This window comes from Ruditapes philippinarum, unplaced genomic scaffold (assembly GCF_026571515.1).
Source record: "Ruditapes philippinarum isolate M1 unplaced genomic scaffold, ASM2657151v2 ctg3408_1_1_1_1, whole genome shotgun sequence".
In the NCBI taxonomy this organism is placed as follows: Eukaryota; Metazoa; Mollusca; class Bivalvia; order Venerida; family Veneridae; genus Ruditapes; species Ruditapes philippinarum.
The window spans coordinates 48,172-120,260 of record NW_026862878.1 but is presented as its reverse complement, the minus strand read 5'-3'; the positions used below and the strand labels follow the sequence as shown (position 1 = coordinate 120,260).

At 34.2% G+C, this 72,089-nt stretch overlaps 5 protein-coding genes across 5 annotated transcripts; all 5 read right to left on the bottom strand.

Moving 5' to 3' along the window:
- Positions 1-1,712: 1,712 nt before the first annotated feature.
- LOC132720490 (uncharacterized) lies at positions 1,713-7,483 on the bottom strand. The gene is made up of 5 exons (XM_060704643.1): positions 7,379-7,483; positions 5,932-5,981; positions 3,490-3,608; positions 2,200-2,358; positions 1,713-1,877 (listed from the first exon to the last, which is right to left on the bottom strand). The coding sequence occupies exons 1-5, from the start codon at positions 7,379-7,381 to the stop codon at positions 1,807-1,809; spliced, it is 402 nt and encodes a 133-aa protein (XP_060560626.1). The 5' UTR covers positions 7,382-7,483; the 3' UTR covers positions 1,713-1,806.
- A 6,992-nt stretch (positions 7,484-14,475) lies between these two features.
- Positions 14,476-19,763, bottom strand: LOC132720489 (uncharacterized). The gene is made up of 5 exons (XM_060704642.1): positions 19,651-19,763; positions 17,342-17,391; positions 16,043-16,161; positions 14,966-15,124; positions 14,476-14,640 (listed from the first exon to the last, which is right to left on the bottom strand). The coding sequence occupies exons 1-5, from the start codon at positions 19,699-19,701 to the stop codon at positions 14,570-14,572; spliced, it is 450 nt and encodes a 149-aa protein (XP_060560625.1). The 5' UTR covers positions 19,702-19,763; the 3' UTR covers positions 14,476-14,569.
- An 8,979-nt stretch (positions 19,764-28,742) lies between these two features.
- LOC132720488 (uncharacterized) lies at positions 28,743-36,691 on the bottom strand. The gene is made up of 2 exons (XM_060704641.1): positions 35,126-36,691; positions 28,743-33,921 (listed from the first exon to the last, which is right to left on the bottom strand). Exons 1-2 carry the CDS (start codon positions 36,618-36,620, stop codon positions 29,690-29,692), a joined length of 5,727 nt encoding a protein of 1,908 aa, XP_060560624.1. The 5' UTR covers positions 36,621-36,691; the 3' UTR covers positions 28,743-29,689.
- A 10,537-nt stretch (positions 36,692-47,228) lies between these two features.
- LOC132720487 (uncharacterized) lies at positions 47,229-55,780 on the bottom strand. The gene is made up of 3 exons (XM_060704640.1): positions 55,692-55,780; positions 53,568-54,870; positions 47,229-53,433 (listed from the first exon to the last, which is right to left on the bottom strand). The coding sequence occupies exons 2-3, from the start codon at positions 54,793-54,795 to the stop codon at positions 49,190-49,192; spliced, it is 5,472 nt and encodes a 1,823-aa protein (XP_060560623.1). The 5' UTR covers positions 54,796-54,870; positions 55,692-55,780; the 3' UTR covers positions 47,229-49,189.
- Positions 55,781-61,110: 5,330 nt separating this feature from the next.
- LOC132720486 (uncharacterized) lies at positions 61,111-70,180 on the bottom strand. Its single transcript, XM_060704638.1, has 2 exons — positions 69,106-70,180; positions 61,111-68,772 (listed from the first exon to the last, which is right to left on the bottom strand). Exons 1-2 carry the CDS (start codon positions 70,151-70,153, stop codon positions 64,538-64,540), a joined length of 5,283 nt encoding a protein of 1,760 aa, XP_060560621.1. The 5' UTR covers positions 70,154-70,180; the 3' UTR covers positions 61,111-64,537.
- Between the last annotated feature and the right edge of the window lie 1,909 nt (positions 70,181-72,089).

Sequence of the window (72,089 nt, the reverse complement as noted above, 5' to 3'; positions counted from 1 at the left end):
TGTCAGGGACAAGTCGTTGTTTCCTTGAGCAAGACACTTTACATTCATTGCTTAGTACTGGTTGTTTCCAGGAACGGACTCGAGAGTGGTTCAATAAGCTTAAAGCGTCCAACACAATCAAACTAAAATAAATTCGAATAAACTAATTACTTGACCAGTGCTGTTGGTCTTAGTCGGGGAATGCTTTATACGACCGTTCCTGCCTTAGTACAGTTTATTAGTTTACACATAATTTATTTTAGTTCGGTTGTGTAGGAAGCTTATAGCAGCACACTCTCGAATCTGTTTCTGCAACAAACCAGTACTGAGTAACGAGTATCAAGTTTCTTGCTCTATGAAACAACTATTTGGACATGAGGGGGTTTGAACCGTTGTCGCTAACAATCGTTAGATTGCTACTCGATCATGCCTACACTAGTATAGTTTATTGACAACCTTCTTAAATTCCCTTTGAATACAAGTATATCTTGATCTAGTTTGTTACAAGAATTAGTAATATTTTCCCAATATTTTTGTCACATGATTTTACGAGTTAAACAGGTACAATGTACATTTATTTTATGCTTACTAATGAATTAAAGAAATTTTACAGTGAATTAAAATAAATAATTCACTGTTTCACAACAATGAATTTACCATTTTGATTAGGTTGTTTCCACTGTTTAACGGAACTATTTTCTTCATTTGAACCCCCACTTACTTTATTCCATTTATTATTCATAAAATAACTTCTTTAAAGTGTGCATAAAATAAAAAGAAAATTTTGTTTCTTTCTATAATAAGTTATTTCATCTAGTGAACACCATATAACAACGCCATATAACAAATATTGACATGGGTTTCACCCGATGAAATAAACTATAGCCTGTCCCAGAAAAAAAATATCCTCTATATAATTAACGTGTGTCCTTGAAGAATAAACTAACAGGGACCATCATTTGCTTAGTCGATATGATGCTGTACTTTATTTTAATTTTTGTCATGTCACATATTTCTTATTTTGTCCTTGACCGCTTGGTTGTTACATTGATGATAACCCATACAACGTTTTATCCCATATTACTTCTGGTACATTGAACACTGGGATAAGCCGTTAAAGGACACATCATAAATGTATATGGTTTTGTTATTGTATATAAATTGATCGTTTTACACTGGCGGCGGGCATCGCTCCCATTTAAAGTAAAACGTAGTTTTGTGCAGTCGATGCATACGCATTTGAATAGGATTTCATGTTTTTTCCTTTGCTCATACTGAGCTCCGATCTGTTTTTAACTTTCGTACTAAAATGTAATTCCTATTTACTATTTCCTATTGTGTTTTTTTTTAATTGACAAGGGTCTATATTCTATGGAAATGATATTGTATGATAAATAGAATACCGGTATCATTTATAAATTTCCAAAAAAGTATGCTACACTCTAGATAAGAACGCACGAAATCAGATTAGAGAGTTATTACCCTAAGAGCAGGAATTCTGGTGTATAGTATAGATTTTGTGTGCGAAGTTAAGGGGGATGCATTTTTAAGCTTCTGGGGATACGTTTTTAAGCTTTTGACGTCTAGTTTATACTTTCTTGAACAATGGGATATGCTGACTGCTAATATTACTGTCATTATATATTAATTTAATGTATGCATCATAAGCGTTTAATGAGGAATTTTGATAATGATGATGATGATGATGATGATGATGATGACAAAACACATAATAAGTTTTGCTAAGTTTAATAAAATAAATATTGACAACGGTCATTTCCGGTCATTTAACGTTGTCAGCTGACAGTTTTCACTGGCGTTGAACGTTTAAGCAGCTGTGTCAAAGTCAGTGGCGTTCCATGCAGACTCGAACTCGTTCCAAGTTATTCTGTTGTTACCTGTGTGTATAAATTACAAGAAAAAATATCAAATGAAACTTCGCTAATAATTCAATAAATCATAAACAAATGAATGTCAAAACCCCAAAGCACGCTAAACAAAGACAACTTGAAAATGTCATAGACTCTGTTCGGTTGACTTTGTTCATTTACGGCGCTGGTAAATGCATTTTACAAAGAACAAACCCTAAGATATGTTTTAGTTTAAGCATTTTATTACCATCTAACGTAATGGTTTTTGAATTTTATCAAATTAGGTAGGACATTGTTGGCACATTGTTAATAAATCATTTTAATGATATTATGAAATAAATTGACAAACCATTGAAATCCCAGACATCCCAAAAAGCTTTGTATTCATCTAGGGTAAGAAGTTTGTCACTGTCTGAATCGGCACTTGTGAGAAAGGTCCACAGTGTGTCACCTACGTCTAACAACTTACCAACACAGAATGATTCATCTTCCGAAATTTCTTTGTTTCCTGTTATAAGATATTGAAAATCAATTTCAAAATTGGTATTGACTTTACTGATGAAAAATAAACGTTCTATATATAAGTGAGGATCGAATGACATATGAAACTCGAGAAATTAGTCTTTAACCGTTTCATTTTCACAGACACAGTACGGAAAGCAGCATGCCAACATATCTTCTAAAAACATTTAGGGGCGTCTGTAGCCGAGTTGTCATGATCTTTGACTTCAAACCACATGCCCCTCACCCAAATGGGTTCCAATTTCCAAAGATGACATAAGCTCCGAACATGTGAGAAAGCAGTTTACCTAGCATAAAGAACATCGGTGGTTCTACTCACCCTCCACTGACACCAAAGACCTATACGTACAGTGTTGGTGCGTAAAACCCGACCGAGTTGCCTACAGTACATATAAAGTTTTTAACGTTGCGTAGCAACATACATTAACTGGTAATACATCAAAATGTTCAAAAAACTAGTACAGTCACCCCTTTAGAAAAGGCATAGAAATATGGTGATAAAGTTACATGTACATGTCGCACTCTATGTCATATTTTCACATATGATCCAGTGTCACATGGATTATGAATATTATACATTTCTTAAACTATAAAAATATTTTCCTGAGTATTATAGTTTGAAAAGTTCATCAATACCAATGTCGGTCTTCAAGCAGTATGCCTCCAAATTCATGCTTATTTTCATGAATGTTTTTGAAATGTATCTAAAATTTAAATATTATGAAGTAAACAGAAAGTAATTTACACGGACAATCCACATAAACTACTCAATATGCAAAATAGCCCTTTAAGCGTTAGTCACGCATTAGCTGATGACAAATGATCAGTCATTTTTCACATTTAACATGTAAATTATTACTTGAATCTTGAATTTCTTTACTTTTTATGAATTCTAATTAAGTTTGTTATATAAATTTTATTTTTTAAAAATATTTTGACATGCAGCTTTTAAAGAAATTCTAGGACAGATCTACCGTTATACAATGTGTTAAGTCAATCGTGCGCCGACGTAAGTAAAATAATGCTCATTTTAAACTTTCATGCTCATTTCGACCTGTTCGTTGGTAAAGAATTAAAACAAAATCTTAATTAATACATGTGGAATAAAAACCTTTACCATCGCAATCAATCCGTTTAAAGAAGAACGCACGCTCTCTACCTCCAAGTTTGTCATTCACAAACCAAAGATCCATGGCATTATATACCATCTGTGCTTTCTCTGGGTTTGTTAACCCACTGCAATAGTTCATCATTCATAGTCAGCAACATAAGACATATATCATTATTTTATTATGAATCCATGAACGTAAGATATCTACATAGGCTACATAAATCAGTTGATAAAATGAAGCAATCACAATAGCCTTTGCAAAGAGCTTGGTACCATACCAGAGGCCGAGTATCACTACGACTTGTCAGTACTACGACCTGTCAGGTACTACGCCTTGTCAATACTACAAATTGTCAAGAGGTACTACGACTTTTCAGTACTACATCTTGTCAGGAGGTACTACGACTTGTCAGTACTACGATTTGTCAGTATTTCGACTTGTCAGGTACTATGACTTGTCAGGTAATACAACTTGTCAGTACTAACGACTTGTCAGGTACTACGACTTTCAAGTTCTACGACTTGTCAGGTACTACGACTTGTCAGTACTACGACTTGTTAGGTACTTGTCGGTTACTTTTATTTTTTATTGAAGAAATTTGGAGTAAATTATAAAATCAAGGAGACAGCAAGCATGTTAAGCAGACGACAATATCTCAGCATGCAAAGAACTACGTTGTTTTGCTAAAACCTACATACAGTCGTTACATTGTTATTTAGTTGAGCAGATGTTACAGTGATGTTACCAGCAATTACGGCCTCGGTTCATTGTTTAGTTGTAATTTACTTCAGACAAGATTTAAAAGATTAAACGTGCTCAATTCTATCAGTCTGCTTTTTTCTTTAACAATGTTACGAAAATAGGAATTGTCTGAAGCAAAAACATGTATTTTCTGCTTCTTTTATGTCGTTCAGCTTTTGTCGCTCAGTGATTATATCCTAAAATGGATGTTACAACATGTAAATACATTTGTTTCAAACGCGAGATATTTGTTTGAAACGTTACTATCAAGAAAAAACCTTGAACAATATATTCCGTTTCCTCAGTGTGTTAACATGTACGTCAATTGCATCATCTCGGATCTTTCCGTCAAATTTCGGATAAGATTATTTATAATAGCCGAGATGTTCCGATTGTATGTACGTTTGTACCTGCTGGAACCGGAAGTGAGGTCTAAAGGCCGAAAAGCATTCGAAACAAATTTAAACTCTTACAATGATAAACTGAAGCAGAAAACAGAAAAAAATGCGAAAGATTATACACGCAGAGGGATAATTCGGGTTTTTTTTCTTTTTCATTTTTAGCTATTGTAGTCACCCGAGCGTCGGCGTCGGCGTCTGCGTCTGCGTCGGCGTCGGCGTAACCACTTATGTTAAAGTTTTTGTAATAGTTCAAATATTTTCAAAGTCCATTGACATATGGCTTTGAAACTTTGCACACTTGTTCCCCATCATTACCCCAACCTGTAAACAGGAGGAGGTAACTCTATCAAGCATTTTGACAGAATTATGCCCCTTTTTCGACTTAGAATTTATGTTAAAGTTTGTGTAATAGTTCAAATATTTTCAAAGTCCATTGACATATGGCTTTGAAACTTTGCACACTTGTTCACCATCATTACCCAAACCTGTAAACAGGAGGAGGTAACTGTATCAAGCATTTTGACAGAATTATGCCCCTTTTTCGACTTAGAATTTATGTTAAAGTTTTTGTAATAGTTCAAATATTTTCAAAGTCCATTGACATATGGCTTTGAAACTTTGCACACTTGTTCACAATCATTACCCCAACCTGTACACAGGAGGAGGTAACTGTATCAAGCATTTTGACAGAATTTTGCCCCTTTTTCGATTTAGAATTTATGTTAAAGTTTTTGTAATAGTTCAAATATTTTCAAAGTCCATTGACATATTGCTTTTAAACTTTGCACACCTGTTTACGATCATTGTCCCAAACTGTACACAGGAGGAGGTAACTGTATCAAGCATTTTGACAGAATTATGCCCTTTTTTTCGAATTAGAATTTATGTTAAAGTTTTTGTAATAGTTCAAATATTTTCAAAGTCCATTGACATATGGCTTTGAAACTTTGCACAACTTTTCACCATCATTACCACAACCTGTAAACAGTAGAAGGTAATTGTATCAAGCATTTTTTTTACTATCAAGCACTAAGAATAGTCGAGCGTTGCTGTCCTACCGACAGCTCTTGTTGTGACATTTTGCACATTAAAATGGTTATTTTGAAAACGTATAGTGATTGATCTGACATTGTGTACACATTCTATTGTTCCAGTCATAAGTTGTCAAAAATCTCAGTGGAGAACCTTTAAATGGATTGTCCCAAAGTCATACCTTGGCAAATCAATTTCAGAAATACAAAAGAATAACGGAAAATTCCTCTTCTAGACTAGAATATCGAACAAAATAAGAAAGGTAAAACTTACCCGTAGACATTTACGGCTACACACATGAAGACGAGGAAACTAAATGACATCTGTAATAAAAAAAGAATGCAAAATTAAAGAAACACTTATTATGTTACAAATTTGTTGACTTGAAATCCATATAGCATTTTGACTACATGAAACAAACGATATTAACATCCAATTATTTCTAACTTGATTAGACTTATCAGAGACATAGAAAATATTTCAACCAAACTAGCTGATAACAAGAATAACAGACTGATTCTAAATTCTGCAAAATTACATTAAGTAAAGAACTTTATATAAAGTTCCGTATGTATGTTTCCATCACTAGAAACTTATGGCTGTTGTTTTGACTAATGATTTGAAACAGGCTAGTAACTTTGTTTAGATAGTGTCTTATGCCCTTTGATTTCGTAAGATGTCTTGGACGCTATAATTTGATACAGCCTTACTTTCCAAGATTTGAAACAATCTTATTTTCTTTTAATTTGATAATATCTTACACCAATGAGTTGATACAGCCCTACTCACTATGATTTGATAAGTCATTCTGGTTATGAATTGATACAACTAAACTCCTTATAATTTGATACTATCTTACTCACTATGATTTGAAACTATCTTACACCCTATGATTTGATACAGACCTACTCTCTTTGTTTTGATACAGACCTACTCGCTATTATTTGATATAGACCTACTGCCTATGATTCGATACAGACCTACTCCCTATGATTTGACACAGACCTACTCCCTATGGTTCGATACAGACCTACTCCCTATGATTTGACACAGACCAACTCCCTATGATTTGATACAGACCTACTCCCTATGATTTGACACAGACCTACTCCCTATGATTTGATACAGACCTACTTTCTATGATTTGACACAGACCAACTCCCTATGATTTGACACAGACCTACTCCCTATGATTCGATACAGACCTACTCCCTATGATATGATACAGACATACTCCTATTATTTAACACAGACCTACTCTCTTTGATTTGATACAGACCTACTCCCTATGATTCGATACAGACCTACTCCCTATGATTTGACACAGACCAACTCTCTATGATTCGATACAGACCTACTCCCTATGATTTGACACAGACCAACTCTCTATGATTCGATACAGACCTACTCCCTATGATTTGACACAGACCAACTCCCTATGATTTGATACAGACGTAGAAATGTGTTCTGCTGATGCCGTGCGTGTATATTAGAAATATGAAATTCACGACTGTCTAATGAAATTTGACGAGTAATAAACATGCAGTATTGTGACATGTTTCTTAACTCTGTCAGAACTTAGAAAATACGTGTAGTGATATATAGACAATTAACAAGACACTATCATAGTAATAAAGTAGAATTTATTCATACGCAATAAAGTATAAATTTTCAAAACGATATATAAAGACATAATAAATTGATGTAAAGCTTAACATACCATGTTGATTCGGGAACCGGTCCTTCTTCGATTGTTTGCAAATGGAACCAACTATTGCTTTTATAGATGTTGAATCAAACAGCTGTTAATGATGCTGTTGATGATTGTCTGATGGAATGATACGAGAATGAATGAACATAAAGCATTTGTTTTGCAACGATTTAATTATGGAAAATCTTTTGTTATAATCTAAGCCAGACATACATTAATAGTTGCACTTTTCACAGTAAAATGTTGCGTCAGACTGTACTTTTACACGAGAACACGGAATGATCGTTTGATTTATATGAACATGTCTTCGTTTCACGAAAATGTCCTTGAATAGTTTATTCGTTCCGCTCTACATTAAGATTACGCATTTATTATTTATATATTTTGTTGAAGTTCTGCAATAGCAATTTAAAGCGCATTATAATAAAAGACTCACATAACTCAGTTTAACGAGAACACATAGAATCTTGATAAGACGCTTGAAAAGTCAATTTCTGCATTTTTTTACTTTGCCATAATCGGCGATTTATATATTGTTGTTCATACAAAAAATCCTTATAAAAGATTATAAATTGAATAAACGCCTGGATCATTTGCTAATACATGTTGTATATGGACAGAGTATATATAGTATCTTATCGTTGTACTCTTATTGAAGTTGTCAACAATCGGAACATCTCGGCCATATTCAAGTCCTTACGGTCGAAAAGTTGCGACTGGATTACCAAGTAACGCTGGAATGTGCAATTAACGAAAGTAACGCCGAATCTGTGTAAAGCATGACCGAAACGAGTAACGGCTAAAATATTTTACCGTAAATCAAATTAAAAGAAAGAAATAAACGCCTACGGCTGCAATGACATTATGCCATTATCTGCATTACAAATATGTCCATGATTTTTTTTTTACTTTTAAAGGTGACGACCCGACTACTGTTTTGAATGAGACTTTTGTGTTTCGTCGATATTAATAAGTAAAACACGCATTTTAAACTTAAGCTTACACTGTAACTTAAGTTAAATATGACACAAGCAGATTTGCAAATGTCTCAGATACACCGAATAGCAAAAACATGATACAATAAATACATTCTTGTTCACTTTCAATACGCAATTGTTTTAAGCCAGGTCGTCATTCTCACGAATGATCTTCAAAAATAAACATTTCGACGAGGTTTAAAATATAATGTCTCAGCAACCTAATCCTTTAGCTCATTCCTTTCAATTTGATGTACATCAAAGAAATATTTATTCAAAAACGTTCGCAGTGCTTGTTTTTTTTTATTAATATCGAACTGCGTAATCCAAGATCTGCGTTAATTTTGCATAATTTATGCGTTACTTGCAAATTCCTGCGTGACTGCATGGATACATTCGATGTAATCAGACACATATATTCTTTATGTATTAACATTGGTTTAACTATCGCCAAACGTTGTTATTCCAAAATACGTTTGTATAAAATAAAGCAACAAAGCAAAGATAGTGATCCAAATGAAAAGATCCGAAGTCATTAGTATTGTTTCGCTTTGATATACCCGATAAACATTACAGAATTGCATTATATACAACTTCAAAGGTTCATAAAACAAATAGAATTCATAGGAATTATGTTTTAACTGGCAAATAAAAGAAATAATAGAAAAGAAATCATATTCCGCCATTATTGCTGCTGTTACTACCATTACTAATTTTATGGCAATTAACACCACCACTAGAAAGTACAACCACGCCGCTATTTAAACGATCATTACACCTACTGCTACCATCTAAATAAAAAGTGGATGTATGTGTCCTTCAACGACCAAACGAAACCTAAAAACTCACAACGCCGTAGTCAGCGGTAGCTATATACATATATAGTCTTCATACAATTTTAACCTTAAACGCCATAGTCCGCAGTGGTCTTCTTACAACTTTTACCTTTACCACAAAACTCATAACGCCATACTCAGTACTACTTTTACCTCAATCAAACTCATAAAGCTGTTGTCAGCGGTAGTCTTCATACTAATTTTACCTTAACAACCAAACTCATATCGCCGTAGTCAGCGGTAGTCTTCATACGACTTTTACCTTAACCACAAAACTCATAACGCCATAGTCAGCGATAGTCTTCATACTACTTTTACCTTAACAAATAAACTCATAAAGCTGTTGTCAGCGGGAGTCTTCATACTTTTTTTTATCTTTACAACCAAACTCATAATGCCGTAGTCAGCGGTGGTCTTCATACGACTTTTACCTTAACCACCAAACCAATAACGCCAAAGTCAGCCGTGGCTTTCATACAACTTTTACCTCAACCACCAAACTCATACAGCAGTAGTCAGCGGTAGTCTTCATACAATTTTTTTCTTAGACACCAAACTAATAACGTCGTAGTCAGCGGATGCCTTCATAAAACTTTTTCCTTAGCCACCAAACTCATAACGCTGTTGTCTTGTCAGCGGCAGTCTTCATACAACTTAACCTGAACCTGCAAACTCATACAGCAGTAGTCAGCGGTAGTCTTCATACAATTATTTCTTAGACACCAAACTCATATCGTCGTAGTCAGCGGTTGCCTTCTTAAAACTTTTTCCTTAAACACCAAACTCATAACGCTGTTGTCTTGTCAGCGGCAGTCTTCATACAAGTTAACCTGAACCTGCAAACTCTTAACGCTGTAGTCAACGGTAGTCTTCATACAACTTTTACCTTAACCACCAAACTCTTAACGCAGTAGTCAGCGATGGTCTTCATACAACTTTTGCCTTAACCACCAAACTCACAACGCGGTTGTCAGGGATGGTCTTCATACAACATTTACCTTAACCACCAAACTAATAACGTCGTAATCAACGGTAGTCTTCATACAACTTTTAACCTCAATCACCAAACTCATAACGTTGAAGTCAGCGGTGGTCTTCATACTAATTTTACTTCAAGCACCGAACTCATAACGCCGTAGTCAGCGGTAGTCTTCATACAACTTTTACCTCAACCACCAAACTCATAATGTTGAAGTCAGCGGTAGTCTTCATACTCATTTTACTTCAAGCACCGAACTCATAACGCCGTAGTCAGAGGAGGTCTTCATACAACATTAACCTCACACACCAAACTCATAACGCCGTAGTCAGCGATAGTTTTCATACAATTTTAACCTTAACTACCGAACTAATAACGCATTAGTTAGCGACAGTCTTCCTATAACTTTAACCTTACCCATCAAACTCATAACACGATAGTCAGCGGTGGTCTTCATACAATTTAAACCTTAAAAATCGAACTCATAACACGATAGTCAGCGGTGGTCTTTATTCAATTTTTACCTTAACCACCAAACTCATAACGCTGTAGTCAGCGGTTGTCTTTATACAACTTTTACCTTAACCACCAAACTCATAACGCAGTAGTCAGCAGTGGTCTTCATACAACTTTTACCTTAACCACAAAACTCATAACGCCGTAGTCATCGTAAGTCTTCATACTACTTTTACCTTAACCACCAAATTCATAAGGCGGTAGTCAGCAGTTGCCTTCATACAACTTTTACATTTACCACAAAACTCACAACGCCCTAGTCAGCGGTAATCTTCTTACAAATTTTACCTTTATCACCAAACTCATAATGCTGTAGTCAGCGGTGGTCTTCATACAATTTATACCTTTACCACCACCACCAAACTCTAAACGCCGTAGTCTGCAGTAGTCTGCAGTAGTCTTCATTCTTGTTTTTTCTTAACCACCAAACTCACAGCGACGTAGTCAGCGGTATTCTTCATATAACTTTAAACTTAATCAAAGAAACCCATAACGCCATTGTCAGCGGCAGTTTTCAAACAACTTTAACCTTAATCACCGAACTTACAACGCTGTTGTCAGAGGAAGTCTTCATACAACTTTTACCTTAACCACCAAACTTTAAACGCCGTGCTCAGTGATGGTCTTCATATAACTTCAACCTTAATCACCGAAATCATAACACCATAGTCAGCGGTGGTCTTCAAACAACTTTAACCTTAACTACCAAACTCACAACACCGTAGTAAGCGGTTGTCTTCATATATTTTTTACTTTAAACTTAATCACCGAACTTACAACGCCGTAGTCAGCGGTGGTCTTCATAACACTTTTACCTTAACCACCAAACTCTAAACGCCGTACTCAGCGATGGTCTTCATACAACTTTGACCTTAATTATCGAACTCATTACGCTATAGTCAGCGTTAGTCATCAAACAACTTTTACCTTAATCACCGAACTCATAACGCCATAGTCAGCGATGGTCTTCATAACACGTTTTCCTTAACCACCAGACTCATAACGCCGTTGTCAGCGGTAGTCTTCATACAACTTTTACCTCAACCACCAATCTTACATTGCCGTAGCAGGAGCAAAAATAGAAAATTCTTGTTCACTCTCTAGTGGCTACTGTTGGTATTCAAATATCCCAGAAATTGGTCTGTAAGTGTGTTTTTGTGATTTCTAGGTTAAGTTCGAATGCGGGTCACCTTGGGTCAAAAACTAGGTCACTCAGCCAAAATATTAAAACACCTTGTTTATACTATAGAGGTCACTTTTTTGACCCAATTTTCATCAAACATGGTCAGGAGTAATTGCTTGTATGAGCTCAATGGGTCAGGTTTCTCTAGGGCCATGTTGGCCCTCTTGTTTATTCATTTATCTTGATAAATTGTGTGGGGGTATACAGCAACGCCATGTGTTCTTCACAGTTTGTGATTTGATTGTCCGTAGTATGAATCCAGAATTATTCAAGACAAGAATGCATATAATGGCGACAAGGAGAAGTGCACAGTGAAACATTTTAGTTGTAACTATTTCTGGTTCTTTCATGAGCTCTAGGAGCTGAACTTAAGTGGTTATCTGTCATTATTATGAATTGAATCATTTTGAAGTTATATGATAATAAATTGTTGTTACCTAAAAAAGCCTGTGCCCATCATATAAAGATATGTTTGTCATAAGCTTTTTCTAACCTTATCTAGGATAACTAATTGACCTTCATGTGCGTTACTCACTCGGGATATTGTTTATCATGACAGTTTATGATCCTTCAAGTAGACTAATATATTGTGAATATAAAAGTTCTACAGTGTTGATAAAGCTAGTATAGTTTTAATAGTTTTACAATGTTGATCTGTTTTATTTCTTGTGCATCTGCAGTAACTTGTAAGTTATGTTGTAATTACAAATTTCATTCATTGGATAATTTATGTATGTATGGTTATTGATATTTTCTATATCAATGATAAAGGTTTTTTCCAAATAAAAGAATTTTATATATTTAACTCTTATATTGCATTATTATTTTATACTTTCTAAGCTCTTATTTAAAAAGAAATACTGTGAACTTTGAAGTTTGATGATTATCTTTTGTCAATATTTATCCCCCACGGTATAGTTTTGTAAATGTGAGTCTGTTGGTCAGTATAACACGTGGTTTCTGCACGATAACTTGAGAACAATTTCATAAACAATTACTGACCTTGATTTTTAAGATGGTTACCACTTTATAAATTAAGATCCATTCGGCATACTTTCTCCATGTTTCATAGTGAAGCTGCCTATATTGAGTATACATACGTTCCTGCATTAGTATAGTTTATTACTTTACACAGATGTTTTTTTAGTTCGGTTGTATAGCGGCACATTCTCGAATCTGTTTCTGGAACAAACCAGTACTGAAAAATGAGTGTAAAGTTTTCTCCTCTTGGAAACAACGATTTGGACATGACAGGGTTTGAACCCTTGCTTCTAGTGATCCTTAAATTACTACTCGATCATGTCAACACTTGTATAGTTTATTGACAGTCTTCTAAAGTTCCTTTTAAATATAAGTATATCTTGATCTAGTTTGTTATAAGAATTAGAAATATTTTCCAAATATTTTGGTCACATGATTTTACGTGTTAAACAGGTACAATGTACATTTATTTTATGCTAACTAATGAATTATAGAAATTTTTCAGTGAATTCAAATTCAAAATTCACTGTTTCAAAACAGTGAATTTACCATTTTGGTTGAGTTGTTTTCACAGTTAGACGGAACTTCTTTTTCAATTGAACCCCTCTTACTTTATTCCGTTTATTATTCATCAAATATTTTCTTTAAAGTATGCATAAAATAAAAAGAAAATTTGTTTCTTTCTATAATAAGTTATTTCATCACGTGAACACCATATGTTGACAAATTAATATTGACATGGGTTTCACTCGATGAAATAAACTATAGTCTGCCACAGAAAAAAATTATCCTCTTATATAATTAACATGCGTCCTTGAAGAATAAACTAACTGGGACCATCATTTGCTTAGTCGATATGATGCTGTAATTTATTTTAATTTTTGTCATGTCACACATTTCTTATTTTGTCCTTGGCCGCTTGGTTTCAACTCAATTGCCGTTACATTGATGATAACCCATTTAACATTTTATCCCATATAACTTTTGATACATTGTACACCGGAATAAGCCGTTTAAGGACAAATCATAAATATATATGGTTTTGTTATTGTATATAAATTGATCGTTTTACACAGGTGGCGGGCATCGCTCCCATTTAAAGTAAAACGTAGTTTTGTGCAGTCGATGCATACGCATTTGAATAGGATTTCATTTTTTTTTCTTTGCTCATACTGAGCTCCGATCTGTTTTTAACTTTCGTACTAAAATGTAATTCCTATTTACCTTTTCCTATTGTGTTTTGTTAATTGACAAGGGTCTATATTCTATGGAAATGATATGGTATGATAAATAAAATACCGGTATCATTTATCAATTTCCAAAAAAGTATGCACTCTAGATAAGAACGCACGAAAACAGCTTGGAGAGTTATGACCATGAGAGCCGGAATTCTGGTGAATAGTATAGATTTGGTGTGCGAAGTCAAGGGACACATTTTAGATACTACACTTCTAGGGATACATTTTAAGCTTCTGGGGATACGTTTTCAAGCTTTTGGCGCCTAGTTTAATACCCTTTCTTGAACCATGGGATATGCTGACTGCTAATATTACTGTCATTATAAATTAATGTATGCATCATAAGCGTTTAATGAGGAATCTTGATGATGATGATGATGATGACAAAACACATAATAAGTTTTGCTAAGTTTAATAAAATAAATATTGACAACGGTCATTTCCGGTCATTTAACGTTGTCAGCTGACAGTTTTCACTGGCGTTGAACGTTTAAGCAGCTGTGTCAAAGTTAGTGGCGTTCCATGCAGACTCGAACTCGTTCCAAGTTATTCTGTTGTTAACTGTGTGTATAAATTACAAGTAAAAATATCAAATGAAACTTCGCTAATAATTCAATAAATTAAAAACAAATGAATGTCAAAACCCCAAAGCACGCTAAACAAAGACAACTTGAAAATGTCATAGACTCTGTTCGGTTGACCTTGGTCATTTACGGCGCTGGTAAATGCATTTTACAAAGAACAAACCCTAAGATATGTTTTAGTTTAAGCATTTTATTACCATCTAACGTAATGTTTTTTTTTAAATTTTATCAAATTAGGTAGGACATTGTTGGCACACTGTTGATAAATCATTTTAATGATATTTTGAAATAAATCGACAAACCATTGAAATCCCAGACATCCCAAAAAGCTTTGTATTCATCTAGGGTAAGAAGTTTGTCACTGTTTGAATCGGCACTTGTGAGAAAGGTCCACAGTGTGTCACCTACCTCTAAGAACTTACCAACACAGAATGATTCAGCTTCCGAAATTTCATCGTTTCCTGTTATAAAGTATTGAAAATAAATTTCCAAATTAGTATTTAATTTACTGATAAAAAATTAGCGTTCTAAAATAAGTATGGAATTGCATACGAAACTCAAGGAATAAGTGTTTAATCGTTTTATCTTCATGGACTCAGTACAGAAAGCAGCATGCTAACAGATCAACGATAATTTCATTATAAAAATGAAAAAAAAATCTTCTATAAAAACATTTAGGGGCGTTTGTTGAGTCAACCACATGCTCCTCACCTATATGGGTTCGAATTCAGCAGATGACAATAGCTCCGAACATGTGAGAAAGCTGTTCAGCTAGCTTAAAGAACATCGGTGGCTCTACTCTCCATCCAATGACACCAAACACATTGACAGTGTTGGTGCGTAAAACCCGACCCGACCGAGTTGCCTACTGTACATACAAAGTTTTAAACGTTGCGTAGCTTACTCCAGATTCATGCTTATTTTCATGATTTTTTTTGAAATGTATTTAAAAATAAAATATTATGAAGTAAACAGAAAGTATTTCACACGTACAATACACGTAAACTACTCAAAAGAGGTCAAAATATGCAAAAATTTTATGCCCTTTATGCGTTAGTCGCGCCGTAGAAATATGATGACAGATGATCAGTCATTATTCGCATATAACATGAAAATTGTTTCTTGAATCTTGAATTTTTTTACTTTTTATTAATTCTTATAATACGTTTTATTTAATTTTGATTTTTAAAAAATATTTTGACATGCAGCTTTTAACGAAATTCTAGTAACAGATCTACCATATAACAATGTGTAAAAATCTATCGGGCGCCAACGTAAAATAATGCTCATTTAGAACTTTCATGCTCATTTTGACCTGTTCGTTGGTAAAGAATTTATAAAAAAAAATTAAATAAAACATTTGAAATAAAAACCCTTACCATCACAATCCATGCGTTTAAAGAAGAACGCACGCTCTCTACCTCCAAGTTTGTCATTCACAAACCAAAGATCCATGGCATTATATACCATCTCTGCTTTCTCTTGGTTTGTAAACCCACTGCAATAGTTCATCATTCATAGTCAGCAGCATTAGACACATATCATTATTATCATTATTTTATAATGAATCCATGAACGTAAGATATCTACATACATAAATCCGTTTTTTTTATAAATGGAGCAACCACAATAGCCTTTGCAAAGAGTTTGGTACCAGACCAGGCTTCGAGTATCACTACGACTTGTCAGTACTTCGACTTGTCAGGTACTACGACTTGTCAGTACTACGACTTGTCAGGTACTACGACCTGTCAGATACTACGACTTGTCAGGTACAGTGTCAAGCTCCTTGATGGTTATTTTTTATTTGGATAGATTTGGATGAAATTATAAAATCAAGAAGACAGCAAGCATGTTAAGCAGACGACAATATCTCAGCATGCAAAGACCTACGTTGTTTTGCTAAAACCTACATATAGTCGTTACATTGTTATTGAGTTGAGCAGATGTTACAGTGATGTTACAAGGAATTACGGCCTTGGTTCATTGTTTAGTTGTAATGTACTTCAGACAAAATTTAATAGATTACATGTGCTCAATTCTATCAGTCTGCTTTTCTCTTTAACAATGTTACGAATTAGGAATAGCCTGATGCAAAAACATTTTATTTTCTGCTTCATTTATTTCGTTTAGCTTTTGTCGCTCAGTGATTGTGAAAACTGAAAGGTCCTAAAATGGATGTTTTAACATGTAAATACATTTGTTTCAAACGTGAGATATTTGTTTTAAACGTTACTATCAAGAAAAAAGCTTGAACAATACATGCCGTTTCTACATGTACGTCAATCGCATCATCTCAGCTCTTTCCGTCAAATTTCGGATAAGATTATTTATGATAGTGAAGTCTAAAGGCCAAAAATCGTTCGAAACAAATTTAAAACTCTTACAATGATAAACTGAAGCAGAAAACAGAAAAATTTGCAAAAGATTATACACGCAGAGGGATTACTCGGTTTCTTTTTCTTTTTCATTTTTGTGACATTTTGCACATTAAAATGATTATTTTGAACACATGCTATTGTTCCAGTCATAAGTTGTCAAAAATCTCAGTGGAGAACCTTTAAATGGATTGTCCCAAAGTCATACCTTGGCAAATCAATTTCAGAAATACAAAAGAATAAGGGAAAATTCCTCTTTTAGACAAGAATATCGAACAAAATAAGAAAGGTAAAACTTACCCGAAGACATTTACGGCTACACACATAAAGACGAGGAAACTTAATGACATCTGTAATAAAAAAGAATACAAAGTTAAAGAAACACTTATTATGTTACAAATTTGTTGACTTGAAATCCATATAGCATTTTGACTACATGAAACAAAAGATATTAACATCCACTTATTTCTAACTCGATTAGACTTATCAGAGACATAGTAAATATTTCAACCAAACTAGCTGATAACAAGAATAACAGACTGATTCTAAATTCTGCAAAATTACATTAAGTAAATAACTTTATATAAAGTTCCGTATGTATGTTTTCATCACTAGAAACTTATGGCTGTTGTTTTGACAAATGATTTGAAACAGCCATGTGCTTTATGGTTTGTTTTCCTTTGCCGAGCTTTTTATACAGGCTAGTAACAAACTTTAGATAGTGTCTAAAGCCCTTTGATTTCGTAACCTGTCTTGGACGCTATAATTTGATACAGCCTTACTTTCCAAGATTTGAAACAATCTTATTTTCTTTTAATTTGATACTATCTTACACCAATGAGTTGATACAGCCCTACTCCCTATGATTTGATAAGTCATTCTGGTTATGAATTGCTACAACTATATTCCTCATAATTTGATACTATCTTACTCTCTATGATTTGAAACTATCTTACACCCTATGATTTGATACAGACTTACTCTCTTTGATTTGATACAGACCTACTCCCTATTATTTGATATAGACCTACTTCCTATGATTCGATACAGACCTACTCCCTATGATTCGATACAGACCTACTCCCTATGATTCGATACAGACCTACTCCCAATGATTTGACACAGACCTACTCCCTATGATTCGATACAGACCTACTCCCCATGATTTGACACAGACCTACTCCCTATGATTCGATACAGACCTACTCCCTATGATTCGATACAGACCTACTCCCTATTATTTGATACAGACCTACTGCCTATGATTCGATAAGACCTACTCCCTATGATTCGACACAGACCTACTCTCTATGATTTGATACAGACCTACTCCCAATGATTTGACACAGACCTACTCTCTATGATTTGATACAGACCTACTCCCTATGATTTGACACAGACCTACTCCCATGATTTGATACAGACCTACTCCCTATGATTCGATACAGACTTACTCCCTATGATTTGATACAGACCTACTCTCTATGATTCGATACATACCTACTCTCTATGATTTGACACAGACCTACTCCCTAATGATTCGATACAGACTACTCCCTATGATTTGATACAGACCTACTCTCTATGATTCGATACAGACCTACTCCCTATGATTTGATACAGACCTACTCCTATGATTCGACACAGACCTACTCTCTATGATTTGATACAGACCTACTCCCAATGATTTGACACAGACCTACTCCTATGATTCGATACAGACCTACTCTCTATGATTTGACACAGACCTAACTCCCTATGATTTGATACAGACCTAACTCCCTATGATTTGATACAGACCTACTCCCATGATTTGACACAGACCTACTCCTATGATTTGATACATACCTACTCCCTATGATTTGACACAGACCAACTCCCTATGATTCGATACAGACCTACTCCCTATGATTTGATACAGACCTACTCCCTATTATTTGATATAGACCTACTGCCTATGATTCGATACAGACCTACTCCCTATGATTCGATACAGACCTACTCCCTATGATTTGACACAGACCTACTCTCTATGATTTGATACAGACCTACTCCCAATGATTTGACACAGACCTACTCCCTATGATTCGATACAGACCTACTCCCTATGATTTGATACAGACCTACTCCCTATGATTCGATACAGACCTACTCCCTATTATTTGATATAGACCTACTCTCTATGATTTGATACAGACCTACTCCCTATGATTCGATACAGACCTACTCCCTATGATTTGACACAGACCTACTCCCTATGATTCGATACAGACCTACTCCCTATGATTCGATACAGACCTACTCCTTATGATTTGATACAGACCTACTCCCTATGATTTGATACAGACCTAGAGCTATGTTCTGCTGATGCCGTGCGTGTATATTAGAAATATAAAATTCATGACCGTCAAATGAAATTGACGAGACTGCATAATAAATAAGCAATTGTGTGACATGTTTCTTAACTCTGTCATAACTTAGAAAGTACGTGTAGTAATAAAGACACTATCATAGTATAAATAAAGTAGAATTTATTTATACGCAATAAAGTATAAATTTTACAAAATGATATATAAAGACATAATAAATTGATGAAAAGCTTAACATACCATGTTGATTCGGGAACCGGTCCTTCTTCGATGATTTGCAAATGGAAACATCTATTGCTTTTATAGATGTTGAATCAAACTGCTGTTAATGATGATGATGATGATTGTCTGATGGAATGATACGAGAATGAATGAACATAAAGCATTTGTTTTGCAACGATTTAATTATGGAAAATCTTTTGTTATAATCTAAGCCAGACAGACATTAATGTTTGCACTTTTCACAGTAAAATGTAGCATCAGACTGTACTTTTACACGAGAACACGGAATGATCGTTTGATTTATATGAACATGAAAACTGTCCTCGTTTCATGAAAATGTCCTTGAATAGTTTATTCGTTCAGCTCTACATTAAGATTATGCATTTATTATTTATATATTTTGTTGAAGTTCTGCAATAGCAATTTAAGCCATTATGATAAAAGACTCACATAACTCAGTTTGACGAGAACAAATAGAATCTTGATAAGACGCTTGAAAAGTCAATTTTTACAACTTTTTATTTGTGCCATGATCGGCGATTTATATATTGTTCATATTCATTTATTAAGAATTTTATTAGAACCAAAAATCCTTATAACAAATTATAAATTGAATATACGCCTCGATCAGTTGCTATTACATTTTGTATATGGACAAAGATAAAGTATCTTCTGAAATTATAAACCGTGTATATACTACATTCCCTAGTGTAACACAAACATATAAAGTATTGACGCTGTTATGTGCAATTAAAACAGCATGCCTCTAGATTGACACTAATTTTCATGAAAATTTTGAAAATGAATTTGAATTTATAATATTGTGAAATAACCAAAAGGAAGCAATTTACACATTATCAATGGCACTTACAACCCACATAAATTACAAAAAAAAAAAATGCCAAAATATGCATAAATAGCCCCTACTGTGTTAGATACACAATAGAAACATAGTGGTAAATACTGAAAAATTAGTCATTTACCACGCATAACATGTAAAATTTTACATGAATCTTGAATCATATTCCTTTTACAAAAATCGTAGTACATATTTCTCAAGTTTGATTTTATTGAAATAGTTTGACTCATCTGGAGGCATGTAGCTTTAACGTAAAAGTAACGCCGAAACTGCGAAAAACTATGACCGAAACGAGTAACAGGGTAAGTTAACGGCGTGAAGTAAATAAACCCATACGGCTGCTATGACATCATGCCCTAATCAGCATTACAAATATTTGCAGGAATATTTCTACATATTAAAATGATGACCTGGCTACCCTTTTGTATTCATTCGATATTAATAAGTAAAAAACGCATTTTAGATTTTATTTTGATTTCTTACTCGGTATACCTTGAACATTTAGACAGGTATAAGTTTTAGAAAGAGCATCGAAACATTATGCTATCTGATTTGTAAGAGGGGGCGTAGCCCCCGAGTATTATTCAGATTGCCGAGTGTTTTGATGTTCTTTCTCTTTTGTATCATAGTCAAACATAAAAACACGTCCCCAGTTGTCACAATATGAAACACCAGAAAAAAAGAAACAAATCAACGAGCATCTGAATATGATATTACTATCGCTTTTTCTTTCCCTGCCGCCACAATAAGTAAACCCCAGCAAAAAATCAATGGGCATGCTCTGGAGTGCGGGTAACTAATACCTGCACTCCAGTTAACGCACAGTGCATGTATATGTATACGATTTAACTCTGACACATTTTCAACAGAAAGGTTCCACAAACTATGATACAATATAAAAATAGGACACATATAAAATATGATTCAGGTACTTTTTATGAGGTGACAACTGTTGCTTTGATGTATCATTCACGACTTTGCCTTGTAAATATGGCATCTGTATCTCAGTCACACTGTATCTGTAATATAAGTGTAATATGACACAAGCAGGTATGCAAATGTCTCAAATACATCATGATGTAATCAATACGTTCTTATTCGCATTCAACATGCAATTATTTTAAGCCAGGTCGTCATTCTCACGAATGATGTTCAAAAATTAACACTGTCATGTAATGTTTTTGATGATGTTCAAAATATACTGTCTCAGCAACCGTATGCGCTAGCTCATCTCTTTCTATTGATGTACAATAAAAAGCACTGGTGTAGTGCTCGGTGTCGCTATAGAATTGCACAATCCAAGATATGCGTTAATTTTGCACACTTTCTATGTTATTTGCAAATTAATTCGTTACTGGATATATACGATGTAAGCAGACTTATCCTTTATGCATTAACAGTGGTTATATAAAAGGATATTCTATTATCGATCATAAAAAAGGAAATGAAGCATTTTTGGGTTGTTTAAAATATCTTAGTGTTGGTGTTTTTATAAAAAAAATGATTTCAAGACTAAGTAAACAACATTTGTTGGATACCGGTATTACACACTAAGTATACATTTGTAAATCTATTCTAACCAGTCATAAACATATATTATAATGTTGTATACCGGGTTTTACAGACAATGTATAAATCTATTCTTGCTAGTCATAAACATTTATCATAAAAAACGGCACGAACAAGGCACATCATATGATGTCCATTATCTGATAGATTAGCATGCATTGATATTCACCTTTTCTCAATTCTAGGATGTTGTCACCATGCGTTGTTGGCAACAGCTGAATTCCAAAATACGTTTGTATAAAACAAAGCAAAGATAGTGATCCAAACGAAAAGTTCCGAAGTCATTAGTATTGTTTCGCTTTGGTTTCGCTTTGATTAACCAGATAAACATTACAGAATATTGTATCACGATCTATATAAATGCAAAGTTTCACTATATACCACTTCAAAGGTTCATTAAACTTATATAGAATTTATAGGAATTGTATGTAATCTGGCAAATAAATAAAATAATAGCAAAGAAAACGTGTACCGCCATTATTGCAGCTGTTACTACACTTTCTATAACTTGTTACTACCATTACTACTTTTATTGCAATTAACACCATCACTAGAAAGTACAACCACGCCGCTATTTATACGATCACTGCTCATACTGCTACTGCTGTCACCCAAATAAAAAGTGGACGTATGTAATTCAGTAAACGATACAAATGCATAACGCCGTAGTCCGCGGAAGTCTTTATACAACTATTACCTCAAGCATCAAACTCAAAACGCCGTTGTCAGCGGTATTCTTTATACAACTTTTACCTCAAGCACCGAACTCATAACGCCGTTGTCAGCGGTTGTCTTCATACAACTATTACCTCAAGCACCAAACTCAAAACGCCGTTGTCAGCGGTATTCTTTATACAACTTTTACCTCAAGCAACGAACTCATAACGCCGTTGTCTACGGTAGTCTTCATACAACTATTATCTCAAGCACCAAACTCAAACGCCGTTGTCAGCGGTATTCTTTATACAACTTTTACCTTAAGCACCAAACTCATAACGCCGTTGTCAGCGGTTGTCTTCATACAACTTTTACCTCAAGCACCAAACTCAAAACGCCGTTGTCAGCGGTAGTCTTCATACAACTTTTACCTTAACCACCAAACTCAAAACGCCGTTGTCAGCGGTAGTCTTCATAAAACTTTTACCTCAAGCACCGAACTCACAACGCCGTAGTCCGCGGAAGTCTTCATACAACTTTTACCTCAAAAACTCATAACGCGGTAGTCAGCGGTAGTCTTCATTCAATAATAACCTTAACCACCAAACGCATAACTCTGTAGTCAGCGGTAGTCTTCATACAACTTTTACCTCAAGCACCGAACTCATAACGCCATAGTCAGCGGTAGTCTTTATACAATTCTAACCTCAACCTGCAAACTCAACGCCATAGTCCGCGGAAGTCTTCATACAACTTTTACCTTAACCACCAAACTCAAAACGCTGTTGTCAGCGGTAGTCTTCATACAACTTTTACCTCAACTTGCAAACTCAACACCATAGTCAGCGGTAGTCTTCATACAATAATTACCTTAACCAGCGACTCTTAACGCCATAGTCGGCGGTAATCTTCATACAACTTTTAGCTAAACCACCGAACTCATAACGCCGTTGTCAGCGGTGGTCTTCATACAATGATAACCTTAACCACCAAACTCATAACTCTGTAGTCAGCGGTAGTCTTCATACAACTTTTACCTGAACCACCAAACTCATAACGCCGAAGAAGGTGGTAGTCTTCATATAACTTTAACTATAACCACCAAACTCATAACGCCGTAGTCAGCGGTAGTCTTCATACAATTTTTACCTCAACCATCAAACTCATAACGCCATATTTAGCGACAGTCTTCATACAACATTAACCTTAACCACCAAACTCATAACGCCGTAGTCAGCGGTAATCTTCATACAAAGTTAACCTTAACCATTAAACTCATAACGCCGTAGTCAACAGTAGTCTTCATACAATTTTAACCTAAACCACCAAACTCATAACGCTGTAGTCAGCGATAGTCTACATTCAAAATAACCTTAACCACCGAACTCATAACGCCGTAGTCAGCGGTAGTCTTCATACAACTTTGACCTTTTTTCCTGTCATAATCTTGCTTATAATAACGAATCGTTCTTATTAAACAGCAATAAATTAAATGTTTTTAGAAGGCAGTTGCAGAGATAAAACTTGTAGATGTGTCAATTGAGATTGGTGATTTTTTAAAGCTTTAAACTATTCTTTTCTGGAAACTGCCAAAAATGTTATTCTCATAAAAGAAATGGTACTTTATTGATAAACACTACTTGCCAAGAACTATATATAAAAATAACAAAAATAGTAACATCATATGTATTTCTTTAATATACTCAACATTGAAATTTGCTACGGCAAAACTCTTAAAAATTAAATATTGTTTCGAAAACGAAGTTGTCTCCCTTAGAACGAAAAAGTAATCTTGAAGTGACTCTATCATAATAAAGTATTAATATGATAGTTATGGATCTAATTTGCCCGTGTTACAGAGTAAAGTGGTAATAAGAACAATAACTTGTAAAATATTTACCCCTTCTACACGAGTAAAGCCCTTATTTCTTCACTAGTTAAGTTAAGCTTGAGTATACGATTAAATTTGAATTCTACACTATTGTTCCCGGAGTTTCAAAGTAGTAAAGCTGGAGTTCTATAACAGAGATACTACAGGTAAAGCAGGAGTTCAACACCAAGAAGCTAAAGCTATACTCCAGTAAAGCCGGGGTTCTACACCAGAAAAGCTGGAGATCCTCACAAGTTAATCTGGATTTCTTCATGATAAAAGCTTGAGGTCTAGACAAGTAAAAATTAAATTTTATACCAATAAAGCTGGAGCTGTAATTCGGTTAAGTCTGAATTTTACACGAGAAAAGCAGGATTTTTACACCACTACACCAGTGAAGCTGGAGCTCTACACCTGTACAGTTGGAGTTCTACACCAGTATAGCTTGATGTCTTCATCAGAATAGTCTGAAGTCAAGAAATGTAAAGTTGGAACTATTCACCAGTAAAATTGGACTAAATACCAGTAAAGCTGGAGTTCCACACAAGTTAAGCTGGAGTTTTACACCAGTAAAGGTGGAAATCTAGACAGGTAAAGTTGTTCTATATCAGCAAAGCTGAAGTTCTGCACATAGGAAGCCTTAGCCTTATACATCAGTAGTTCTACACCAATAATAGTTGAGCTCAACACCAGTAAGTTCTACACCGGTAAAGCCGGACTTCTACACCGGTAAAGCTGGAGTTCTACACCGGTAAAGCTTGAGGTGTACACCGGTAAAGCCAGAGTTCTACACCGGTAAAGCTTGAGTTCTACACTGGTAAAGCTGGAGTTCTACACCGGTAAAGCTTGAGGTGAACACCGGTAAAGCCAAAGTTCTACACCGGTAAAGCTGCAGTTCCACACCGGTAAAGCTTGAGGTGTACACCGGTAAAGCTGCAGTTCTACACTGGTAAAGCTGAAGTTCTACACCGGTAAAGCTTGAGGTGTACACCGGTAAAGCCAAATTCTACACCGGTAAAGCTGCAGTTATACACTGGTAAATCTGCAGTTCTACACCAGTAAAGCTTGAGGTGAACACCAGTAAAGCCAGAGTTCTACACCGGTAAAGCTGGAGTTCTACACCGGTAAAGCTGGAGTTCTACACCGGTAAAGCTGAAGTTCTACACCGGTAAAGCTGGAGTTCTACACCGGTAAAGCTTGAGGTGTACATCTGTAAAGCTCGAGGTGTACACCAGTAAAGCTAGAGTTTACACCAGTAAAGCAGAATGTCTACACCAGTAAAGCTAGAGGTATACAACAGTTGAGCTGGAGGTGTACACCGATAAAGCTCGAGTATACCAATAAAACTGTAGTTCTACACCAGTAAAGCTAAAGGTTTACATGCTAGTAAAGTTTGAGTTCTATACAAGTAAATTAAGATTCAAGGTTCACACTAGTTAAGCAGTAAAATTGCTTATGATCACTTTATCAATCATAAATGCAGACAGACATCAGTCACATGTCTTAAGGTCATTCAGTAACTAATACAACGAAACAAAATATATATAACAATTAAAGATATTCAAGATCCCCAATTTATTACAAACAAATTATATAGAACAAACAGCAAACAATATTTGAGCCGCATCACGACAAAACAAACGTAATGCGTTTGCGACCAGCATGGATCCAGATCAGCCTGTGCATCCGCGCAGTCTGATCAGATCCATGCTGTTCGCTCACAAACCCTGTAACAAGTAGAGAAACTGATAGCGAACAGCATGGGTCCTGATCAGACTGCGCGGATGCGCAGGCTGGTGTGGATCCATGCTGGTCGCAAAACCATTATGTTGGTTTTGTCGTGACGCGGCTCATTTCATGTTTAACAGCCTTAGCTAGAACAAAATGTATAGAACAAATTGCAGAAATGTTTCATGTTAACAAGCTCCAGTTTTAGATAAATAGTAATAAACAAATAGCCAAAGACATTTTATGTTTAAAAGCTTCCATTCTTAATAAAGAATAGCTAGCCATTGAAAATATAACAACCCCATTCCATGCAATATTTAATAAAATTATATGGGACAGCAAGTAGCTACATAAAGTAAGACAACAGCAAATAGTTTATTATTATGTAAAGACATAAAGCAATTAGCCAAATAACACACAAAAATATACATAAAACAGGGTTCATGTTACTTACAAAGGTGCAACGATATGGCGATATACCGATATATACCGTCAGGCAAAACATACCGTGGTACAAAACCCTCTTATCGCGATTTTTTCTTTTAATAATTCTCTCTGTTTTATCAAAATATGCATTTACGTAATTTGACTATTTTAAGTCTTGTTAATGTGTTAAAACCTTTATGAATTGCCATTGCATGTCGTTAAATCTATAACAGACGACATCAACTCGAGTTTTTTTCTTTTTATTTTACCAAAGCATTTGTTTTTAAAATTGATACTGGTAACAAATAATTTCCTTTTAAGTCGCCGCGCTAAAAACTGTATCGTTGCAATCCTAGTTACTTAACAAACCGGTGTTTATTAAGTAAAAACAAACAACAAACAAACAAAAATAAACAAACAAACCAAATAAAAAACACAAAAAAAACAACGAGAAAATGCACAACTTAAATAATATCTGATTTTTCACTCAAAGGAGAAAAGGTTATAAAAATGTTGAAGAGAAAAATAAAGTCCATTTCTATTGAAAAGCATACACACAAAAACTATTACAGTTTTTTAAATAAAATGTCAAAAATAATCAAACTATGTAATTTAATCATTACATATTTACATTATTCCGAATATTAGAGAATTACCAGAGGGTATGTTTTTCAGATGTAAATTTCAATCCAATAAAAGGCAAAATAAACAAGAGGGCCATGATGGCCCTAGATCGCTCACCTGACTTATCAAACTCATCCAAACAATTACCTAGACAAGCATTCTGACCAAGTCTCATGACAGGTGAGTCAAAAATGTGACCACTACAGTGTTAACAAGGATTATCCATATTTGAGCAGTGCGACCTAGTTTTTTACCCAGGTGACACTTGACAAACTTGACCTAGAAATCATCAAAACAAACTTTCAGACCAATTTTCAGGATACTTGGATCAAAACAGTAGCAACTAGAGTGTTAACAAGATTTTTCTATTTTTAGCTCCGGTGACCTAGTTTCACATGCGACTTCGAACTCATCCAAGCAATTACCTAGACAAGCATCCTGACCAAGTTTGATGATAATTGAGTCGAAAAATGTGACACTAGAATGTTAACAAGGTTTTTCCATATTTGGGCGGTGTGACCTAGTTTTTTCATCCAAGATGACCCATGTTCGATCTTGACTTAGAAATCATCAAAACAAACTTTCAGGCCAATTAACAAAATATTTGGATCACAACAGTAGCCACTAGAGTGTTAACAAGATTTTTCTATTTTTAGCTCCTGTGACCTAGTTTTTCATCCGAGATGTCCCATGTTCGATTTATTCCCAGCAATGACCTAGACAAGTTTCCTGACCAAGTTTGATGACAATTGAGTCAAAATTGTGACCACTAGAGTGTTAACAAGGTTTTTCTATTTTTAGCTCCTGTGACCTAGTTTTTCATCCGAGATGACCCATGTTCGAACTCATCCGAGCTATCACCTAGACAAGCATCTTGATCAAGTTTGATGATGATTGATGCAAAAATGTGACCGCTAGAGTGTTAACAAGGTTTTTCTACTTTTAGCTCCGGTGACCTACTTTTTCATCCGAGATGACCCATGTTCGAAGTCATCCAAGCTATCAACTAGATAAGCATCCTGACCAAGTTTGATGATGATTGATGCAAAAATGTGACCGCTAGAGTGTTAACAAGAATTTTCTATTTATAGCTCCGGTGACCTAGTTTTTCATCAGAGATGACCCATATTCGAACTCATCCGAGCTATTATCTAAACAAGCATCCTGACCAAGTTTGATGATGATTGAGTCAAAAATGTGACCTCTAGAGTGTTTACAAGGTTTTTCTATTTTTAGCTCTTGTTACCTAGTTTTTAATCAGAGATGACCCATTTTCGAACTCATCCAAGCAATTGACTAGAAAAGCATTCTGACCAAGTTTGGTGAAGATTGGTTCAAAATGGGACCACTAGAATGTTCACAAGGTTTTTCTATTTATAGCTCCTGTGACCTACTTTTTCATCCGAGATGACCCATGTTCGAACCCATTCGAGTTATCACCTAGATAAGCATCCTGACCAAGTTTGATGATGATTGGGTCAAAAATGTGACCTCTAGAGTGTTCACAAGGTTTTTCTATTTTTAGCTCGTGTGACCTAGTTTTTCATCAGAGATGACCCATGTTGGAACTCATCCAAGCAATTGACTAGAAGCAATTGTGGACGTACGACGTACGACGGACGACGTACGACGGACATTCACCGATCCTAAAAGCTCACCCTGAGCAAGCTCAGGTGAGCTAAAAAGCAATGTTAAATATCAATTAATAAAAAGACTGATTAACATAAGATGATATTAGTTTGATTTTGATGAAAATTTTTGGCAGAAATAATTTTGTTTCTTATGTGGACTCACAGTAACAAAAATGCATTTTTACCTAAACACATGTGTTTCCGTTCTAATACATAAAAACATGGTTGCTGCATCTTTGATTTAAAAAGATCTGGTGAATTCTAATATAATCGGAAATAGACTAAGAAAACTCTCAAATTGCTTTTGAAATCAACTTATGCTTACTCAACATTTTTATAACACTGCTGAAGAAGAAAGATTAAGTAATCATTCCATTACAATATATAATATTTTCACTATTTTCTTAATCATGGAATAATCTTTACAAAACAGAACAGTTCATATTTGCAGTTCATACATAATTTCCAAACAAATACTTGCAGATTATCAATACAAATATTAGATGCGTTCAATTTCGCTACATCTATATATTTTTCGATTTCGAAAAGTAGTGATTTGTTGGAATATTAAAACTTGATCACATTTATTTTTATATTATTTTTAACATAGTTTTTACAATATTTAATGTTTAAACTTCAAGATTAAATAACACTTAACATAACGTGAAGTGACTTGACAACATGTATAATTATTTAAACAAAACTATTATGGGCTTCGCTCAGATGGCCATAACAAGAGCCGCTACTACTAAAATACCTCATACATTTCCAACATATATGAGCACCACATTTGCACTCCATATGCTCACAGCCTCCTGTCTTCTGGATTCCTAAACCACATTTCGGGCATAATTTTCGATTACTCGGGTCAACTCTCAGCCATTTCACTAACGAATCCCCACTCTGTTTAGCACTCTTGTACATGGCACATGTTATACCTTCATGGAATGGCAAATGGCACGCTGTACATATCCTGACCCGACAAACAGGACAGCTGAACATTTCACCAATCTTGGTCACTCGATAAACTATTCCACAATCTGGAGTTATACAATAGTGATACTCCTCACTCTTCTTCATAACCAAAGCTGCCACAGCTGAGTCAAGAAGTGCGTTTCTTTTTATATTGCCAATCTTTATTTGCGTATTGATATCTCTTATGACAAGAGCTTTATTGCAGTCCTCTGCTGCACAGACAACAGGAAGTTCACGATCTGATACGGCGTTTTGAATCATTGAAGCCAAACAACATTTGCAATACGCATGGCCACAGTATTCAAGTCGACACATATCAGATTCTTCAACTGGGCATAAACAAATAGGACAATCTGGTAAATCTGCGTCTTCAATTCTAATATTTCCCCGTGTTGACAAGTCAGCTCTCACACTTTTTATCTGTTCTTGTGCTTTAATTATATTTTCCTCTTTACCAATAAGAGTTAGTTCATGAAACCGTAGGTTGAAGGATACTTTAGAAATGCCAGTTTCATCTTTAAGTCCTGTTAAACGCAACCCATATCTAATAATCAAATCTTTCAAAAGTCCTGGTGGATTTTCTTCCCCTTTTAGACAAACTTCTGTTTCTTTAGCATGTGTATGGACCGATAAATAATCTTCTATCATTTGTATGGCTCGAAGTCTGTTACGGACAAGACCTTGTATAGATATTTTCATTTGTCTTTCGTCAACAAAAATGAGGGTCCTTGTTAGTTTTTCTATACGTCGTGCTTCATCTCGACCATTCTTATTGAAAAAGAACTGTAAGTTTTCTTTTTCCCCGCATTCAAACGTATCCCCTCCGACAACATTCTCGACCTTAACTTTAGCCTTAGCCAGTTTTTGCGGTGAAACCGCATTGATATCCACAGAGAAATTGCCAGATTTAAGATGTCTAATATTCAAAGTTGTTGATGATTTTTTGCGAACGTATCTGTCTACTAGACTAGTTAAATCCTGTCCAACGAAGTCATGCAGCTTCTTGTTTACGTGCACCGTCGTCTTGCATTCTAACTGAACATCAATACAATGTTCCCGTATTTCTACATCATCATCTATCATAGCATTTGCTGTGTCGTAACAAATCTGTGGATTCATAAAAGTAACAAACGCTACACACGTTACAGTCTGCTGTTTGTAAGTCTTAACGTGTACGCGAAATGAGTCTCGATCAGCATACATTGAAATAATCGAAGCAAGTTCATTCTGGATTTGGTCCTTTTCATTATTATCAATAGGCACATTGAGACGAGGAATAATTATGCGAAATCTATTTCTACATTCGTAAGAAGACAGTCCAAGAGCACTGCCAAGTCCATCTCTGACTTCATCTTCAGTCGCATCTCGTGCTAATCCTTTTATGTACAAATCTGACTGTTGTTTTGAAATCATAACTTGAACATATGTCCCATTTATCATCGGTGCATTCGTTAAAATTTGCGTCATATCCTCCGGCCGATTAAGATAAACAAAACAATGTCCCTTTCCCAGTCGTCTACACCATGTCAGCTTCATGGTGTAACCTTGTTTTGGGGCTGATATTTGGGAGTCGTATATTATTGGTAACAATCTAAATTCGCAATTTTCATCTTCATTTATTTCTTCAACAGCATATTTAGCATCGTATTTGTGTGTAAATGTCGCCTTTCCCCAAAATGGACTTTGTTGCTGTCTTTTCCCCGTTGTTTGCCATATCTGTTCTACAGGTCCATAATCTTCAAGCAATGTTTGGATGCTTTCTTCGTTAATGTCAAACATTACATTGTCTTTCTGCTTTATGTTAACTGCCCGATAATCATCTGACATAAGAATATCAACCGCAGAACCACCTTCTCGTAAAACGGCACGTATGCAACTTCTGTCATGGCCAATTGGTTCCTCGCGTGACTCGTTAAGAAGCTGTTGAGGTGCTTCGTCTAGTATTGAGCGAAGCATGGAAGAAGCTCGTTTTGCGTACTCATTTGTGCTAAATAAACTTATTTCACCACGTTGTTTGTTAGCTTCTATAACAATTAAGGATCCGTTGCAGGCAAAACTAATGTCTTCTTCAACCTGACGCCTGTTCTTGTGCATAGGTCCTACAAACTTCCAAAACACATGCCTGCCAACAGGAGCTTTAAGAACACGCTTAACTTTCATATTCTCCAATAATTTCATGTCAACGTTAATCTTGCCTTTTATGATTGCATCTTTGACTACGTCATCAGACAAAGGTGTCACTTCTGTCATGAAATCTGCTGAAGTTTTCAGAACTCTATTGAAAACAACCCAACCAGGTTGAAAAGCAAGCGATAAAATCGCTGACGAAGGGTGTAACTGTACTCTCTGATGCCTATCGACAATAAGATATCCTGCGCTTTCATGTCCAAGGTAATAAGCTAGTTTGGATGTCATGCATTCAAATATGAGGTTTTGTACACAAGCGTCCGAGTCTTGCGGGCTTTTAAACTCATGCTTTATCTTTAAGTCTAAGTCCTTCTTTATAACAGAGACCATCTCATTCATCATGTCCCTTACTCCTTTCATTGCTTTCCCATTTATACTGTTTGTTTGACACCATTTTCCTTTCGCCTTCTCTTGTATTTTATCCCATTCTCTGTAAACATTCAACATGGTCAATAAATCTCCGCCAAGATGACAAAACTTCATCTTTTTCGCGTCTGCTTCCTTTTTCTCTTCAGGTGTTCCCATTCTGAAAAATATTCCACTCTGGTTGCAACAAGATGCAACTATAAGCGTTTCTAAAGTTATATCCATATCCATTCCCTTCTTAATTAAAGCCCCAAGCCTTGGTTCGACCGGCAATTTAGCAATCCATCGGCCAAGTTCAGATATGCCTTTTGTGTCAACCGCACCAATTTCTTCCAGTTCCCCCAACGCTGATTTCATCGCCATTGGAGAAGGTGACTGAACATAATCAAAACTCATCGGATCCACACCTAATTCCATCAATTTAAGTAAAGCCTGTGACACTTGTATCCTTAAGATTTCGGGGCTTGATGCCTTTTTAAAAGATCTATATATCTTGTGTGTGTACAGTCTGTAACAAACACCAGACGAAGTTCTTCCGGCACGACCTTTGCGTTGGTCTGCTGAACTTTGACTGACTTGTACCACGTCAAGTGAATTCATGTTCTTTTTGGGGTCAAATCTCATTTCCTTTACAACACCAGTATCTACCACATACTTGATGCCTGGTATTGTTATAGATGTTTCAGCGCTATTTGTAGCAAAGACAATTTTCCGTTTCCCCCTTGGTGTATTTGCAAACACTAACTGTTGTTCTTCTGGTTTAAGTTTTCCATGAAGCTGCAGGCACTGAACTTCTTTTTCTCCGACCATTCTTAGTATCCTTTCTTTACACCTATCAGTTTCAGCAGCTGAAGTCAAAAAAACAAGTATGTCACCTTCTTTCTCATTCTGGTGAATTTCGATTGCTTTGTTAAGTGCTTTCTTTTCATAATCGTCTGAAAACGAACTGTCAACGTCATTATCTTGTTCCCAAAACACTTCTACAGGAAAGGTTCTACCCGACACCCTAAGAACAGGGCATAGGTCTAAACCGCCAAAATAGTCAACAAAGATGTCTGGATCGATAGTTGCAGATGTTATTACAACCTTGAGATCTGGTCTATTATTTAGGGCATCCTTAATCATACCTAGAAGTAAATCAGTATGTATACTTCGTTCATGAGCTTCGTCAATGATGATACATGAATACTTTGTCAACATGGTATCCTGTAAACATTCGTTCAATAATATATGATCAGTCATAAACATTACTTTTGTTAATGCAGTCATTTTCGACTGCATTCCTACTTTATACCCTATGACTTGACCAACACTTGAAGCGAGTTCTGAAGATACATGTGACGCAAGGCTTACGGCTGCTATCTTTCGGGGCTGAGTACATGCAATTAGCCCGTCACCTGCAACATAAGAAAATGAATACAGATCAAACCTAATGTTCAAGTACTGGATTTAAACTTAACGGCGGCGAACATAGATACAAATTTTCAAACCTACAATAATAAGCCGCGCTAAACTTCTTCTTATTTCTTTAGTCAAAGTCATCGGAGGAGGAAGAATATTGTGGTAGATAATACACCTAGAAAACATTATTTTCTTGTACAAATACAACTAAATTTCCACATTTGACATTTGCAGATCAAGGCCATACTTAAATAATTCATTATGTAGGTGTTGTCGTAGTGTTAAGACTATTTTCCAGTATCAATTTCTCCATTATAATATATCATGAATTAATTTTTAACAAGTTAATAACATTTTAAACTAAATGCAATAATATGACCTTCACGGTCAAGGTCATTTAAGTCACATTTGAATAAATCATAATGTCAGTTTTGATATAAGTTTTTCTTTAATCAAAGAATAAATAACAGTTAAAACGATGAAGGTAAACTTCAATAAAAAGTCTTTAACAGTCAAGGCAAATTAAAGGTCGATGTCATAACATAATAAATCAACATGACATTTTTATGTCTTGTGTTCTTTTGTCGAATTATAAATCTTACCTGTAAATTAAAAATTAAAGCAAATTTAAAGAACTTGACAGATAGAATAAAAATCAATGTTATATTTTCATTATTCAACCTACAAGTTTTGTCATAAAAGATCTGTTTTCAAAGTAAAAATCAAATTCGTAAATAAATTAACAAAGTTATGTCAATCTGTGCTAAATTGTGATAAATCACCCTTTGGATATAGTCCCCTTTCAAAATTCATTTTTGTCTAGTTCTGTCCATTGTTTTCTCACTTAGGGCACACGCCTTCTATTACTTTGGGACAATATCTAGTGTAGGTTGTTACGTCCAAGCATGAAAGCAGTCCGTTAAAAATACCAAAATTATGATTAACGTTAAAGTTTGCAGACGGCAAGGGCAGTGACATCATGACAAGGAAAGAACACAGTATCTAGACTCGCCATTCATTAGTGTGTTGTTTGTTTGCATACAACTATAAGTGGTCTTGAAGTAAATGAAAACCATATCATATATTAAAAATATTTGGGTATATAAATTTATAAAGTACATGTACATAAGAAATGACATGTCTGTTTATCTTATAAGATATATGATCGTATTAGTCAATTTTACAATTGAACTATTATACCTGCAAAACCGGCTTGATAGATGTACTGAACCATTTGCGTTGACTTGCCAGATCCTGTTTCACCGAGTATCACACAAACTTGGTTCTCTTTAATGATTGATAGGATTTCTTCTCTCCTGGCGTACATCGGTAAAGCAGATTGCAACCTATGACATTCCACACCAAATGCCTTCCTGACTTCTTTCAGCTCGTGTTCAAATTTGTCACATTTATTATTAATAATAGCCTCCAACTTCACCGACATGCTCTGCAAGTATCTTGTAAACTCTTTTCTTTGCCTCTCTAGCTCATCCAGTTTATCTTCATATGCAAGCTTTTCATTCGATAGTTTGTCGTATTCAAAAAGGGAGACTCCGCGCTTATTAGCTAGGTGCCCAGCAACAGCTTCAAGTTTCACACGGATATCATTGATTTTTTCATCGTGTTTTTCAATCTCAAACCTAGCTGTTGCCACTATTTCTTTTAATGCAATTTCTTTCTTGCACTCATTCTGTTGAGCACTATTAATTTCGACACCCTCTGCTTCTGCTCTATCGAAGGAACACCTTATTTTATCGACAGCAGTCCTATTATTTCTGTTTAGCAAATGTCTAGCTGCTGATGCTTTCTTGTAACTGTCAAACTTCAAAGATAATATACTACGATCAGAACCCCCTTTGTTAATATTATAGGAATCAGCAATCTCAAATTCAAGAGCTTTTGGATTCCCCATTCTATGAAGTAGAAAGTTTTTTAAGCTACTTTGATTAATTATTCTTTCACCAATGACAACATAAAGACACGTCTTCTTTGCATGGTTTTTAAGTTCAGTGACTTTATTCACATTCTCTTTGCTCTTTCTTTTCTTGTGCATTACATTTTCTTCTGTCTTCATTGACTGACCTCCAGTTGCTTTGTTTGTGCTATTTACATCACCATGTTCTTGAAGAACAGTATTTAAAGATATGTTACTTCCTTTGAATGACTTTGGTGTTGGTGTTTTGTTTCTATTTTTATTGAAACCTGGCTTGACATATTTAGGTGGTTTCCCCTCAATGTTACTTTGTGGTTTGTCAACATGTCTTTCAATATTTTCGCCTTGTGCTTCTTTCCTACAATATGTTTTTGTAGTTTTAAAATCTTTAGGTTCTTTCCTTTCTGCTCTGTCAATCTTACCGCTTTTATTTAGATAACATCTTCCTCCCTCGTTAGTTATGTCGCTTTGAAATTTACTACCCAGTGATCCTCTCCTTTCATACTTTCTGTTAAAAAATGTTTGACGTCTAAACTCCTTTGGTCTTGCACCTAGATCATTTTCCACATTTTCACCTTGTTTATATCCAACATATCCAGTTTCAGACGTGTGTCTTCTTCTGCCATGTGCATACCACTTCTTTCGTGTGTCCGTTTTATCAGCATTTTGATCAGTTTTACTATCATCTTTCGAAACTTTCTTAGAGCCAGGTTCTTCTCTTTTACTACCGGCCAAACCGTCATTGTGTGGCTCTTCGTTCATCACTCCACCTTTTCTAATGGTCACCTTTGGATTTTAAAAGGTCTGTATTTCTGAAATGAATTGCAAAAGGGAATGGTTACAATAAATATTTCATCATCTTATTGATATATTAAGAATAAAACATTGAAAATGACAACAATTTGAAATTTTAATAACATGAATTTTGTAAATTTAAAACACCAGTCAAACATTTTAAAATGGTTGGAATTTTGCTACATAATTATTGAATAAAACGGTAAAGCTCTAGAATGTGAGAATACGTGCCGATGGTATATCAATATTTTTTTTTTTTTAAAAAAAGGAAGACCAGACGGAAAGAGGCTTCGAAAATGAATAAACCAAATACAGTAAAGTGAATTACTATTCCGCCGAAAGAAGTGCTTATTATTCCCATTCATACTCGCTTTAAAAAAACATTACAGCGGAGACACAATTTAAATAGTTGATTTGTCAAGATTTGTGATTAATCACTCAAGCCTGGGAAGAAATAAAAATCTTCTAGTTCAGGCTTTTCAGATTAGTATAACATGACTGAGAATATATAACTAACTACCTCTTATTGCATTTAACGTTATAATATTATAAATAGCATTGAAATATATACATCAATTTGATAAGCACATCTTTTTATGCTTGATAAAGTTCACAATAATAGCTTGTATTATAATCATGACTGTGAATATGTAACAAGAGCCATCAGTGATCACATGTGGCGCCTCATGATAGCCATTTGCATGTTGCAACTACTATGTAGCAGAAGACACAAAAATCATTAACAAGGCAAAACGCATTTTTATACAAGGGCTATAACCCAGCCAAAAGTTATACAACTGGAAAACCGTTTAATATATGCAAGTACTTGAGGAACCTATCAATCCTGTAAAGTTTCATATAAAATGCATAAGTAGTATAAGACAAGTAGTCCGAACAAAACTTAAAAAGATAAAAGACATTAAAAGGTCATAACTATATAAAATCATTGAACCTTAAAATACTTAAAAAAATAATATGCACAACTACATTTAGTACTGATCATTCCTGTAAAGTTTGGATGAAATTGCACCAGTAGTTTCTGAGGAGTAAACTGAACAAGTCCCTGTTTATCTGGCCTAGAGGGCTCTGGATCGCTCACCTGAGAAATAGGTCAAAAGGTCAAAATGGAGCTCCTTTCCACCCCAGAATAACAATTTGAAAACACTTTCACCAAGGCAATTTTAGTGTAAAATTATTTCAAAATTGAACCAGTGTTTTAAATGTTGTTTAGATTTGTCATGCTCTACCTCTTTTGGATTTTCAGAAGAACTTTTTTTAGGTTTTTACTACATACATATAAGGAAAATCAATGACCCCTGGGCCAATTCGACCCTAGGGCTTTTATTTGAACAAATTTGGTAGACAACCACTAGAAGATGCTTCAGGTCAAATATCTAAGCTTTAGCTCTTTTGGATTTTCACAAGCAGATTATCTTTTAGTTAATACTATATACATATTAGGAAAATCAATGACCCTCTGGGGCGGGGCCAATTTTGACCCTAGGGCATTTATTTGAACAAACTTGGTAGACATTTACTAGAAGATGATTCATGCCAAATATCTTATCTATAATCACAAGAAGTTTTTTAAGGTTTTTATGTATACATATAAGTAAAATCTATGACCCCACCCCCACCTGGGGCGGGCCAATTTTGACCCTAGGGGTTTTATGTTTAACAAACATGGTACACATACACTAGAACATGTTTCATGCCAAATACCTAAACTCTACCTGTTTGGGATTGTCACAGAATTTTTATGTTTTTACTATATATATATAAGGAAAATCAATGACCCTTGGGGCGGGGCCAAATTTGACCCTAGGGCTTTTATTTGAACAGACATGGTAGACATTTACTAGAAGATGTTTGTTGCCAAATATCTATGATCTAGCTCTTTTTTATTGTTGCAAGAAGATTTTTTAAGTTTTTACTACATACATGTATATATAAGGAAAATCAATGACCCCTGGGCCGAGGCCAATTTTGACCCTTGGGTCAAGATGTTTTATGCCAAATATCTAAGCTCTAGCACTTTTTTTTTACTAGAAGATTTTTTATAAACAAAATCTTTTGATTGCCATGGCAACCAGAGTTCTTTATGGTATTTAATTCTTTACCCAAATTTGGTAGATCTTCAAACAAAAACCATCCCTGCAAAGTTTCAACAAATTTGGCCATGCGGTTTAAGAGCAGAAGTTGTTTAAATAAATTGTTGACGCACGCCAGACGGACTTTCTAACGGGACAGTAATAATGTGGCTACTATATTGTTCTCTCTATTGTTCTTTTTAGCCACGCAAAAGAAAATAGCCACATTAAATCATTACGGAATGAATAACATCAGTCTGTACGAAAGTCTGTCAGTCCTCGGACCTCGCCAAATAAAAATAAGGAGGACCGAGATAAATTTTGATACAGTCAGTCCTCATGTCCGAACAAAACTTCAGCTAGTTTGAAACAATTTTTGGCCTAAAATATGTAAAACTTCCAAGATGACCTTTTTTCCATTTTTGCTTGTATTCACAGACCCAGATAACCAAAATCACCAAAAGATACAACCAATTTTTGCTAAGTAATGTAAGCCACCATCTTGTCTTGGATAATTTCCTTACCAAAAAATATTTTTTCTCCAACCTTTGTACCTTTCAGAGTCCGGGCCGGGAAAAATCATCAGGGCCGGAAATAAGTCTAAGGATCCCAGTCCTTGTGGCTGGCAATTTTTTTTGACTTTCGCATTGACTGTAACATCAAAGCGAAAGAACAGTTACCTATTGTCCCTCTAGCCACAAGCTCACCTTTAGGACATTGTCATCAGATGAGCTCAAAAAACCTTTTTGTTTAAGGGCTATAACTCAGCCAAAAATTAATCAAGCGGACAACCCGTGTAAGTTTTCGAGCTACCAATCAATCCAGTAAAGTTTCAATTGATATAAGAGGAGTAGTCCGGACAAACTTTAAAAATAAAAATCATTTAAGGGCCGTAACTGTGTCAAAAATCAATGAACTGGAAAATGCCAACGAAATACACAACTAGACTTTGTATTGATAATTTCTTTAAAGTTTGGATGAAATTGCACCAGTAGTGAGTAGTCCGGACAGCCAGACATACGATACCCATACATTTCAATAATCTGATTTTTATTGTTACTGGCTTTCCAGTCGAGCTAGCAGATTGTCAGTTGTGCTACTCAAAGGGTAACATGAGGTCTTTATCCACCAATAAACACTGTTGTACAGTGTTCACCGGAAGCAGCCCCTCAAAATAATCGATAACGAAAGTAAAAAGGTGTACGTGGAGCTCACCCGAGGTAATGTTTCAACTTAATTCTCCATCACTAATCGATTTTTACAAACAATTTTGTGAAGCTGAATATAACTGGTTTTACAGAATTCTTTTCTTTTTATTCTGCAAATTGAATACAAAATGTACTTTTTGTTAAGTTTGCGATAAATTGTAGCGTATTTGTTGACATTTGCCAACGGTGTTGACTTTTACCAGTAAATCAAGCCCAAAAAGCATTTTCTGTATCAAAACTAATTCGCCTTTGATAAAAACTATAGACTTCCCTCCACTTATATTTCAGTGGTCACCCATCAACTAGAGCTGCTAGACTCTGTACACAAGGCAAGACTGTCTATATTTTGTACTAAAGACGGATTTTGATACAGAAAATGCGTTTTGGACTTGATTTAGTGGTAAATATCAACATCGTTCGCAAATCATGGCAAATGTCAACAAAAACACTACAATTTATCGCCAAATTAACAAAAAGTATTCATTTTGCCGAAAAAGCAAATACTTCCTTAAAACCAGATATATTCAGCTTCACAAATTTGTTTAGTTTGTAAAAATCGATTAAGTTATGATGGAGAAATAAGTTGAAACATTACCTCGGGTGAACTCGACGTACACTTTTTACCACAGGAACTTGAAATTTAATCAATAGATCACAAAATATGCGTGTATTAGTGATATAGCCCTTATCTCTATTATTAATCGGAATGACATTAAGATTTTTCTTTGTTAAAGTGCTAAATTCAGGTTGGGTTGGCATATTCGTTTTTTTGTTCGTTGCATTCCTGGTGTTTTTTATATAGAGATAAGGGCTATATCACTAATACACGCATATTTTGTGATCTATTGATTAAATTTCAAGTTCCTGTGCTTTTTACTTTCGTTTTCGATGTTTTGGAGGAAATTTCCGGTGAACGCTGTACAACAGTAATAAAGCTGAACAGTCGCAATATGACCTATACATACTCAGTGTTGCCCATGAAAAAAGAAAAAAAAACAAAAATTTTTTCTATTTTTTAAATTTTTAAAAGGGTATATTTTTTGAATTTAAAAAATTTCCTTTAACTCTCAAAAAATTCTATAAATACCTACTTATTATTAAAATTATGAAAGGAAAATTAGGAGCGTTTAACCATTCATCCTTTCCCATTGACAATACATGTTCGTCCTCAATTCTGTCAAGGAAAAAAAGAAATACATGAAATTAAGCTGGCAACAATGATGAGATAAAACTGAATCCAATAAAACCGTTAAGTCTACTCAACAAAAGCTTTACTTACTAAATTGTGTTAAATAAATCCTAAATCTACAGTAAATTATATTAAACGTACTTTCGAATGAGGTAAGCATCGCCTGATAAAAGTTAAGTCATCTGAACTATTTTCTTGGGGAAACAAAAAAATGGTGACATCGCGCAAATGAAACTTTATGTGATAGACACAAAACTTTCTTAAGCGCAAATTACGTCACAATGCACGTGACAATTCCCTAAATCAGCCAATTTTTAAGGAACACGCACGTTTCTTTCTGTTATACAAACAGAATATGCTATGTACAGAGGTGCTACTACAAGATTTATGTACTTTACTACAATCTGCACCATCATACGGCTTAAACCACTTAACTTTACACCTAACTTAATCATTTAATGGACTTGTCAAGCACCCTGTCAAGTTTGGATGAAATTGCAACAGGAAATTTTGCGGAGTGCTCTGTCTAACAGACATTACGGCACTCTCCAACATATAACCTCAGTGTCTCTTTTAATAGATAAAGGATTTATAGTACTCTGTAGAAGAACGCCATAGTTTTTAGTTATTAAAAGAAGACAAGGTGAGAAGATATAAGAATAACTCAATATTGCACGTACGAAAGCCAGTATGGTGCATCGGTATAAAGATATGATGCCCAACACAGGCTTCCGTATGCGCGTGACACTTTGGATCATGCATGAAATACAGCGTTAATCTCGGTGTACTTATTTGAACTTGATATTTTACGCATAAAAAGAAGACAAATTTCGCTCCTAGGTGTAGGTTAACCGATCATATCTGTAAAAACAAAACGAAAGAAAACATGTAGATTTACCTCTTGCAAAGTTTACATTCCAATATGATATCGGTTATGTTATTGTAAAACAAATTATATACATGATTTATCTTTTAACTTGTTATATGAACACGTCAGCATATGTGATAAATTTGGAGATAACATTTATGATATTATATACATCATTGCGCGTCTCTCCCTTTTATAAATAGATGATATAAAAAATATCGATTGAAATACGGCCGTAACTGTATCCTTAGACAGTCACTAAAATAATTCATATGAGTATCTATTTGTATTATACAATTTTATTTGAGTTTCCATTGCAAACAATTTTTTTTGATGCCAACACATATGTTTTCAGTTGTAAGAAAAGCTATCAAATATAATCTTAAATTTACGATAATGATTTATATATGTTGTAAGTAAAGTTATTGTAGAAATTGGCTGTCTATATCATCATATCAATAAGAAAACTGCAGTTTACATGGTTTTGAGAGGTACGAGTGTTGTAGAGTGGGTGAGGGACGGGGGTCCGGGGGTAGTGACAATCAACGCGCCGAACACCTATGGTCTATATGGAAATGGTGTAACACCAAATAATATTTGCCAACGATATTAAATAATCTAAAATATGTATATAATGTTATAACTAGACTTTTGTAGATGACTACATTGAATAATTTACATAAAGCATGGTGTAATTTGATACAGTTATTCAATCACTACCCATACCCAACTCCCTCCAGTCCAATAATCTGATAAATATGATCCACAACTACAATAATACGACACTTTAAAAATATCGTATCCCCTACACAGATCTACTTAATTTAAATTATTCAAATAACTGTAACAATTTTATACTACGTTCATATTAAATTATACACAGTGCTGTATTCACAAGAGAGTAAAATTTATATTTTGACGATATCAAAAGAAAATATTACGATTTAAAACCAAGATGATTAATAATTACTGTACCTGATTGCGTAGGTAGAAGTCAAAAAAGTATATAATTTAACGAGAAAATAGATATGAGTATAAATAGCTTGCTAGAACTTGTGTGATGCAATGTTTTATAAAATATAAAGTTAGCATAAAATTGTGTATCAAAATAAAACTGTTTAATACACGCATGCACTACATGCATGATGCACTACATGCATATCCATAAATCAATATGCAAACTGTGCAGTAAAGTCGACATTGTAAATATGTCATTATTTCATGAAAAAAGACATAATAATTTAAACACTTACCTAACTAAGCCACACAGAAACTTCTAAGTAATGATAACATAGAATATATACTGATATGAACGTGTCACGGGATTTTTAGAAAATTCTGTACGCTTTCCAACAATTCTACTTTCGTTTTCGTAAATATGTCAATATTACGTCAGGCTTCGTAATGATCAGGGGACATAATTGCTACAACATAAATAGTATGGTGGCTGAGAATAGTCATAATGTTAAATTGTGAGCAAATGTAGCCTAATGATTTCATACCTTATTTGACATGACGATGACACATTTCTACAACTAAATAAATGGAGTAACGACTGATTACTCATGTTTCATCCCTAAAAATGGAAAAGTAATTCGTATCAGGAACTGAAATTTTGATAAAATCTACAAAATGAATAATAACGTTACACTGGCAAACTTTATTTTGACATTTAAGTCATTGACAAGGAAAAAGACCTAGGTATTAACTTCACATCTACTTTAAAATTTAATGATCACATCAGTTAATTTACTGTTAATAAAGTGAACTGTCACATATGTCTGCTAAATAGAGAATGGTTACTCTACTGCGCATCACTATCGCTCACTTTCTTCAAAAAAAGTAGCGTGAAGTAACGCGAGTGTATTAACTGAGCTGCGAAGGGAGCATGCCAGTGTCTGCTATTAGAAATATTATAAGGCTAAGCTGAGAGCCGAGCCAATTTTATAATATCAGACACTTGTTTGGTATTCTATTTTTCATGTTTTCCATTTTAGTACGCGATTCGTTCTATCATACTTTTATTTACCATCATCTTTTCTTGATAATCAATTTACAGACTTGGTGTGTGAAAGTTCCTGAAATATATACATGACTTCAAGTTATGTCAAGCTATATAACATGTCGAACTAAGTAATTCGATGATCCAAAAGCGCATACAAAAACCATCATTTAAAAGCATCATTTGACGACTTTTATCAGTAATTAAAAAAAAACTGGATTTCTTGAAAATAAGATTTTATTGCTCATAATTATATTGCGTAATATTTACACTATTGGTACTGTACACTTCCTGTTGGTAAGTGTCAAACAGGTGCACCGGTTTTTAGTGTTGTTTTTTTTTTTCATTTTATTTTTGTTTACATTAACATTCAACCAGGACGTTTTAAATAGTACCTTGATATGGTAGCGCGTTTTCTCGCTATACGAAACGCGCGAAACATGACAGTACGATGGTGACAGTGCGACAGTACAGTGATGACAATACGACAGTACAATGGAGATGCATGACAGCACGATAGTGACAGTCCGTCGTACTGTCGTATTATCACTATCGTACTGTCGTACTCGTCACCATCGTACTGTCGTATTGTCACCATCGTACTGTCAAAATCGTGCTGTCGTATTGTCACTGTCGTACTGTCGACTTCCTGTCAGGCATGCGCATAATTAAATAATCAAAGGGCTGCAAGCTCTGTGGTATTTTCTGATCTTTGCAATCTAAATCATACTGACTACTAGTATCTGTATGTATTTTCCTATAGGTTTATTTTTATATACTATAATTCATCTTACGCAGCGACTGCGTTAAGATTTTTTTCTATAACAGTTTGAGATTGATACATATGGAATTTTGCATGACTAGAGTTGCATTAAAAATCATTTTTTATGACAGCCACACTTTATCCTTGCATATCGTGGCTACTTCCTTAAAAAAGACACTTCAAAAAAAAAGTTGCCTCGACTAGGATTTGAACCATAGGCCTCTCACACCCTAAACGAGCGCGATACGAGCGCGATACCCCTGCACCACGGTGAAGTAATACGTAATATGTAGCCTGAATAAAAACAAATACATGTACATTGTAATTCTAAATTGAGAATTTCCATTTCGTGTTTGTAATCCTTATAGTCTGATTTTATTGACCTGTCAATTTTGAATACATTATAGGACTCATTTAAATATCGATCCCACTTCGGTTTGGTCCGTGTAGTTTTACGAGAATTAATGTGGAGTATATAAGTCATCGATTGAAAGTCACGCCAGCTTTATGTGAAAGTTTTCGTTAATTCACAATAGGACAGTCGGTGAAGAGAATGCCTGATAATTGAGAGGTCTGTGGTTCGATTCTTACTGTTGCCATTGTTTTAGTACTCTTTCTTTATTTTTGCAGTATATTTTAATAGAACAGTAGTGTGTTTTACGGCATTGAAATGACATTTATTGATTTTAATCCATTTTAATTTTAAACATGAATTCTTAAAAAAACATGTTATTTAAAAAGAGTATATGCATAACAAAATTAAGTAAAACATAATCAAACAAAACGAACAACATAAAATAATCATATATAGATTCAATAATGTTGAAAGTATTAATAAGAAAAAAAACATGGACCAACGAGGCCTCGAACTTAAAACACGTGTGGCACTTAGATTTACCCTATTGCGCTATAGAACGCTGAGTACACTTAGTTTAGAGATACAAATTAAATTAAATTCTATCGTACAGCGTACTTCTCACGGAACTTACCGAACATCTACCGAAGATTAACATACTGGTGTATCGACTGCGTAATCAGTATGTAATTGACAGGTTAATAAAACCAAAACAATATCAATTCGAGGTATTTTGTTCACGATAAACCTGTTTAACACTGATAAAAATAATTTAGCGAAAATCTTCTCGCCAAAAAACAGTCCGACATGTATATATTCCACTACTCGGCAGTCAGATTTATTTGTAACTACGCCCTGGAGTATTCAGTAATTTCGACATAGCTAAAAATAGCATTTTCATTGATTAAAAAATGATATTCATCCCGCGAAATTTGTGATTGTAACCTCAATATTTCTATTGAACTGATCTGAACTTTCAATGCACTGTAATTCGTAAATGCCTATATCAAAAATTATTCTTCTTTTAAATTGCTGGTTTTTAAGCAGTTTTGAGTTAAGAACTACTTTGCGTTGTTAGGACTGTTAGGAAATTTTGTGTTAGACCGTGGATGTTAGCTATGTATTTACTGATCTTGCGATCAGAAAATACAAAAACCAAAAAAACATGGACGAAAACGTTGACCGTGCCAGTAAGTCTCGTTATTAACACTATTATTACGTTATTACATTGGTCTACACTGGTCACTTAAATAAAATCAGTTGCGACGTTAATATTTCATGTCAATTATGTTTATTAGACTATTTGACTGAATAACAACAACAACAACAACAACATATTTATTTGATAATAAGGCCACCGGCCCATAATATACAAAGCAACATGGATAAACATTTTACGTCCCTCTAATTAATATCGTCAGCTTTACAAAGAATATGGTGTATATAAATACATATATTACGTATTGTTGTATCAACAAACTCGAGTTCATTAATGAGTAGAAATCATTTAAATTTGTTCTTTCCATCATACCAATTTGTAAGTATAGTTGGCGTACTTCATTATATTTTATAGCAATGGAAAAAAGCATGAAATTCCACAATCTATAAATGAGATATTTCTATTATTTAAACAATATGTACACAAAGCGTTGTTCTCTTGGTATATTTAAATGTCTGCCGATTTCTATTTTAAGTTTGTGGTTAGAACACCTAAACTTAGAAAAAGATTTTTTATAAATAAATGGTAAGTCCAATATTAGGTATCTTTCTACATTTAAAAGTGATTTAAAATTTCTATAATGAAAGCATCGACTAGAAGTATTAATATCATTATGCCAATTTTGAGTGTAATAAATGATTTAGTTAATTACCAAAAAATTACACATTAAATAACATATACTGTATTATTTCTGTATGTTTATTTCAAAATATCATTTATTATTGCATTCATTGCAGACATATTTGTATAACCTAAAAGTGCAAGTATACCTTTATATTACAATGAATATAATGTGGTTACTTTTTGCCTAAGGTGAATCATATCATCTAATTATACACAGAAGCATCACCATTAATTAACAAAAATTGTGAAACGAATGAATGATGTGAATTATTCAAATGTTTGCTACAAAGCTTATAACAGTATATTATTTCAATAGAAGCCAATATACGACATACACAATCAATGACATGTAAATCATAACACATTTTCTTTTGCAAAATGTATATAATTATGTTAAATAATTTAAATGTATCAATTTAAAATTACCATAATAGAAAATGTATCAATTTAAAATTTCTATAATAGAAATAGATCTTGAAAATGTGGAAGTATTATAAAAAAATTTATTTTGTTGGGTTGAACTTCAAGGGACAAAACTCTTACCAGCCTTTATAATATAGTGTGTCTATACAGATGTGTCGTTTGTGTTTAAAACACTTTAAATATTTCAACAGGGAGAAGTATTTATCAATATCTGTAAAAGATCATTCTGAATGATAACATATCTGTAAAATGATAAATATTTATGATAAAATGACACTTTTTTAAATTTTCTTAAATGATCTGCCTCAATCCTGCAGTACAGTCAATGAATTACAATTGTATTTATTAACAAAATATATAAAACAGGAATCAATAAAGAAAGTCTAAAACGGCAAAATTGAAAATATTATGTTCATGGACTATACTGGAAAGTAAATTAAGAAGAATTCAACATTTTACGCATTGCAGAGTGTCCATACATTCATAACATTCACTTATATTACATATACAATTTCAAGGTTAATATCTACGGAATAAACACGAAAATTATAAATCAACTATATAATGGCAATTATAGTTTAAAGAAAATGGCCTAAAAACTCTAATTATGGTCCGAAAATATCAATCAGCCATTTTTTTGCATTAATTATCCCATGGTTAAGAAATGGGGGATATCAATAGTATTTTGCCTACTATCTTTTGTTTATTAGTTAAAGCTCAGCATATGCGTCTATAATGTAGTTGGTTAAAATGTCGAAAACAGCCAAATGACATATTATGCCGCTTCGGGTTCGAGTCGAACTTAGACCGTTTTAATTTTTGCTGATTATTCCAAATATAACTAATGCACATTGACTTCTCCTTATTATTTTCATGTCTTCCTCTTTTATTTATCTTCTCTTTTATCTCCTTTAAGGTATTGGGTGTATAATTAACGCCTTTTTTTCAAAAGGCATTTAAAACTTTATATTAATAAACTGTACTTTATTCTTGAAATAAATACAAAAAATACAAAAGTTTACTATCTTGCTTGAAAAATATTGACAATTGAAGTATAACTGTTGTATTAATTTTATACAATAACAACAAAGAATATGTTTTCATTATCTGAAGAAAAGTTTTGCTAGTTTCATATTTTTCTAAGTTGAAAAGTACCAATAAAGAATCAAAATATTTTAATAACTACAAATAAAATCAATGACAAAATTCTATGAAAAGTTTTTTTGGGGTTTATTGAGACAGGTATTTGTTACTTTACATCAACTAAGAAGTGGTAAGATTGTCAAAAATGAATTTGTAATTTTTGCATCTCACGAGATACATAGTTAATAAAGATTAAAAAACCTGTATCAGATTTATGTGTGCACGCGCGCATATGTAATAGCATCCCTCGAAAAAACAATTACGATAGAATATGAGAAATAGTCAAAATAATTTTCCAACTCTGTTCACTCCGAATCAAAACCTATTGAGTTGATCTGCACCGACTAGTAGTTAAAGCTGTCTGTCTGCCATGACTGAACATTTTTAATGCTTCATACTTTTTTTTTTCGTTGTTTCCATAATCAGAATATACATGTATTCTTTCTTCAAAATGTATAAGTTTAATGTTTTAAATATTAAAGGATGAATTTACTGGACAGCTTTGACTCAAACATGGTTATAGGTGAGCTGTTGTATCTTTCACTCTGATTAAATCGCACAGTATCTGTGTGTTTCTATATTTACCGCAAAGGGTTTATTTGATATTTCGTACCGGCATTACTGTTTTTGTATTAAATGTTAGCAATGATGTTCAATAAAATGAACCGTGCTTCTTTTGCAAATGTCTGTAGCAGTCATCAGCTTCTGGATAATATTTCATACATTTCCAACATACATGTGCTTTACACAGAGTACAGTATATCTTATTGCAGCCACCTTTCTTTTCTATTCCACATCTACATTTCGGGCACCTTTTTCTATTTACTGGATCTCTCCTTAGCCATACGTCAACTTCGTACTTTTCCTTCCCTGCGTTTTTATACATAAAGCAAGAAAGCCCATCGTGATACTGTGTATGACATGAGGTACAAATCCTGACTTGGCACATTGGACATACGAACACATTTCCATTTCGACTTGTCCTATACACAATACTACAGTCTGGTGTAATGCAATATCTGTATGGTTTGCTCTTGTCGCCTACCAAACAAGCCAAAGATGCATCCAATAGAGCCTTTTTCTTTATGTTTCCCACCTTTAACTGAAAGTTTATATCTCTTATCACTAAAGGTTTATTGCAATTTTCTGAAGCGCAAATGATAGGTAGTTGTTTGTATTTCACTGCATTTTGTATTTGGGACGCAAGACAAACTCGACAATATGCATGTCCACAGTATTCAAGTATGTACATATCTGATTCCTCAACAGGGAAAAGACAAATTGGACAGTCCGGTAACTCATTCTCGAAAGCATTTACAACGCTTGATATACATATGTTTTCTTTGATTCTATTTATACATTCTGTAGCCTTTTCAGTCGCTTCTTTTGTGCCAGTAATAGTAATTTCATGTAAACGTGGCTCTAAGTAAACACCTGTTATTCCTGTTTCTTCTTTAAGAACTTCAAAATCTGTGCCATACTTAACTAGTAACGCTTTCATCAGTCCAGGTGGATTTTCGTCCCCTTTGAGACGAATGTCCTTTTCAAGAGAAGATTGTTGTTCCGTGCTGTACACTTTAATCAAATCTACAGCACGATTTCTGTTATGTTGAAGTCCTTGAATGTATACCGTCATTACTCTCTCGTCAGTCAATATTATTGTGTTAGTTTCCTTTTCCACTTCTTTAATATATTCCTTTCCATCTTTTCTAAACATCACTCGAAATTTACAATCATCTTCGCATTTTAATTCTTCTCCGCCAACTATTTCATCAACTTTTGCCTTTGCTTTAGCAAGCTTTTGAAAGGTCAGTGTCTTGATTATTAATGCTACATTACCTGATTTCATATATACTATTTCTATAGTTGTACTTGATTCTCTGTCTTTGTAGCGCGTTATTAAAGTATCGATATCCTCTTTTACTATCTGGAACAAGTTGTTACTAATGTAAACAGTTGAATTGCACTCAAGAGATACATGCACCTTACTCCTATCGATTTGAGCATTTCCATTTATCATTCTTTCTGCAGTCTCGTGACATGTTTGTGGGTCAGTAAACCAAACATGAGCAGTGCAAATAACCGTTTTTTCTCCATATCTCTTTACCTGAACATCAAAGTCATCAGTATTTCCAAAGAAAGAGACCATTTTTGAAATTTGTTTGTTTTTTCCCTCGAGTTCATTACTTTTAAAAATTGCGTTTGTGCGTGGGATGATTATTTTGAATCTATCCATATTATCATTGAAGGACTTTTCAAGAACTTCCAATAAGGCTTTTTTCACGTCTTCTTCAGTTATTTCCTGTGTCAAACCAGTTATGTACAAATCAGACTGTTCTCGAGCAGGAGACACTTCGAGTCTTATCCCGTTAATAATCGGAGCTGAATCTAGAAGTATCGGGATATCCCCTACTTCCGTTACGTTAACAAAACAATAACCCCTTGATAGCCTTCTAAACCACGTGAGTTTCATTTTGAATGACTGGCTATTCAAAGGGATATTATTATGCAATGCTATTTGCTCGCCTACAATTTCTATGTCTGCGTCGTTGTTAATTTCTTCTAATGCTACGGATGCATCAGTCTGATGAAAATATGTCACATTTCCCCATAGTAATTTTTGTTGGCGTTTCTTTTTAGAAGGCCGCGATATGGATTCAACTTGGCCGTAAAATTCAAATAATTCACGGGCACTTTCTTCTGTTATATGATAATTCTGTGTACTTTCCTTCTGAAAGATTTTGATGGAACGGAATTCATTAGGCAGCAAAACATCAACACCCTCTCCTCCTTCGCGCAAAACAATACGAATGCCACTGTTTTCGTTACCAATATACATTTCTTTTGACTCTCTGAGCAATATACTTGGAATTGGCTCTAGAATTCTCTGCAACATAACGATTGCTTTGTCTATAAATTCTGGGAGACAGAATAAACTTATTTTGCCTTGCTTTTTATTTGTTTCAATGATTACCAAAGTTTCCTCGCATTCTTTTCGAATTCTATCTTCAACGACTTGACGATTTTTATGCATGTTTCCGACGAATTGCCAATATACGTGTTTTCCGACCAAAATATGACATGCAAGTGTAATTTTTTGAGTTTCTAGGAAATTTAAGTCGAAAGATATTTTCCCAGTCGTCAATGCCTCACAAACAGCTTCTTCATTTACTGGTGTTACTCCAGTAATAAAATCTGCAGTTGTTTTTAATGTCCTGTTAAAAACAATCCATGTCGGTTGGTATCCAAGAGACATTATTGCTGATGATGGATGAACCTGTACCCTTTGTTTGCTTTTGAGGATTAGATAACCGGCTGATTCGTGTCCAAGATAATATCCGAGTTCGGAGGACATGCATTCAAACAAAAGATCCTGCACGAGAATATCTGCCTCTTTTGTTGACCTGAAATGATGCTTTATTTTAACACCTGCGTCCTTGTTAAGAGTGTATACTACTTCGTTAATTGTTTCTCTAATCTCTTTCATGACCTTCCCATTAATGTAGTTTCGTTCACACCACTTTCCTTTCTCTTTCTCTGGTTGTGCATTCCATTCCCTGTATACATTCAAATGTGTCAGCAAGTCTCCATTTTGGTGACAGAATTTAGTTTTCTTAACATCTGACAATTTTCTTTCATCTTGTGTCCCAACTCGAAAAAACATTCCTGTCTGATTACAACTTGAAGCTATTACTATGGCTTCTATGCCAATATCCATTTCAATTCCCTTTTTTATCAATACACCTAACTTTGGCTCAACAGGCAACTTTGCAATCAATTTACCAATATCGGTCAAACTCAGATCATGTATAGCACCAAGTTCAGTGAGTTCTAACATTGCATTCTGCATGGATTCAGTAGATGGCGACTGAACGTAATGAAAATTCAGTGGATTAACCCCATACTCCATTAAATTAAGTAAGGCCTTAGAAACTTGTACTCTAAGAATTTCGGGTAGTGCATTCTTTTCCATTCGTCTGAAATCTTCTTCAGTGTAAAGTCTATAACATTTTCCGGATGCCGTTCTTCCAGCACGTCCTTTGCGTTGATTAGCTGAGCTTTGACTGACAGGAGAAACATTGAGTGAGTTTATGTTTTTATTTGCATCATATCTCATCTCTTTAACAACACCTGTATCTATTACAAATTTAATGCCTGGAATAGTTATCGATGTCTCGGCGCAATTTGTCGCGAATACGATCTTCCGCTTACATTTAGGTGTTCTTTCGAATACGATCTGTTGTTCAGCTGTTCTTTGTTTTCCATGCAACTGTAAGCATTGGATTTCTTTCTCATTAACGCGACTTTTCATTTTTTCTACACATCTGTCTGCTTCTAGTGCTGCTGTTACAAAGACAAGAATATCACCTTCTTCAATTTTGGTACTGGTGTGTACTTCAATTGCTTTTCTGAGAGCCTTTTCTTCATAATCTTCTGGAAAGGGATTGTCGAAACAATTTGTTTCATCCCAGAAAGTATCTACAGGAAATGTTTTCCCAGATATCTTCAAAACAGGACATTGTTTATGCCCACCAAAGAAGTCTTTGAAAATAAAGGGATCAATAGTTGCTGAAGTTATTATAACTTTCAGATCAGGTCGTTCACTGATTGACTCTTTCAGCATGCCAAGTAGTAAATCAGTATGAATACTACGCTCATGTGCTTCGTCTATGATAATGCAAGAATATTTTGAAAGAATTCTATCCTGCAAGCATTCATTTAACAAAACATTGTCTGTCATGAAAAGTACCTTTGTTAACCCAGTAGATGTCGTCTTCATTCCAACCTTATAACCAACCACATGACCTACATTACAGGCAAGCTCCGATGCAACGTGTGCTGCAAGACTCAAGGCAGCTATTTTACGAGGCTGTGTGCATGCAATTACACCATTTGCTGAAATTGAATAAATCATATATGATAAACTACAATACATTTATAGAACGTTTCTTACAATCCACATAACATCTGTAGAGGTGGAAACGTAACTTTCATAGTGTGGAAAGGAATTTGTTTGAGCTATACTGTACCTGCAAAGCCAGCTTGATACAGATATTGTACCATCTGTGTTGACTTGCCAGACCCGGTTTCACCAAGAATGATGCAGACCTGATTGTTTCTTATTGCGGTCAGTATATCTTCTCGCCTCGCATAAATTGGTAAAGCTACTGAAAGACGTCGGCATTCAACCCCAAATTCCTTTCTAATTTTGTTCACTTCTTGTTCAAACTTATCATGAGTAATGAGATTTTCAAGGCATGATTTCATGCATGCTATGCAATTTAGGAATTCTACTCTTTGTCTCTCTAATTCTTGTAATTTATCTTTGAATGCATTCTGTTCGTTAAAAATCTTGCCAAATTCAGACATATGAATGCCTTTTTTCAGGAGCTCATTGACACGTGAAAAGTTTTCATAAACATCTCTGATCTTTTTATCGTGCTTGTCTAGCTCTCTTTCAGTTGATTCATCGATTTCCTTGCATGTGTTTTCAAGTTTTGTTTTTCTTTTCAAAGCGTTGTCCACTTCCTCTCCTTCTGCCTCTGTACGTTTGAAAAAACATCGCACTTTGCTAGAAACGTTTCTATTGCTTATATTCAGAAGGTATCGGGCTGCAGAAGCTTTCTTATAACTTTCGAATTTTACTTTTATAATGCTCTTTTTCAAAAGATTTTGTGATGAATGTATATTAGCAACATCTTTGAGTTCAAAGTCAAGAGCGGTCGGATTTCCCATTCTGTGTACTAAAAACTGTTTTAAATTACTGGTTTTAGTGATGTTATCGCCTATTACAATATAGAGATACGTTGTTTTAGCTTGAGCTTTCTTTCCGCTGAAAATATTTTTTCCGTCAGCTTCTGAACATTTCTTATCACACTTCTGGCTTTGTATTTCTTTACCAGTTGTTTCTGACTTAATTTTCTCATGTTTACTACATGTAAAACAATGATTACTTAGTTCCTTCTTTTTCCGTTTTCTTTTCTGATTTACTTCCGACCTGTTGAGGGATTTACTATGTATTGCTTGTTGAGTTTTACATTCGCCACTATAAGATCTAACTGTTTTTCTTTGTTTACAAACTGATCTTGAATCAGGATCATTTACTGTTTTCATGTGGTGGTACACCCCCTTTGATTTTGCCCCTGAACTCTTTACAGCAGCACCCGGTGGGATTTGGCCCCAATTTTCTCGCAAAGATCGTTTGTCAAATTCTTGCATACGTTCCATACTTCTGTCTCGCTTTTTGTTGGTTGTCATAATGCAAAAATCGGCAATTTACAACGCTGTCTATACATTCAGCCTTTCACGGCATCTTATTGTATTTCAGGTCTTCTGAAATGAAACAATTGGTTATGTACAAAATTGAAAAAAACTATAAGCAAAAATTCATTTGATGATTTAAAGATATTTTATTTAGATATTCATCAAATAAAAAAAATCATTGAAGTTAAATAATTGTAGGTTAATGTAAAATTCAGTTTTAGAATAACATTAAAATATATTAACAAAATAAGAATTGCGTTTACATTGCGTATCTGTTCATATGAAATTAACAATGTAAAAATTATTGCATAGAAAAACCTGTCTATAGACTTTTGAAATATTTGAACTAATTGTTGAACTTAGACGTTTAAATCACAAAAGGACATTGCGTGATTACACAAGATAAATTATCGTGATTTATATTTAACCTGTGAATTAAAAGATAACACTACGAAAAATATGGTTTATCTAACTACGTATAATCAATATAATCAATATTCAAACAATTAAACGATTTTTAAAAAGTAATACGTTTCAAATTTATTTAGAAAACTTGCCTTATCTGCATGAGATAAAACTACTTGCCTACAAAATGTGATAAAATTGTATTTGACACAACTTTCGCTTTCAATCATTTTTTTTCAACGTTAATTGTTTCATATATACAAATACATGTTTTTGTTCACATGATAATTGATCTTGGACAAAAAGTCTTATACTGCTGATTCAATAAGTAGTTGGTCATTTGCAGATAAATTGGTAATTGCCAGTTCGTTATCCTGGAAAGCCAGTTAGGCGGAACGTCCGCCGAGATATGACCAAAACCTGTAAAACCGACGTAAAATAAGAGACAAACAAATAAATTATTACAACAAAGTTTGAATAGTTACCTGTAACTAAACTACATTTCCTCTAAATATCCATTTTCTTATTTCACTGGAAGGTTTATAAATACACACACCGATAAAATGTTGAATGTGCAATGAGGAAAATTGGATTCTTTCCAGATTGTACAAAATTTATAGGCCAAATAAATATAAATTTCAGTGTCATTTTTAAAGGGTTTAACTACATGGGTTTATTAGACAAATACCTTACAAAAACCTTAATTTCAAATTTGAAAATGAATATATGTTTTCTTACATGCGAATATAATTGTTGCTGTTGTTTTCCACCTACAGGGACTCCACTAACCTAAAAAAAGCCTAAACAAATGAAATCTAAAAAATCTTACATTGATCAACTATTCTCAGAATAAAATTAAAAGGCAGTATTTAATGCCAATTTAAGTCCGAATTGAGTTACAAAATAAAACTTTTATTTTAGAATAAACGAAGTAATGAATGATCTGAAATGTTGCACACATCAGCATCAACTTGTATAAAATGTTTCCAACGAATTCCAGTCTCGCCAAATCATAAAACAAACTTTCAGTGTAAATCAACACTTAGATACAACTTCGGTGTTGGTGAGTTTAAATGACGTCAAACGTTTAACTTTTTACAACAGATGAAAACCCACGTGTACTCTTTGATAAGATAACTACAAAGTTCCTTGAAAAGTTCTCAAGATTTAAAATTTAAAAAAGGATATCATGCAAAAAAAAAGCATGATGTTCCTTAAAGATTTATTTTAATTGATAAATTTAATTATTCAAGATATAGACGTCGTGTTAACAAAGACATTACTGTTGATGGTACTGATGGAGTGTTAAAGAATATAGTTAGGTTATAAAATGGAGAAACATGTATATTAAGTCTTTTCTTGGAGTTTTGCTTTCTACAATATAGCGATTTTCTTAAAGGGATTTGTTTTAGTAACCGTTTAAAAATAACTTTAATTTAAATTTAAAAATATTAAATCGCTCCTAAAATATGTTGCTTTTTTAATTTGACTTTAAATGATTGGCTGTGATATGCAGGCTTCTTTTCCTTATTCCAGCAGTAAATTTTGTGTTTCTTGTTTTGAGACACGCGCATTCTTGGAAGGCCGATGACACGCTCGTTCCTGAAATAATACGTACACTAAGGACAGAAGTGGTCTCTTATCAACAAAGTTGATATTAAAACCCAACCAAAGTACACAATGTATCAACATTCTATTATCTGCTTGCTTATACTGAATTTAAATGATATTAATCATAAATCAATAAATTTTATCTTCGTTAAGTTATAATGGATAAAACGCACCAAACACAAACTTTTTGGAAGTCGGTCGTTTGCAAAAAAAAAACAAAAACAAAAAAAAAAAAAACAAATAAACCTTTATCATGTTGAACATATTTTCCCAAAGTTACGAGTCCTCAATATATCGATTTTTATTTCAAATGCACGACATCCGGAACATTTTGATGTTTACCTTGTACCCCTCGGTCTCAGAAATGAATGACAAATAGTCAAATAATAGTACATACACGCTCAGGCAACTACGAATAAGTTGTGCATCGGCTGCCATTAAATAATATTGTAATCCTCATTACTCTTTACATTAATTTATGTAATGAATATACATGTAATATGCAAAGATGGTCTCGGCATTTCCTCAGTAAAGCAGTACCACGGTCATATCAGTGTATCAACACTGTATTTGTCACGCCTCGTTAGCTATCAACACTGTATTTACTATCAACGCTGTATTTGTCATGCGACATTGGCTATCATTAGATATCAACACTGTATTTGCTATAAACCCTGTATTTGTCACGCTACATTGGCTATCATTAGATATCAATACTGTATTTGCTATCAACCCTGTACAGTAAAGTCTCGCTATTGAGACCTCTTTGGGGTCCTGGTAAAAATGGTCTTATTATTATCGAGTCGGTCTTAATTTGGAGACCCATGTTAATTTTTACTATTATATGTATTCTGGAGTAGGAGGATATCATTAGCGATTGGGATCATTGAAACATAGCTGTTTGAATAACATAAACCAATTAACATGAATTTTATTCAACAAAAAGATTATTTATTTATTGAAATTATCACTTTTATGCACCATTTTATACAACTAAAAACGACATCGAAAAGAATTTTTTTATTTTCAACAGTTTTCTCAAGAAAATATCATTTTAATCATTGTTGTTCAGTTGTTGAGTTCTGGTGATCTCTTGCATACTCATTTTTTGTTGGATGCATTATTTCCCCCACCACTATTGTTCTTTTGTTTCAGGGTTATTCGGACCTAAAATTAAAAAAAATACGTTTTTTAGTTTAAGTAAAATTAAATCGTATCTATAATTGTTAAAAGATCTATTGCCATCCATTTAAAACATCATAAATCAATTTTATTTTTTGTTCTGAATTAATTATTTTCCGTTTATGATTCTAAATTTTATTTCAAAAGACAATTGTTATTAAATTTGCAAAAGCTGTAAAAGTTCTGACTCCGAATTATAAAATATCTATTTTTATTCAACATAGACGAAATAATCTACCTATCCGAAAGTGTGTGTTGTTAACGCATCGGTCGTCTTTCTACGATTCGCATCAATCCAGAATAATAATTGACAGGAACGTTGACACATTTAATCCAATTCCTTTTAATCACAAACTGCTAATCTCACTGATATCTCATCTATAGACACTTGAAATTCAAACTGTAAATTGATATTTTGAATGTCTCTTCCGTGTACCGCAAATCGTTCAAACCTTCATGGCGGTTGTCGTTAAGTGTTGTAAAATTGTTTGTTTATTGGAGATAATGGATGACATGTACAATTTAGCGAGCAGAATTAATTAGTGGCCGTTTTATTGGACCCCGTTTGCATTGTTAAGTGACATTTTGAACCTTTAAAAGCGGTCGTAATACGTAGTAGCGGGTCGGTCGTAATTTCGGGCCTTACGACCATTTAATTATTATATAGGCAAAAAATCGGGACCGGAAAAAGCGGTCCTAATATCGAATTGCCCGTAATTTAGGATCGGTCGTAAAGCGAAACTTTACTGTATTTGTCATGCGGCATTGGCTACCATTAGATATCAACACTGTATTTGCTATCAACGCTGTATTTGTCACGCGACATTAGCTATCAACACTGTATTTGTCACGCGACATAAGCTATCAACACTGTATTTGTTATAAAAGCTGTTTTGTCACGCGACATTAGGCATCAACACTGTATTTGCCACGCGACATTAGCTATCAACACTGTATTTGCTATCAACGCTGTATTTGTCACGCGACATTAGCTATCAACACAGTATTTGTCACGCGACATTAGCTATCAACACTGTATTTGCTATCAATGCTGTATTTGTCACGCGACATTATAGCTATCATTATATATCAACACTGTATTTGCTATCAAAGCTGTTTTTGTCACGCGACAATAGCTATCAACACTGCATTTGTCACGCGGCATCAAAATACCGTCAAAATAAAGATATAACTGCTTAGTTATATCTTTATTTTGATGGTACATGTGTATTTTTTTATATCAAAATCATTATCTTACAAATATTTTCATAAATAAAATATGAAATTTATGTAGAAATGTTTAATCTTAAAGGCACTGTAAAAAAATAATCAAAAATGAATATATGAACAGTTCAAGCTTGCCCTTGAACATCATGGCGCATATTTCACCGCAGAAAATGTTTCTACAGGGCATCAAATAGCAAAATATCTCAACACGTAACAAAATTAGTTGGACCGAAAAAGAGGCCTAAGATGTGGCGAATAAACATCCACGTACATGTTTTTGGTTTTCATCTTTTTCTATCCTACTACTGATTAAAATGTAGGTGTTTTATCTAGCCGTGTCATTGATCAATGTATATACACGATAGGCAAACCATGTGACATTTTGTCAGCTTTATGTATAAATCGATAATAAGATTAGATTGTTAAACATGTACATGAAAAATGTACATTATTTGGTGCAAAATCCCTCCAACGCAACAATTTTCCAATCCTCTTGTTAATCACTGTGAGGAATTTGACGATTTCCTTGTAACTTTGGAAAAAAAAACACACGCTAGTTTAACTTTTGCTAAGCAATTTGTATTTTCTATTAATAAAGATATATCATTAATGCTAAGTACACAGTTTACCTTGTCTGTTTTTCTCAGGTTTTGGACTTTTTTCGCAATGCCTTCTAAATGAAATACATGTTATTTTACATTCACGTTGGTTATCTTTCCACATATGTATATTTCCCGGCCATTCAAATAAAAAATAACTATCTAAATTTCAGTATTCACATTTTCTGATATTTTGAGATGAATCGTACATAACTTAGCAATAACCGGAAAGAGTATGCCAGATAACCCGATAATAATAATAATAAGTCAACGGCAAGAAAGGAAGTCTACCGATGGTAGACATTCTGTTAAATGTACACATTTTAATTTGCCCATATCTACGGTGGCACAAAGGTGACGTGTGTGTTTTTTATTTCTTTTGTGCGCACGCGATACTATGTCATGGCCACGAGTTACTAAGTGGTGCGCACGAGATAATTAAGTAGTGCGCACGTGATAATATGTCGTGGTGACTAGCTACTAAGTCGTGCGCACGATACATTATGTCGTGTCAACGAGTTACTTAGTCGTGCGCACGAGATAATTAAGTGGTGCGCGCGAGATACTCTGTCGTACTATAGTATTAGCAAGGCCGATAAACTTGAATATTAACCTCATACAATTATTGAACCAAGTTTGGGGACCTTTCTGTTTAAAACGTGTCAAAGTTAAATCGTATACATATACATGCACAGTGCGTTAACTGGACAGCAGGTATTAGTTATTCGCACTCCAGAGCATACCCATTGATTGGTTCATTTTTGCTCGGCTTTACTTATTGTGACTGCAGAGAAAGCATATTCAGATGCTCGTTCATTTGTAACATTTTTCTGGGGTTTAATATTGTGATAATAGGGAACGTGTTTTTATGTTTGACTATGATACAAAAGAGAAAGAACACCAAAAGACTTGACAATCTGATTTATACTACGCCCCCTCGTACAAATCAGATAATCTCGTGTTTCGATGCTCTTTCTATTACTTGTATTATATTTTACATGGTACACCGACAATTTCATGCTTTTCTTTAACATGAAACATGCCCTATATTCCATTCTTGAATTCAAAAATAGCAGTTATTATCCAATCATAGAAAACTAACTGTTAGCACAATTGTTTGTATTGTTTAAAGTCATCTTGATTTGTCTACTATAACATTCATTACTTTATTTTCTTAATACATATTCTATGCTTTATTTAAATACCTTTCTGAAGTGTTTCAGCGTTTAAGAACTTTTTTGCACCAAATTTAATAACACAAAGTAAAAAGAAAAACAACAACAAAACCAGTTCAAGATTTTATTTAGATTATATATAAACATCAACCTTTATACACACATTCAATAAAAATTTCACACTAGATTCTCAAAATATATATCCATATAGTTCAAAACAATGTTAAAATATGATTAATGGTAATAATAATGTTGAAAGAAACAACATAGAAATAAGTGATAAAGAGGACAAAAATTTGCTAACTCTGCTCTAGATCATTACTTGATCGTTTGAAGATAAGAGGTCTGCAAATTTTCTCATTTAAAATAAATTTTTATACAGGTGTATTGCTTTTCGATCTAGTGGTTCATTAAAGAAAAATGTAGCACACACTTGCTAACGGACATAAAACTATACAGTAACATTACATGATACTTCACTGAGGGTAGAAAACAACTCAAAGGCACATTATGCCTCAGAAATTCATATTTTTCAATTCTTTATCAATTTCAAATATGTGTTTAATAATGTTTGAATTATGAATTTAGAGCATGTTAGAAGTTTAACAAGTTTACTTAACAAAGTAGGGTGAACGTGAAGCAATGTGTCGTTAAGGTAGCAAAATGTAAACAAGTAGTATTTTGACTTCTATACAAAATATTAATTCAATAAAGTTGTATCAATTGCAAACATAGCAAAAGAATGAACCGTTAGTTCGTCTTTGTGGCAAATGAGTATATTTGGGAATCTGTAAAAAATGAAATATTTTAAGAAATAAGAATGAAGGCATTTCTGAGGCATAACGGGCCTTTAAAAACATATTGAAACAATCTTACTACATATCTATTAAATTTTGATGATTTTCTTTTCTTTTTTCTTTTTTTTTCTTCATTTTACAAAAACCGGAGTTTTTTTCAAAATTCTGAACATCTAGAATTGGTGTTGCTCTTTTAAAACAATAAGTTATCTTTACCACATTTCTATCACTTGGTAACTTCTTATTCACATATAAGCATAAATTCAATTGATAAATACAGGACAAACAAGAATATCACTTTTACAAAGCGATGTATGCACCCCGAAACTGCACAATTGTCAATGTATTTCAATAGACATCAGTTTATAAATAAAGCAATAAGTGTAAAAATCTAATTTTAGCGCAAGTGACCTTGACCCCTAATAAACTTAAGTAAGATGACAACCTAGATACAATGTATATACCTATCAATTATGAAATACACCAGTCAATAAATAAAGGCTGCATTTTAATTAATCAATCTCGTAACCTTGACCATGACGGATGTGACCACTTTCTCCACCAAAATTTATAAGACCATCCAAGACTTTTACCTACCAAAAAGGAAAAACTTCGGTCTATTAAAATAGGTAGTATAAAAAGTATAAAACTCTATTTTAGCACTGGTGACCTTACCTTAGTGTCTCCTTATTCAACCAAAAGTTAGAGGACCACCTAATTTATGTTTCTACTAAATATGAAAACTATGTGAAGTTTCAATAAATTATTATTCATAGTTTGGAAATAACACTCCGGTTAAGCAAGTATTATTAACATAAGGAAGGTTATTTATATCACTGGTCTTCATCACAGTGTGTAGTCTAATTCAAAATCCTTCAAACCTTTTAAAGTTATTCCCGTTACAACGAGAATTTGATGGATGGGCGGACAAGGCGGCGACTATATGATCTCCCTTCGAGGAGCATAAAAATCAAATAAGCAACAAAATGAGCTGCGGGATACACACTTGCGTGTATAAATATTGTACAAGGAAACAAAACAGTAATCTTTCTACAGTATCACGCAACATGTCATGAAAATAGCAAAGGCAATGTCGTAAACTATATTGTTAAATTCCAACGTGATTACCAAATGTACATCAACTACATATTAAAATTATTAAAATGTAATAAAGTTTTAAAAGTTTTATAATAATCAAGATTACCATTATCATAAATAGCCAAACATACATGCTTTTAATACAATGTGCATATTTCATTAAAGGAAGTTTGATACATAAACAAATGTATCGAGATATATTACACCGCAAGGCTACATTTCTGTCTATAAGCGATATAATTGAAAACTTATAACAATGTATGTGGGTTACAGCGCTCAATAGATAAATAAAATTTACAACCTACCCTTGAATCATAGAATATATTTTTGATGTTCACTATGACTGTGAGAAAACCACAGACTAATGCATTTTGTGTTTTTCCAAGTACACAAAACAATGTTTATATGATTTAAATCAGTTATTTGTCAATTATGCTAAATCATGTCAGAAATTAACTAATCTTGTCAAAAACTAAGTAATCATTTCAAAAACAAACTAGAAATATGTCCATAGAATGTTTACATGATTTAAATCAATTATTTGTCAAATAATTATGCTAAATCATGTCAAAAAAAAAATTAATCGTTTCAAAAAAGTAATCATTTCAAAAACTAACTAGAAATATGTCCATATAATGTTTACATGATAAATCAATTATTTGTCAAATATGCTAAATCATGTCAAAAACTAACTAATCTTGTCAAAAACTAATTAGAAATATGTCCATAGGACATGCATTTTCTAACATTCCACTGTGTTATCAGTCTTCTGACAGTACAGTAGGACAGTATTACATACGGACTAAGGACATTCTACTCGACTCCCCTACCCCTAAGTGGTTGGGGCATAAAAAAAGACATTAAACTTTCCAATGTTGACATCTTGATATATCCACATATTGAGATGCACGAATTTCAAATCTAAATTTTAAAAACTCAAGTATGCTTAAAATACATAAAAAAAACATGCAAAACCCTGGATGTACAACTACGAGTATAATTGCAGGCAAACATTCTTGTTAAGTTTCTTGACTCTCTGTCAAATACTTATTGAGCTACGCACGGCACACAAGTTGAAAATTGCAATAACTCGAACAAAACTTTTATATAAAAAAATAAAACCACGGGTGTACATTTTCAGTTGCAGATTAACAGTCTTATCAAGTTTGTTGACTCTAGCTTTAGCACTTTTAGAGGCACATTTTAAAACGGTTTTTACATAGTCAAGGGCACATGCTGACTAACATATAATTATGTAGTGTCATGATTCTTGTTTAAATACCCTAGAGTAGGGGCATATATTTCAATTTCTAAATAACTATTTGACAGAAAACAAGTTGCGTGAAAAGTAATAATGTATAATATGTAAAGTTCATCTGAATAAATAAACAATAATAATGATAAACAAGTTATATAGATATTACATATAATTCAAATATGTGTAACCATATGAGGTTATGGGAGTCAAAAAATCTCATACTTTGGCTCTTCCGATCAATATGGAAAAAACTAACATACATTTAGTCTAGCAAACCATATTCTAATCCCATATGAACAACAAATTGTTTTGAATAGCCTAAAGGAAAATTTTTGTATTCATACCTTCTTCCGGAAACATCCGACTGACTGTGCATGATTTATTTTATACAAAGTTACCATGGACAGAATCTACATGCTTCATGTAATCACCTACTTCTGAAAAGAATGTCATACACGACCAACAGATGTTTGCTCTACACATTGAACATTGCATATGGTTGCATCCGCCCGTTTTTTCGATTCCATAGTTGCATTTTGGGCATACTTTTCTATTTGAAGGATCCTCTTTCATCCATTCGAGCATAGAGTCTCCCTCTTTTCTGGCGACGTTATACATTGAACATGTCAGACCCTCGTGATATGGAATATGACAAGTGGTACAAATCTTTATACGACATGTCGGACAAAAGAATAACTTTCCATTTTTAGTAACTCTGTACACCATACCACAGTCCGGTGTTATACAAAAACGAAAATCCTTACTTCGTGTATTAACAAAGCATGACAAAGCTGAATCTAGAAGATCTTTTCTCTTGATGGATCCCATTTTGACTTGTGTATTAATATCTCTAATCACGAGTAGCTTGTTGCAATTCTCAGCAGCGCAAGACACAGGAAGCTGTCGACCAGTAACAGCATGACGTATGTATGACTTCAAACATACTTTACAGTATGCATGACCGCAATACTCAAGACTACAAATGTCAGATTCTTTAACGGGACATAAACATATAGGACAGTCTGGTAAGTCATTTATGTGTTTTCTTCCCTCTTCCTTTTTTATCAATTCTTCTTTTAAGCTATTCACGAGCTGAAGAGCTTTTCCAATGGCTTCACTTCTCCCAGATATAGCGATTTCATGAAGTCTCAAGTTAAGTTCTACCCCTGACACATCGGTTTCCTTTTTGAAGTCATCAAAGGTTATCCCATATTTCATTAATAAAACTTTCATCAAACCAGGTGGATTGTCTTCCCCTTTTAGACGTATTACCGTTTCTTCAGTACCAGAGTGAATTTTCATATATTCTTCAATAAATGAAGTAGCCCTCCTTCTATTTGAAATCAGACCTTGTATTGTAACTGTCATGTCTCTCTCATCAACTATTATCATGGCCTTCGTTTCTTTTTCAATCTCTTGTGCCCTTTGCTTTCCATTTTTAGTGAACATTACTTTAATGTTTTTTGTGCTTTCCCAACAAAGTGTATCTCCACCAATTACATTTTGGAACTTAAGTTTAGCTTGTGCAAGCTCTAATGGAGAATCAGCTCTTATTTCGAGTGAAAAATGGCCCGACTTCAATGTTTTAAGGTCTAAGACCGTACTTGAATGTGCATGCGTATGCTCATCAATTAATCCTTGAAAATCGTCTTTTACAAGTTCATAAAGTCCCTTCTTGATGTGCAAAGATGCTTTGCATTCCAAACTGACCTGTATCTTTTTTCCCTCGCATTTTTCCTGACTTTGAATCAATTTCATTGCAGTATCATTGCATAATTGTGGGTCTGAAAAAGTTACGAAAGCTACACAAATAGCTGCTTGTTGCCTATATTCCCTTACATGTAACCGAAAAGATTCCCTGTCTGCAAACTTTGATACAACTCTATACAATTCATCTTGTTGCCTAGTCCTTTCATTTGCATTCCAAATTACATTCGTACGTGGGATAACAACACGAAACCGGTCTTGGCAAGCGTTGGTGGATATGCCTAGTACTTCTCCTAGAGCTGTTTTGACACTTTCATCAGTGACATCTGCAGGCAAATATTTTATAAACAGATCTGACTGTTGTTTGCTTAAAGAAATACTAACAGGGACACCGTTGACCTTTGGCGACGACATTAAAAGAATCGGGCGATCTTCAGGCCGATTTGTTGTGACGAAGCAGTGTCCTTTGGAGGGCCGACGGCACCACGTCAGTTTCATTGTAAAACCTTGCTGAGCAAGTGTATTCTGAAATGTATTTGGTTCTAGCTTTATTTTGGCATTTCTGTCATTATTAACATGTTGAAATGCAGCAACAGCATCATTTTGGTGAGTGAATGTCACTTTTCCCCAAAACTGATTATTGCCCTGTTTGTTTCCAGTTTGTCTCCAAATCTGTTCAATTGGTCCGTAAGGCATTAACAGTTTTCTAATGCTACCTTCATCAATTTTAGTTCTAAAATTGCACTCCTTTAGAATTATTTTGAGGGATCGGTATTCATTTGGCATGAGCACTTCTACAACACGTCCTCCCTCCCTCAAAACGGCTCTAAAACCACTTCTTTCATCTCCAATATGCTCTTCCCTTGACTCATATCGTAAAAGTTCTGGCATTGGTTCAATGACAGACCTCAGCAGTGCCGATGCCTTTTCAACATATTGTGACAAACAAAATAAACTGACATCTCCCCGTCTGTTATTTGCTTCAACAACGACTAAAGATTCATCACATTCTTTTGAAATATCTTCTTCAACCTTTCTGCGGTTTTTATGGAGTGGACCAACAAACTTCCATTTAACATGTTTTCCAACAGGTAATTTCAGTGCTAGCTTCAACCTCAGACTTTCAAGAGCAGTTAAATTGACATTAAGAATTCGACTTTCTATAGCGTCTGTTATAGCCTTGTCTGACACTGGTGTTACTTCTGTCATAAAATCTTCAGAGGTTTTCAGAACTTTGTTAAATACCACCCAGCTTGGTTGGAGACCTAAAGCTAAAATAGCGCACGAAGGATGCAGCATCACGCGCTGGTTTCGGTTTACAATAAGATATCCAGCGCCTTCATGTCCCAAGAAATAGCCAATATTTGCGACCATAATGTCAAATATTAAACGTTGTATTTGTGGATCTACTTTTTCAGGCTGCTTAAATTCATACTTAATCTTAATACCTAAATCTTTTTTAAGTATTGATGAAATTTCGTTTGTCGTATCTCGAACCCCTTTTATTGCCTTTCCATTTATACTGTTGCTGTCGCACCAACTGCCTTTCCCTTTTTCTGGTATTTTGTTCCATTCTCTAAACACATTCAGCATTGTAAGTAAGTCTCCTCCTTTATGACAAAATTTCATCTTCTTTAAATCGGCTGCTCGTTTCTCCTCCAGTGTTCCGACACGGTAAAATATTCCACTTTGATTACAACAAGAAGCAACTACGAGAGCTTCATTTACAATATCAGATTCAATTCCTTTCTTTATAAGTAAGCCGAGTTTTGGCTCAAGTGGCAATTTTGCAATCCATTTACCAAGCTCTGTTATGCCTGCTTTATTTGTTGCTCCGATACTCATCAACTCGTCCATGGCTGATTTCATTGTTTCGTGTGACGGTGATTGGACGTAGTCAAATTTCATTGGATCTACCCCTAGTTCTAACAATTTAAGTAAAGCCTGTGACACTTGTATTCTAAGTATTTCAGGACATGATGTTGTTTCCATATTACTGTACTCTTCTTCTGAGTACAATCTATAACAAATGCCAGATGTTGTTCTCCCAGCACGTCCTTTACGTTGATTTGCTGAGCTTTTACTGACTGATACGACATTCAACGAATTCATGTTTTTCTTTGGGTTAAATCTCATCTCCTTGACAACTCCTGTATCCACCACAAACTTTATGCCTGGAATTGTAATAGATGTTTCAGCACTGTTAGTAGCAAAAACAATCTTCCGCTTTCCTCTAGGTGTTTTTTCAAAGACAAGTTGTTGCTCTTCTGGTTTAAGTCTACCATGAAGTTGCAGGCAATGAACATTAGTATCTCCTCGTTCAGATAATTTCTCTGCACATCTTTCTATTTCAGCTACAGCAGTAAGAAAAACAAGAATATCTCCTGCATCTATAGCTGTTGAATTATGAATTTCAATCGCCTTGTTTAGAGCTTTTGATTCATAATCTTCCGGAAAGGCTCTTTCTGAAAAGTAGTCATATTCCCAATATACATCTACCGGAAATGCTCTCCCAGAGACTTTTAGGACAGGACAAAGATCTTTTCCACCAAAGTATTTTACAAATATATCTGGCTCTATCGTAGCGGATGTTATGATAACTTTAAGTTCTGGTCTTTCCTTTAAAGCTTGCTTTAGCATACCAAGAAGCAAATCAGTGTAAATACTCCGTTCGTGCGCTTCATCGATTAAGATACACGAGTACTGTTTTAAAACCCTATCAGCTAAGCATTCATTTAGAAGTATGTGATCAGTCATATACATAACCTTTGTTATCGTTGTCAATTTCTTTTGCATTCCAACTTTATAACCAACAATCTGACCAACTCTCGATGCTAGTTCTGCAGAAACATGTGTCGCAAGACTGACTGCAGCTATTTTTCTAGGTTGGGTACAGGCAATGAGTCCTTTTGCTAAAGAGATAAAAAAAGTACAAAACTGGTTCTGGTAAGTACAATATTTTCTATAACATAATTATAATAATGAAAAACGTGCATGTGAAGATAAGACAATGTGCTTAACTCATTGAGAACAGCTTCAACGTTTTTAATCTTTGTCACCAAACATAATATTCACATTTCGTGACGCAAAGAAAATTACATTATGTCCATATACTTCTCTTGCTGCTGTTCATCATTAAAAAAACTTAATACTTATGAAGTGTTGTATTTGAATTTATACGTATATATAATTATACCAATAATATTGATGATCGTTAGTAATATGGTTCATATGGTTATATTTACCTGCAAACCCAGATTGATATAAATACTGGACCATCTGAGTCGACTTGCCTGAACCAGTCTCACCGAGTATCACACACACCTGGTTTTCCTTGATCGTATTAAGGATGTCTTCACGTCTTGCGTACATAGGTAAAGATGTTGAAAACCGTCTACACTCAACACCAAAAGCTGTTCTCACCTCTTGCAATTCTTTCTCAAATTTGTCACAATTTAAGAGAGATTGCATCTTGTCTTTCATACATTGCATGTATCTATTAAACTCTTTTCTCTGTCTTGCAAACTCTTCCAACTTATCTTCAAAAGCAGACTTTTCATTGCTTAGTTTATCGAACTCGGGAAGGGAAACCCCGCTTTTATTTCTAAGCTGTGCATCAATGTCAGTGAGTTTGTCACGAATTTCATTTATTTTCGCATCATGCCTCTCGATGAAAGATTCAGCTCGTTCAACAATTTCCTTGTGTGCTTTGTCGATTTGTTCCTGTCTTTGTTTAGCAGTGTCAACAACTTCTCCTTCCGCTTCTGTCCTATCCAAGGAGCAAATAAGCTTATTTGGTACGTTTCTATTACTTTTATGGAGTAAATGTTTTCCAAGAGAAGCTTTGTTAAAACTTTCAAACTCCAGGTAGATAACGTTTTTTATTCTACCATCTTTTTTGATATTTGTGACCTTTGTCACTAAAAAGTCAAGTTCTCTCGGGTTGCCCATTCTAGACAATAAAAAGCTTTTTAAGTTTCTGTTCTCAGTTACTTTGTCACCTGTTACAACATACAGGATTGTTCTCTTAGCCTGGTGTTTCTTAGGCACATTTTGTCTACCGTGAAAAGCCTCATCATGTCTTTGAGTTGATTTTGTACTACTTCTCCCTCGCTGATCTTCTCTTTCACTGCCATTTGTGTCTTTTCCGGACCTATTGTACGGCTGTTCATTCTTCTCTCCTCTTACATTCTTCTCTGTCGGTATAGTTTGTTCCCTTTGAAAAGAATGGTTATGTCTCATTGAATTTTTCCGCCAGTCAGTAACATCTTCTTTACTTTGCCTACTTGCCATGCTGAATATATGCAACTGCGACTGTAATCTGTAAAAACATAGTTGTTGCGGTTTTATAAAAATAATTTTGTAAGTAGAAGTTAACTAGACTATGCAACACACCAAATATCTAAGCTCTATGCCTTGTCCTTAACAACAGTCACAGCCTAGCGGGGACCACGCTCGACTTTTTCGTATTTCAAAAATTAAACACATCAGAGAAAGAATATTAAAGTTAAGTGTACTACTTCAAAAATAATTTTTGTATCAAATAAAATTTTTTATCTTATATTTGACCTTGACGATCATTGGTCAAGGTTGCAACTGAATTAATTATGATGTCAATTGTTTCATAAGTGCTCTTTTGTCCAAGATGTATCAAAATCAATGACTAAATAAAAAAAGGAAAATTGTCAGCAAATTTCAATAATTTGACTCTGACAGTCAATGCCAATTAAAGTTCAAGGACATAATATCAGAATAATTCAACATTGTGGTTTTGTCATATGTGCTTGTTTCTTCAAGTATGAATCAAATCTGTAAATATTTCAATACAGCTATACAATTTAAGGACATTTAAATTAAGGTTAAAATCATATTTAAAAAATCAACATAAAGTCACGGTATATATTAAATACATAAATAAATAACAATGTTATGCCCAATTGTAGCTAATTTCAATAATTTGACATTTAGTGTCAAAGTCAAATTAAGTTCAAGTTCAATTTAACCTTCTTCAATGTCTTGTCATAAGGATTGTTATGCATAAGTCTGAATAAATCAATTCATTACTTACAAAGTTAAAGCCAATTATAACAAAAATCAAGCAAAATTATTTATTTTGACTTTCAAGGTCAAAGCCATTGATGCGTGTTGATGCGTGAAGATAATAATCAATCTGATTTATTTTAAGGACTTGCCCAAAAGATTGTTTAGTCAAATATGAAGACAATCCATTTATAAATAACAAAGTTATGAAATTATAGTGAAAATCAAGCAAAATTCAAGCACTTGACCTTGAAGGTCAAAGTCTTTAATGAGTCAAGAACTTCATTAATGAGTCAAGGTCAAGTTCAGTCTTGTGTACGTAAAGGTATTTTCCTAAGAGTTGCTGTATCCACGTATGAAGACAATCAATAAAGAAATAAAAATATAATGACCAACGTTAAGTTTCATGACTGTAAAAAGCAACGGGTTCGAGCATTTTGAATGAGCAATAGCTTGACCTTCGATTTAATTAATATATTTAGTCCCTTTGACCTTTAAACTAGAGACTTCAAAATATATAGGGGTCATTAACTACATATGACCAATCAATACGTGAGATATGAAAACTTTGTGATAAATAGTTTTCAAGACAATGAGCAGAAACCATTCTGACATTTAAAGGTCCCAGTGATCTTGACCTTTGTAATAGTGACACCAAAATCAATAAAGTTCATCTTCTTCCTAGTATGACCAATCAATATGTGAAATGTGAAGACTTTGTTATAATTAGTTTTCACGATAACGATCGGAAACCATTCTGACATTTAATGCACCTGTGACCATGACCTTTGAACTAGTGACCCGGCTGACCCCAAAATCAAAAGGGGTCATCTACTACATAAGACCAATCACAATCAATATGAATAATATGAATAACTTATGATAACTAATTTTCAAGCGGAAGCTATTCTGACATTGGCATCTGTGACCTTGGCCTTTGAATTACTGACCCCAAAATCAACATGGGTCATTTACTATATATGACCAATCAACATATGAAATATTAAGACTTTGTGAAAGTTTACATGATAATGAGCGGAAACTATTCTAATGTTCGAGGCCACTGTGACCTTGACCTCTCACCAAGTGACCCCAAAATCTGGGTGTGGAATATCAAGACTTCGTGATAAGTAGTTTCTAAGATAATCAGCGGAAATCATGTGGTCTACCGACAGACAGACCAGAAGAC

Excerpts from the sequence above, each read along its gene's own strand:
- LOC132720488 (XM_060704641.1), bottom strand. The coding sequence starts at position 36,620 with ATGAACGAAGAGCCACACAATGACGGTTTGGCCGGTAGTAAAAGAGAA. Across the intron at positions 33,922-35,125 it reads CTATCAAGCCGGTTTTGCAG|GTGACGGGCTAATTGCATGT; the intron begins GTATAATAGTTC and ends CTTATGTTGCAG.
- LOC132720490 (XM_060704643.1), bottom strand. Across the intron at positions 3,609-5,931 it reads GTAGCCGTAAATGTCTACGG|TGGGTTAACAAACCCAGAGA; the intron begins GTAAGTTTTACC and ends GAACTATTGCAG. Across the intron at positions 1,878-2,199 it reads GGATGTCTGGGATTTCAATG|GTAACAACAGAATAACTTGG; the intron begins GTTTGTCAATTT and ends TTATACACACAG.
- LOC132720487 (XM_060704640.1), bottom strand. The coding sequence starts at position 54,795 with ATGACAACCAACAAAAAGCGAGACAGAAGTATGGAACGTATGCAAGAA. Across the intron at positions 53,434-53,567 it reads GTATCAAGCTGGCTTTGCAG|CAAATGGTGTAATTGCATGC; the intron begins GTACAGTATAGC and ends ATTCAATTTCAG.
- LOC132720486 (XM_060704638.1), bottom strand. The coding sequence starts at position 70,153 with ATGGCAAGTAGGCAAAGTAAAGAAGATGTTACTGACTGGCGGAAAAAT. Across the intron at positions 68,773-69,105 it reads ATATCAATCTGGGTTTGCAG|CAAAAGGACTCATTGCCTGT; the intron begins GTAAATATAACC and ends TTATCTCTTTAG.
- LOC132720489 (XM_060704642.1), bottom strand. The coding sequence starts at position 19,701 with ATGTTTCCATTTGCAAATCATCGAAGAAGGACCGGTTCCCGAATCAAC. Across the intron at positions 16,162-17,341 it reads GTAGCCGTAAATGTCTTCGG|TGGGTTTACAAACCAAGAGA; the intron begins GTAAGTTTTACC and ends GAACTATTGCAG. Across the intron at positions 14,641-14,965 it reads GGATGTCTGGGATTTCAATG|TTAACAACAGAATAACTTGG; the intron begins GTTTGTCGATTT and ends TTATACACACAG.